At 41.7% G+C, this 68,228-nt stretch overlaps 6 protein-coding genes and 1 pseudogene across 12 annotated transcripts in view; 2 read left to right on the top strand and 5 right to left on the bottom strand.

The window, feature by feature from the left end:
• Positions 1 to 9,769: 9,769 nt before the first annotated feature.
• LOC105048212 (uncharacterized) lies at positions 9,770 to 15,373 on the top strand. 5 transcript variants are annotated; one of them, XM_073260415.1, is made up of 3 exons: positions 9,770 to 12,214; positions 13,759 to 13,803; positions 14,726 to 15,373. In XM_073260415.1, exon 1 carries the CDS (start codon positions 9,826 to 9,828, stop codon positions 11,902 to 11,904), a length of 2,079 nt encoding a protein of 692 aa, XP_073116516.1. In that variant the 5' UTR covers positions 9,770 to 9,825; the 3' UTR covers positions 11,905 to 12,214; positions 13,759 to 13,803; positions 14,726 to 15,373. The 5 variants fall into 5 exon arrangements, with proteins under 5 accessions (XP_073116516.1, XP_010925751.2, XP_073116515.1 ...); XM_010927449.4 differs by having other exon boundaries at positions 13,759 to 13,908; XM_073260414.1 differs by having other exon boundaries at positions 13,759 to 13,950.
• Positions 15,374 to 17,266: 1,893 nt separating this feature from the next.
• On the bottom strand, positions 17,267 to 18,782 carry LOC105048214 (subtilisin-like protease SBT2.5). 2 transcript variants are annotated; one of them, XM_019851776.3, is made up of 3 exons: positions 18,626 to 18,752; positions 18,293 to 18,440; positions 17,267 to 18,195 (listed from the first exon to the last, which is right to left on the bottom strand). In XM_019851776.3, the coding sequence occupies exons 1-3, from the start codon at positions 18,676 to 18,678 to the stop codon at positions 18,133 to 18,135; spliced, it is 264 nt and encodes an 87-aa protein (XP_019707335.1). In that variant the 5' UTR covers positions 18,679 to 18,752; the 3' UTR covers positions 17,267 to 18,132. The 2 variants fall into 2 exon arrangements, with proteins under 2 accessions (XP_019707335.1, XP_010925753.1); XM_010927451.4 differs by having other exon boundaries at positions 17,287 to 18,195; positions 18,602 to 18,782.
• Positions 18,783 to 23,520: 4,738 nt separating this feature from the next.
• Positions 23,521 to 28,232, top strand: LOC105048215 (uncharacterized). The gene is made up of 6 exons (XM_010927452.4): positions 23,521 to 23,775; positions 25,519 to 25,580; positions 26,077 to 26,212; positions 26,328 to 26,400; positions 27,633 to 27,698; positions 27,811 to 28,232. Exons 1-6 carry the CDS (start codon positions 23,630 to 23,632, stop codon positions 28,015 to 28,017), a joined length of 690 nt encoding a protein of 229 aa, XP_010925754.2. The 5' UTR covers positions 23,521 to 23,629; the 3' UTR covers positions 28,018 to 28,232.
• Positions 28,233 to 28,366: 134 nt separating this feature from the next.
• LOC105048216 (uncharacterized) lies at positions 28,367 to 30,838 on the bottom strand (annotated as a pseudogene).
• An 8,516-nt stretch (positions 30,839 to 39,354) lies between these two features.
• LOC105048218 (bidirectional sugar transporter SWEET3b) lies at positions 39,355 to 42,353 on the bottom strand. The gene is made up of 6 exons (XM_010927458.4): positions 42,160 to 42,353; positions 42,041 to 42,077; positions 41,732 to 41,954; positions 40,776 to 40,937; positions 39,760 to 39,879; positions 39,355 to 39,677 (listed from the first exon to the last, which is right to left on the bottom strand). Exons 1-6 carry the CDS (start codon positions 42,194 to 42,196, stop codon positions 39,507 to 39,509), a joined length of 750 nt encoding a protein of 249 aa, XP_010925760.1. The 5' UTR covers positions 42,197 to 42,353; the 3' UTR covers positions 39,355 to 39,506.
• Positions 42,354 to 59,113: 16,760 nt separating this feature from the next.
• LOC140859378 (uncharacterized) lies at positions 59,114 to 63,384 on the bottom strand. Its single transcript, XM_073261024.1, has 3 exons — positions 63,325 to 63,384; positions 60,875 to 62,037; positions 59,114 to 59,381 (listed from the first exon to the last, which is right to left on the bottom strand). Exons 1-3 carry the CDS (start codon positions 63,382 to 63,384, stop codon positions 59,114 to 59,116), a joined length of 1,491 nt encoding a protein of 496 aa, XP_073117125.1.
• Positions 63,385 to 66,526: 3,142 nt separating this feature from the next.
• LOC140859070 (transcription factor TRY-like) overlaps positions 66,527 to 68,228 on the bottom strand; it is a 7,215-nt gene continuing 5,513 nt past the window's right edge. For both annotated transcript variants that reach the window (XM_073260412.1, XM_073260411.1), the window contains exon 4: positions 66,527 to 66,917. In XM_073260412.1, the coding sequence (XP_073116513.1) occupies positions 66,803 to 66,917 (115 nt within the window). In that variant the 3' untranslated portion in view covers positions 66,527 to 66,802. The remainder of the gene's footprint in view (positions 66,918 to 68,228) is intronic.

The following is a 68,228-nucleotide window of genomic DNA, read 5'->3' as shown; positions in this document are numbered from 1 at the left end:
TGTTTTAGGATAGTATGATAAGATGCCTTGCATGCTTATGGGAAGAGTTTTCTATGAGTATGCGGCGGTTGCCATGACCCTCGATTCAAAATCTCGGGTCGGGGGCGTGACAATTATAGTGGTATCAGAGCATAAGTTGATGAATTATGAAACATAGAATCAGATATAGAATGGGTGTAAGTGGATAGACACTAGGGACATTATAGTGTAGATCTTTGATGATTGTAGTGGGAGAAATATTTAAAATTTTGATTAAATATTGAGATTATGTATAAAAGATCGCAAGAGATTATGACATATGGAGTTTGAAATATGATGGATAATCTATAGATCATGATATGATTAGTTAGATCTTGATCAAAAGTAATCATAAAAGGATTGACATAAAATTTTATTGTGCATTATGGTTATTCAAGTGAATCGTAAGTTCAAATTCGATGTGAGAATAATACTATGATATTACTTCTAGTTGAGAAGTTGACTATTATTGATAAGATAAAGATTTGATAATAAAATGTTGTTCCAGGATGGACTAAGAAAAATCTTTTATGATGCTTGATTGGAATATTTATCGAAATTGAATTTGGTATGTGGATTATATATAAAGTGGCATATTATGATGAATACATATTTGAGGATATTGCAAAGAAACCTATGTCTTATTGATGAAATTGATTTTGAGATTATAGGATATTCATCATACTGGAAGCTTTAATCATCATCCTTAGATCTAAATAATGGATCTTATTATGTCTCTTGGAGACTACATGATGTGTATGAAATTTTAATTTAAAACTTCGTATCTAAGTTGATCAAGAGATTTTCTGATATTATTGTTGAGGTTGTTAATGAAAAATTGATATCTTCAGATTAAGATAAAGATCTAATTTATATTTATTTCAGATTAAGGGATCCATGTAAATTTACAACTTAGAAATTTGGGATTTAGGAATTGATATGGAGTTCCTTTGCTTTTGTTAATGAGGTCCCTAATTGAATCTACTATTAAATAGAGATTTGATTTTTTTGAAGCTTGTATGATTGTTATGAAAGGATATTTAATAGATATTGAAGATTCTGATGATAGAAATTTTAGAAAAAAAAATAATGATTTAAAATCCATATATATTCTGATTATGTCCAAATTTGATGGAGCATCGAAGGATTTTCTCATTGATTTGACTTATAAAGATTTTTGGTTTGAAAATTATCGAATTGAATTGATATGAGAATTGAGATTTGATTCATATTGATTATAGTAAATCTATATGATGGTTTAAATATGATATTGGACTCAAGGGTTAATCAAGATTATTATACATCAGTAAAGGTATGAATGAGAATCGAAAGTTAATCTTTGATTTCAATTGAATTTGAAATTTTCGGATAAAGAAATAATTTGATCCAACTTTTTTCGGTGAACCTAAGAAATTTTGATTGTTAGATCAGAGTGCGCAGCGGAAGCATGGTAATCAAGATTATTTTGAGTAAGTCAGGAATGATGACTTTTTGAGTTAAAGAATTATGATAGATGATATGGTTTGATACGAGAAATTTATTGATATTAGAAAGAATAATATTAAAAAAAAAATAAGACAATAATAATTTGATAATGAATCGATTAATTAAGAGTTGTTAATGTTTAAATAAAGAAAATTTATATACTTACTTAGAATAGAGACATTGATTTTGATTATAAGAAAAATATAGTTTTGATTTAGATCAATTTTTGAGTTACTGATTTTTATTATGGAATGGCTTAATGATAAAATTTACTTCAAGAATTAGAATATTTAAGAGTTTGAGGGTTTGAGTAAGAAAATTTCGATGACTAGAAATAGTGATATTGATTCAATCAACAATGGTGATATTGATCTTTATAAAATGACTTAATGATGAAGTTGCATCAAGAAATAAAATATCAAAAGTTCGAGAATGAGATTGAAATCTTCAACTTTTGAAAGTACGAATAAGAGAAAATATTTTAAAATTTTGATTGATTGAGATGTCATCATATGATTCATAGAAGTATATTTTCCTATCTTATGATGGGTTAAAATTAAGGGTGGTTAATATTTTGAAATAAATAAATAAATGAATGAATGATGATGAATGAAGCTCTTATGCAAGAATAGAGACATTGACCTTTTTCTATTCACAAGAGATAGATTTGATTTTAATTTGAGTCATGAGATATTGAATATTAATTTTTACAGAAAATAAGATCATAATTTCGAAATCTCGAAACATTGAAAATCTTTGAGACGTGGATCTTGATAAATAAGAAAATGAATGTTTCGTTTCAGATAGATATTTGATGTACCAACTTTTTCTTATGAAATAATTTAAGAATGAATTTATATCAAGAATTAGAATATTTGTGGATGAGATTCAAGTAAGAAACTATGAAGACTCAAGCAAGAAAAATTTTGAGGACGAAATTTCTTTTAGAGGGGAAGAATGTGATAACCCAGCCAGCCCAAACGAAAAAAAAAAAAAAACAGAAAACAGAGGAGAAGAACTCCCGAAGGGAGTCTTCTTCCTCCGTTCACCGGCTCCTAATCGGAGTCGGAAACAAGTTCCCTCCGGCCCTATTTAAGGAGGAGATCCCTTCTCTCTCCTTTCCACCGAAAATCCTAAGCTCAAACGGCGGCAATTGCCGGAAAAAATCCCACGGAGACCCGTCCTTGTGCCATCCAATTTCTCGTCGGAAAAGCCTTGCCGGCGTCGGAGGTAAGCTTCCTCCCCTTCCTCTCTCCTCCCCCTTCCTTCCCGTGCCGATGTGCACGCTCGCCGGCGACCGGAGTCGCCGGATTTTGTTGCGGAAGAATCTTTTTTTTGCCGTTTTTCTATTGCCGGTGGTCACCGTCGACCATCGGTTTGGCTGCCCCTTGCCGTCGGAACGTCTCCTCTCCTGCCGATGGTCGTCCCACGCCGGCTGCGTCGCCGGCCGGCCACCCAATGAGGGGACCTCAAGGTCCCCTGTTTCAGCCCAAAACAAGTCCACGGGAAGAAGAAAAGAAAAAGAAGAAGAAGAAGGAAAAGAAAAAGAAAAGAAAAAGAAGAAAAGAAAAGAAAAAGGAAAAGGAAAAAAAAAAGAAAAAGAAAGAAGAAAAATAAAATAATAATAATAATATAATAATAATAAATAGGATTTTCTCTCCTCTCTCTTCCATGAAGAAAAAGAAAAAAAAAGAAGAAAAACAAAAGAAAAAAAGAAAAGAAAAGAAAAGAAAAAATATTAAATTAATTAATAAATAATGATATAAATAATAAAATATGAGAAAGAGAGTTTCTCTCTCTTTCCTCTCTCTCTTCAGCCTGAACTAGTATTTTCTCTCTCTAGAATTGGACTTTCTCTCTCTACTTTCTCTCTCTAGAATTCTCTCTCTAGATTATTTCTCTCTCCTAATATTTTTAGAATTTTGAGAAGAATGATGATGAATTTAAATGATCCTCATGATGAATTTTTGATCCGTGATCGTCGGACGGTACGCCGACATCCACTTTGATCAGGTCAGATATTTTTAGATTTTATTTCTCATAATTTTATTGAATTGTCCACATGATAATTTCAGCATGATTTGATCCGATCGATCAGAATTTGTTGAATCATATTGTCTGAAGAATCCAAGATGGATTTTCTCTCTCTAGAATTTTCTCTCTCTAGAATTTTCTCTCTCTAAAATATTCTCTCTCTTGATTGATTCTCTCTCTAAAAAAGTTAGTGAATGAAGAAATTTCTTTTAATAAGTCTGATCTGATTCTAATGAAGAACCCTGATCCATGGTTGTCAGACAGCGTACTGGCACCCACCTTGATCAGACCATGAATCTTTAGATTTGATCATCCATGATCCTGATCTAGTCATGACTTGATTTGATCATGTTGATTTCACCAATCAAGATATTGGATCAATCGTAATGTTGGATTGTGTCACCTGATCAATTCGAATTGTACCTCATGAATTCTCTCCTCTGATTGTCTCTCTCTACTTGATTTTATGAAATCGATGAAGAAATCTCGGTCCTATCACTTCGAATCCGATTTGATCTGATAGTCAAACTTTGGATCGTTTAGGTCCTAATTAGATTTTGATTAGATGAAATTAGATGATCGGACCCAATCTAAACCGTTGAAATATGGTATTCGTATTCTTTCTAATTATTGAAATTGATTCTGTATAGGATTGTGGATATTTGATCATGGGATATCGCGATATGATCTACGAATAGAATTTTTGAAAGAAAATTTATAGAATTATGTGGATTTATTGGAATGCGTTCAAGGTAAGTAATGTTTCACTTTTTTTAGATTTATCGGCAAATTATAATGTATTCTTCTGACATGATTTGTGAAACGATGTATGAATTGGATGAATGGTATTTTGTTATGAAAATATCTTATTTGAAGTGTTATGATGAAGCATGATTGAACATATTGATTTCATGATGCATTATATTGATTGATTTCGATACTACATGATTATATGTTTTATTATCGAAATTAGAATATGAAACATGATTTATGAAGAATTATGATATAAGAAACAATAAAAATTGACAACCTGACTATGTAAAGGACCCTGCCAATGGGGGCATATACGTTGGCAATTGATTGTCCTGAGGATTTATGTCGCCAGCGAGACCAGCGACATGTCGCCAGAGAGACCAGTGACAAACCGCCAGAGAGACCAGCGGTTCCAAAGGACATGGCTGCCAGATGATTCGCAGCCTACCGCAAGCAGATACGCGGTATTATGACCCTGCCACAGGAAAAATGTGGTCATAGCTCATGGTTGACGAAAAGAAATTGAAGAACAAAAGAAATTAAAATCTTGAAAGAAACTTGAAATTTCGAAAAAGAAATGAATTTGGCATGAATTATATTGCATAAATGAAATTGATTTCGAATTGATGAACTCTATATGCTTATTTTCTATAAATAATTATTTACTTATATGCCTGATGAAATCTGTTGAGAAGTGATCGTTGCTTACTGGGCTGTCTAGCTCATTACCTCTTATTTTACTGTTTTTACAGATGTTGAGGAATTAAGATGATACAAGATATGAATAGAAGAGTGATCAGAAGCAGAATCTTCGTACTTTTATTTTAGGTTGAAAGGCTTATTGAATTTGATGCAAAGCCTTTGAATTGTTGTTGAATTTATTGAGATATTAAAGAAAAAAAAAATTTAGGTCATTATATTTTAGATTTTAATTGTTGACTAATTATTCCGCTGTTGTTTTAGGATAGTATGATAAGATGCCTTGCATGCTTATGAGAAGAGTTTTCTATGAGTATGCGGCGGTTGCCATGACCCTCGATTCAAAATCTCGGATCGGAGGCGTGACAATATATATATATATATATATATATATATATATATATATATATATATATATATATATATATATATATCCTTCATTTTACCAAGTTTTGGTATTGCTGTCCCCCCTTGCTAGATTTTTCTTTGCCATTAACAACACATCACTCTAATACCCTTGCATCAACATCATTGTAATACCCTTGCATCAATATCCTTGTATTTTTTAATTTTTACTTTATATTGCAAATAAGCTATATTTTGCACAATTTTTTTCCAAAAATGTTACTAAAATATTTCATAATTATTTCATGCTAGAGACAAAAATTTATTGACACTGGCCATCCTAATTTTCATAATTCTGATGCATCTACCATCTATTTCCACTTTTTTATTCATGTGACACATCTACTTTTGACCACGATTATTGTTGTTCTTTCTTCTTTTCCAGTTTGAATCACATGATTTTCCTCTCATCTTCCCCTTGGTATTTGTTTTCAGAGTCCATGTTCAATGTCGCCTTAATTCATTTTGGTTTCTCCCATTCTTTCGCTAAACAAAGCTAATACCAAACCACAGCTGAATTACAACCTTCTTTTACTATCCCAAAAAAAATTATTAATACATCTTAGAATACTATATACCACAAATATCCATGTATCATCAAAGACTTCTTGGCCGTTACTATAATGTTATGGATTATTTTTTTGAGAAATGTTATAAAATTTTCTACACTACTAAATATGATGAACAAGCTTATATATCAAATTGAATTTCAATTTTTTCAAGTTAAGAGTGGCTAATCCCCATCCATTGTTCTATATCCATCTACCTCACCTGAACCATCCATCTACCTCACCTAGACCGGCTCGGGCCTCAAATTTATCAAGCCAAACTAGTGGAATAATAGCTCTATTGATCAAGAATCAGAATGGGGGCCAAGGTTAATGAGGACCGATCTAAGTCTACTCGGCGAAATAACAATGATGGAGCACGCACTTCCTATATAAATCAGTTGAGCCATGAGATAATATCTCTCAATTACCTCAAAAATTCTTTGACTATCCATTCCAAAGAAGATAACATACTATCAAGGGTCTAGTCTAGCTTTGGGTCCGGTCAGTGATCAACATTGCTTCAATATTGTCAAATGAAAACTTTCTACACTATAAGCTACATATGAATTATCTTTTGATTAATTATATCAACACAACCTTTGTGCCAACGGAAAAAGAGGATACACAAAACAAGAACTTAATGAGACGCAATAAAACAGGCATGATAATAAGAAGTAAATACAACACTTATACCACAAGCATCACTCACACTCATACCACAACACTTGTACGACAAGCATCACTCACACTCATATCACAAGCATCACCATCACCATCTTTATTACATTATATTCTAGTTTGTGCGGACCACACAAAACAAGCCAAACCGGGACATTCAAAAGCGGTTTAGGAACGCCCAAAACCGCTTCAGCAAACCGCCTCCTTTCGCTCTCTTCTTCTTGATCTCCTTCTCCTCGTCGTCATCGTCGGAATCAGAGTCCGAATCCGAGTCCGAATCCCTCTCTTTCTTCTTCTTGTGGTCTCTCTTCTTCTTCTTCTTCCTTTTGTGCTCCTCTTCCTCCTCCTCCTTCGGCTTCACCTCCACCGGAATCCACTCCTTCGCCTCCTCCGCGTGGACCTCCGTGAGATCCTGCGCTAGCGCCTCCGCTAACTTCCCGGATACGTCGTCGGATTCCGGCGTCGTCCTCGTCGGGATCCATTGCATCTCGCCGCGAAGACGCCTGGGGAACCCGATCCTGCCGCTGCGGTGCGGGGTCTCGCGCGGGGGAAATTGGCGGTCGATCGGGCGGAGGAAGTGATGGTCGATGGGGCGGCGGAGGGAGAGATCGACGACATGGTGGAACCCTCGACGGTGGGGATGGATTCATCGGATGATGATGGTTTCTCAGCGGGACGATGGCTTTCCGATCGGTGTCCTCCGGTGGGTCCTGCACGGTGACCGCGGTGGAGGAGAAGTCGTCGAGGGCGAAGCGGGCTTGGGAGAGGAGGAAGAGGGAGGAGATAACGGAGAAGATGACGGTGATCCTGGCCAGCCCCATGGCCTCGGACGGACAGAAAGGACTGTTGACTTTGTTGGGGGTGGGGTGGGGGGAGGCACTTATGGGCAGGGCATGGCGGTTCAATCCCGGTAGCGACAAGGAGCTTTGGATCCGCAGCGCGTACATTTGGCACGCATCTTGATGGATTTTTTTTTTTTTTTTTAAGAAAAAAATAAGGAGGAACAAGTCGCTTTCCCCTCGCATGAAAGATATTATATATTAAGGAGTGGTGCAGAGAATAAGATAAGGTGTTAAAAATATAAAAGATTTGTCAAGCAAGCATCTTGATGTGGATTGAAGGGCCGGTGATACATCATAGGCTCCTATGTCATATCCGAATCCTTTTTGATGTATATTTTGTATCATGTATTGTCTAATCCTAGATAGCCTTCATACCGTCCATCTTATTATTCATCTGAAAGATCAAGATTATCATTTATTTTGAAAATTCACCTACTTTAGATGTCAAGAACAATACATGTTTAAGATAAACTGCAGCTATCTATCTCCAGAATAGATGATATCATGGTAATATAGTCATGTCTAACACTCTAGATTGCAAAATACGCATCATAAAAAAATTTAGTCTGAGATGTATTCCTAACAAAAAGCAGGATTACGTATTAGAATATTTCGATATCACACTTAGATCAAAATGATTTACTCTCCATAAATATCCTACGCACTGCATAAGATCCATGTGAACATTTCCATAACACGGTACATCAAAAGATGCAATTGATAAACTGCATCTGAGTTCAAGCCCCAACTCAAGAGAATCAAAACTTTATTCAAATTGCTATTTAATCAAGCCCGCACCACATAGTGCTGATGTTGACGTGCAATATCAGGTCCTTCTGATGAAGGTTCTACTTAAAAAGTCCACAGGCGCATCTAGATTATTCTAATCTTATTTTTATTTCCCTGACGACCAAAGTTGTAGACAGATTTTTAGTATTAAAAAGGAAGTTATGACAGATTAATGGTCAATTATGGATCATGAATACTCTTTGCATCCCTTGGAAATACGTTTATAAATTGCTTTAATTCCTGAACATAAAAGACTATTGTTTATACACATAATTGAAGGGTTCAACCAACTCGCACCTAGACGGCATTTTCTTAAGGAAAAAGATGGAACACTTCTGCTCATATGGATCTCATTTGCTGGTCTAATAGGGAATTCTGCCTCAACAAATACGAAAAAAATCTCCATTGCTTAATTAATTATCCATTTCAAGTCAATTCAAATAAAAAAATTGAGTCCTAAGACCAGACCTTAGTTATGATATACCTTTGGGATCTTTGTATCTAGTTTTTTTTTAAAAAAAAATAGACATGTGGAGTCATCAACATGTGCCCGTTCTTTGAGCCGAGGATGGTGGCTTCATGCGGTTAACTCAAAAATCTATAATTGTATGTAACAACCAAATACTGCTCATTCTCTTTATATAAACTATGCTCATAAATCACCCATTTTGATTATTGTCCACTGGTTTTATGTGACTGGAGAATTGGTACTGTATAAGAGATAGATAGGTGCTGCCAGTCAGAACCTCTAACCTAACTTCGACAAAGAAAAAGTCAATGGAATAGTTAGTTCATTTATCAAGGAATCATGAGAAATATCCCCGGATGTATGTATGTATGTATGTATGTATGCATGCATGCATGTATGTATGTGAATGAATGTATGTATGTGCATGCATGTATGATGGATATGTGCATGCATGGATGGATGCATGCATATCTATATATTATATTATGAGATATAAGATAAGATTATTTGTCCCTTGATTGGCTAACATTGTCTCCGAGCCCTCACGTCAACCTCCGCACAAAAACTGGTGCCTGTATGAGCAAGCCCAATTTCCAGGACCGCTCGTCTCCCTTCCTCACAGAAAACGGTAAATCCAGCCCAAATGGCTGTCTTTCCACAGACACGGGCAAATCATGGGCTTGGTAGGCCCAGTTACTTGCCCAACACTTAGGCCCAGTTATTTGCCCACTCACTTGCCGACAAAGACGAATCAGAGTAATCCTCTGTGACGGTGCATAGTCGTACTTTCCAATACGAATTAAAATGATAAAAATATTTTTTTATTTTAAAAAATATGATATTCTGTAATTTATTATAATATTTAATGATCTGTTACGATATTTTATAGATGTATTATAATTTTATGAAAATAAAAATTTTTAAATAAAAAAAATATTTTTATCATTAAAAATTTTAAATCAGAAGATAGATCTGCAAATATTTAATAAATATTGAGAAGTGAGGGTTACATGGTCTAATGAGATGGCGTGGTGCACTCCACGCCAGTTTTATTGCACCGCACGCGGTGTATAGAGTATTTCTCAGGCGGACGATAACCGCCATGCTTGCCATTTCAGCCCCTAAAACCCTCACGCCCAACCCGGCGCTAAAACCCTTTTCTTCTCCGCGTGGGGGTTTCGCATGCTACCCGACGCTAAAACCCTCATCTTCTCCCCTTGGGGTTCCCCCCATGCTGATAGCATGCGGGAGAAGAACTCTTCCAGGTCTTGCAACTAGCCTTCCTTCTTCGAGGATCCGAAACCTGTCCCTACCATTCCCCGCCGCTCCCCTCAGCCCCTTGCCGTCCGCCACCGAAGACGGGATTAAATCTTTCTTGAAATCCGGAATGATCGCCGACGCCGTCTCCCTCCTAGCCGGAGCCCCCGAAACGAGCTCGAAACCGCCATCAGTTCTCTGCTTCAACCTCGTACTATCTTCTCTGACTCGAGCTCGTAGATTCGAGTCCACAGTCTCCCTCTACCACTCCATGCGCCGCTCCGGCGTGCCCCCGGACCTCGTCACCCTTAACATCCTTATCAACTGCTACTGTCAGTGGGGCCATTTGGATCTTGCGCGCCAGGTGTTCGACGAAATAAGGTTCTGGTCTTACTTACCGAATGCCATCTCTTGTAATACTCTGATCAAGGGCTATTGCAGAAAAGGTAGGATCTTTGATGCGTTTGATGTTCTCCGTGGGATGAGGGAGAACGGGCCGAGCCCTGACAGCAGAACCTACTCGATTTTGATTGATTTTGTTTGCAGTAATTCGAATTCGGAATTGGGCATGCGTTTGATTTCTGAAATGCTGAGAATTGGATTGGTTCCAAGTGAGATTGCTTACAATTGTGTCTTGGCTGGGCTTTGTAGTGGAGGGAAGATGAAGTTGGCGATGATGCTTTATGCTAGAATTGTCAAAATGGGAGTTAAGGGAAATGTGATAACATATACTGGTTTCATAAATGGATTGTGTCAGGAGAGGAGGCTAGTCGAAGCAAAGTTGCTTTTTGATGAAATGCTGGAGAAGGGCTTCTCCCCAAATGTCATAACTTACACTGCTCTGATTCATGGACTATGTGCAGTTGGTCAGCTGGAAGAGGCCATGGGAATGATCCAAGAGATGGTCGGTCGTGGTTGCAGTCCGAATGTAGTTACGTATACAGGAGTCATTGGTGGACTTTGTAAAGAGGGGATGGTAGAAGAGGCGTTGAGGCTTTTAGATGTGATGATCCAACAAGGGGTAGACCCTAATGAATTTACATACTGTACTCTACTAAATGGGTTATGTAAAAGAGGGCAAATTGAGGAAGCAAGCAGGTTCTTTCACCAAATAGAAGAGAGAGGATTCAGGGATAATGTTGTTGCTTATAATATTTTGATCTGTGCATTTTGCAAAATGGGTAACATGGAGGAAGCCAGGAATCTTCTCCAGGAGATTAAAAGGAAAGGGATCCAGCCTGATGTGATCACATATAACACCTTGATAGATGGGTACTGTAAGATTGGGAAAATTGAGGCTGCACATGATTTGTTAAGTGACATGGAAAGGCAGGGTTTAACGCCAAATGTGGTGAGTTATAATACTTTAATGGCTGGTTTTTGCAAGGTGGGTGATCTCGAGCGTGCTGCAAATTTGGTGGAAGTGATGGCTGGTAAAGGAGTGGGGCTTGATGTTGTAAGTTATAGTACACTTTCAGATGGAATGTGTAAGGTTGGCAGATACCAAGATATGGAGAATTTGCTGCATGATATGGCAGAGAAGGAGATAGAACCTGATGTTATGATGTATTCACGTATACTTAATGCGTACTGTAAAAATATGCGCTTACAGGAAGCCAAAAGTATTATTAGAAGGATGACAGAAAAGGGGCATCAGACAAATATAGTAATCTATAATTCTATTCTGCAGGGCTTTTGCATCAAAGGTGATATCAAGGAAGCAATTAAGGTGCTTAATGAAATAATTTTGAATGGCATTGCTCCATCTACTGTAATGGTTTCTCTGTTTTTAGAGTATGTTTGTAGGTTCGGCCAGCTGGACAAGTTATTAGACTTGTTGCCGGTCATGCCTGACAAGGATGGTGATGGATGCTGTGATGAGTCTGCGAGTGTTTTACAGTTCAAATTCTTGCGGCAACTATGAGTTTGGAACAGGACCGCCAGATGCTATGAGCACTCCCACTTATGTAATCTCCTTTGTCAGAAGTAATAGAGTAAGGTCAGAGTTAATATGTTGAGAATCTGATTTCTGCGGCATCCTCTAGCCGCTTCACGGTTTGCAAGATGAAAGGCCATATTATCTCAAGAAGCAATTATGTTCTCGAAGCATTATTTGCATGCCTCTTACCATCCTCCAACTAACTTGGGTAAAGTGAACCATTTCCCTAGCTGAGAAATGAGGAGATGCTACATCTGCTGATCGTCCAATTAAAAAGATACAGCCGTTTTACTTGGTAAGAGCGCCCGCCTTACCATGAGTTCAAAGTGCATTGCATGTTGGTAGTTAGTTTTAATTCAACCAAAAAAGTGTGCCAGAAGTTTTTGTACAGTTCGTAACTGTCTTTTTGGGTGTTTTGACAGGTCTTTCTTAGGATTGTGAAAGAGAAATCTCAAAGATGTTAACATTCATTTTTTATGACTTCTATTGACGTGCATTTGTTGGCTGTACGATTTTCAAGATGGCAACAATTTCATATGCACATGGCATAAATTCTATACTGGTTATCTGGCTGTTACAATTTTTTCCTTATATGTGAAAGGACTCCTATTTTGACTGAAAACAATGTGGCTTTTCCCTTCCTATTGAGACTTAATAGCACAATGAAGAGAATTAAGGGTTAAAGAAAAGAACTCAAAAGACTTGGATTTCCATGCGACCCTCTGTATATAAAGATGCCTAAATTGGGTTTCTTGGACACTGTTTCTATCCTAAACAGGATCCCAAGCAATCCTAATTTAGCCCAAAAGATCAACTGGATTTAGAATAACAATGCATAAGCTACTCTTAACACTATGAAGAAAAACATTAAGGAAAACTTGGCAAACCAAAGAACTTATTCAATTTAAAGGAAAAAGAAAGGGAAAAAGCATCTTTTGTTAAAACAACGAGCTTTCTTACACATTTTTCTTCTTTGTCTGCTATGACTATGGTTGAAGATGGCCCAAATCCTGCAAACAACAAGTTTTGGGTTGGAAGTTAACACCATGATTCAAACTGATATAAGAAGAATATACCACTTGGTACTCTCCAGATTCTGGAGATTTTCTTCAATTGCTTCATGGGTGGCCTTCAAAATTGATTTCACCGACCCAATCAAACAAGCCGATATTAAGCTTTGTTCAGTGAATCCGTGTTCACTGTTTGACATAAATTGTATCAGCTCTTCCTGAACCTGTGAAATTTTGTATGAATGTTATAGACTAGATCTGTTTGTTATTTATTCTCTTCCTATTAACACAAAAACACATGAATATATGTATGCATGTACTTATGCATGCATATATGTATGTATGCGTGTATATGTAGGTAGGTAGGTATATAGGTATGTATGTATACACAGATGTGTGTGTGTGTGTGTGTGTGTGTAGGTACTTGTGTATGTATGTATGTCTATTCATATATGTGTTTGTGTATGTGTATACATGTATATATGTATGTATATGTGTATCTGTGTTATGTGTTTATATATGTATATATATGTGTGTGTATGTCCGCCTCTCTGTATATATGTAGGTAAGTTGGTAGGTAGGTATGTGTACGTATGTGTACATACGTGTGTATGTATTTCTGTGTATACATATGTGTACGTGTGTGTGTGTGTATGTGTATGTCTGTTTGTGTGCATGTATGTGTTTGCATGTAAGTATATGTGTTGATGTATGTATGTCTTATGTATTTGTATGTATGTGTGTATTATGCTAGTTTTTTGTAAGGTTTTAGAGTTTAAACTATCCACTTAAGAATTTTCATGAAGGCTGAAAGGTTGAACTATAACAGGCTCATCCATAGGAGCTGAGAAGGGGTACGGCAAAAACTGAAGAGGCAAGTTTTCTTTTACCGTATGATCCTGGTGTGACCGAGGGTAATGGCTAAAAATTTCAGCGTTTCGTTTGAAATCTCCAAGATCATGGTATCTTTTATCCAAAGGTAGCAGTTGGATTTCCATACTGTTCTTGGCAAGGGGCATACGTGAGTGGGAGGTTGTGGAAGTTGATATTTCCATGCAAGTCATATGAGAAACCTTTACAAAATTTTTCTTCTTCTATCATGGATAGGTTCGCAAGTAGAGGTTTCTTGTTATGTCTTTTCAAATTGCTTCATTCTTGATAGCTGGTATAAAAAAACTTCATAGTGGCTTATGTTCCTGTGTTTATCTCCCGTTCTTCAATGATTTCTGGAAACTTAGTAAAGGAAATCAAATGTTAGATTTTGGCATGCCATGACTTACAATATCTTCACCGCAAATCTGGTACACATACTCCCTTGATGCTTGCTAGGCTGAGCAATCACTTGTGTAGAGTAGGTTTTTTTTTTTTTGTTAAGACTCTTCTTATTCGAGTTGGTAGTAGAAGCATCCAATGAGGCCAAGCAATTTTTCAAACTGAACATAGACACTAATTGTTTCAACTGGAGTCTGATATTTCTTGAGAAATATGGTCAGAATGCCACCCTCAGGTTCAAACTTGGATTGGAGTATGGTTGTTCCAGTGATTCTCATAAATTTTTATTCATTATTATTTCTATAGAAATGCTACATATTGCATTCATTTTTTATGATCTTGCATTTGTTGTTCTAATATGTCATCATATTGGTATTCAATCTGTTCAAGTTAATGAGCTAGATGATTGAAGTGGATTTTCTGTGACAGTTCCTCATTAGATTACGAAATTGAAACTGTCATGCTTTAGAATTTCTGTTTCCTCATCTTTCATGTCAGATGATCATTTTGGTCATGCTTGACAGGTATGGGAATTGTGACAACACCTAACAAGAGATGTCTCTCAAGGGTGTAATTTTTGAGGAATTTTTGGCATTCTATGCAAGAATATTGAATCTATAACCATGAACATTCTTATTTTTGTTGGGTACGGTTCAAGACTTGCCTACTTTGGGTCAAGATTCATAGCGGGTTTGGTTGCTCTTCTGGTATGCTGCTTCATGTTGAAATGAATTGTTCCATACTATCAGAGATTGCAACAGGCCTAGCGAATACCGCTACCATCCTCTACCACCTCCACCACTGCCATGACCTGCTCCTTGTCCCCTTGGGTAAGAGGGGGTCAGCTATGAAGTGCAACCCTATAAGAATTCTCCAGAAAGGAATGAGCAACGTATTATAGCTGGCTGTCAGCCCAAATCATCCACCAGAATCATGTAAACATTTTTATCTATCTTTTGTTGCAAATTAGTATTTCATTATACGTATTGGATACCGAAAGCTAGTATGCATAGGCTTAAAAATCTATCACTAAAAGGCCGTGAGCCATTTTTTGTAATGCCCAAGACAAAAAAAACATTATTGTGCTTGTACGATGATTGTTTGTTCAGTCACATCTCAAGGAATATTTTTGAGCTCAATTGGATATATACTAAAGCCTAAACTTATTGCAATATTTTCCATGTCTATTGTCTTGATGAAACTTAGTACTATGTTATCTGATTTTTCTTTTTAAGGTTATAAATGAGGTTCATTTGCTGACCTCAGTGCATTTCTTTAGTTTGCTGTTGCTGCTAGTGTCATCATAAATACCTTCACCACTTCACTTCAGGAGCTGTCGCGGATGTTCCATTGCGGGTGGGGGGAGGGACAATGTAAAGTGTAGACTTATGCATTGCATTCTAAAGTTCATACTCACTGATGTCATAAAAGGCTGTTCTCCATTCTGCAATTATAGCTCCACTTATTCTGATCATGTATCAAACCTATTTTCATAGATGTGGCAATTACTTGATAGTTAAAATTGGCAGGATCATACTATTTCTCCAATCAAACATATGTCAATTGTGGCCATTTCTGTATTTTTGAATTCTTTTCTTTAATCCTTTTTTTTAATGAGGTAGTCCAAGGGGCTTCTCTGAAGAATTTTCCCATTAGATCTAGCTTCCATGGTTCCTTTGAACTTTAGATCCTCCTTGGACCTTGAGAAAAATATTGTATTGCTTTTGAGCACCTCCTAGAGCAAAGAAGTCTCGTCATGAGACTCCGACTTGAGTTTCCCATCAATCTTTTCTGTGCCTTGAATACCTGCTAGCTACCTAAGCTGTAGAGCTATGACCTAAGTTTCCCATCAGTCTTTTATATATTTTGAGCGTTCTCCAGCTACGGTTTTCTTGGTCGTTTTCCCTGGCCATCAGCTGGCTGTTGAGAGAGTAAAAAATTCTGGCTGTTGAGAGAGTATTTTGAGTCTAGGTTATGTATATGCTCATTCTCATTTGTGAACTAATTCAATGAGAACAGGTACTTGTACCAAGAAAAGGGCACCAGAGATCCTGACGATTAGAGGCTTTGCCTATCAAAATTACATGATCCACAGCGTTGTCACGAGTTTCCACCTGAAAGCAAGAAACTCTGAAGTCTGAACCTAGGTCTGTTCTGAATGCAGTGGGAACTCCTCTGGACCACTCTTGCATGTTAACATGCTACTGTTACTCGAGGTGAGAACATGGCATTGGAATTAATTGCGCAAAAGAAATGCATATCCCCCTCCCCAAGAATGCACAGGAGTTGTCTGCATTCATACCCAATTCTTGCATAAGAGTTTTCAACTTTCTGTAAACAGACTGCCAATGTTTTTATCCAGCTACATGGAAGAGAGCCCAGATTTTAACCAACTAGGCTCCCTGCTTCCGGTGATTGTGGTTGGCCTTCATGGCATTGCGCAAAGTGGAAATTCTTTTCTTTCTAGCCTGGCCTTCCTGATGGACATTGTTGCACTTCGGTACCCAAATCAAATCTGAACTTAGCTAGCATCCCTTGTGTAACTCTCTTTGAATTTGTGCCATAAAGATGACTATGATTCCTTTATACAAATATGGTTCTTATTTCTCCTGCATCTATACTTTTCCGCAAGTTTTCATTCTCTGTGGTTAATGAGGTTAAACTGAAGCAAGGTTTTCGTTCTTTTCGGCTTCTGGTGTTTATGAGTTACATCAGTTTTGTTTAGTTATCTTGCACTAGTTTATAGTACTTATGTCAAGGTTGAAAGCTAGCAGTGAAACTTTAATTTGAGCAACGCAGATGGGATCATGCTTGTTGACAATAGGTAGCATGAGCAATAGCATTCTTGTTAATCATCCAATTTAAACTTCAAAATAGAAACTTCGCCATGCTCATTCTGGTGCTGGGATCATATGAGGAGAAAGGAGACTTGAATGCAAGGAAAAATACCGTATCTCGAAGTTCTTAATGGAGAATGTATGTTACAACACTAAATCATCTTATGTGCTTTGTGACCGATAGGATGCTAAGACTAGCTTTATCCACACGTTCTTATAATGACCTGGATGCATTGCATATATATACGTGCAAACTGGTCCACATTTGTAAGCCGAACGCCAAAAGAACACTGTTTAATTTTTGAGGCATGCGGGATCATGCCTCCTGTAAAGGGGAAAGCTCGATGACGTGGATAAATTGAAGTGGGAACAAAGGAGTGCTTCTCATTCTCATCACCATCCATTCTGGTTGATACATGGTTGACATCCTTGTCTCCAGATTGGTACATCAATCTTGGGGTCGGGGATTGAACTGGCTTCCATGTTAGAGATAGTATTCACTACACCAAAAGTCATTGTGGGCTCACATCAAACAGGCATCATTTTGTTTGGTTTTTCCCATCGCATTTGTCTCGCAGACCTAACCGATGAATGGCTATGATCAGCTCAACAGCAATTTGCTCTTCTGAGCTTCAAAATTAACGGGCTAGCCTGATTTTTTACTTCACAAATTTAACATAATACAAGCACACCCACATTCTCGTTTTAGTTCTACGGCTAGATAGTTTATTTATGTAATTAGACTGCAGATTCAGGCACCAATAGAATCTCGAGCTTAAAAAAGAAGCAATAACAACAAATCAACTTAAGCATTCAGAGTCGCCAAACACCAATCGCCTTAAAATGAAGTCAATGAAGACTTTAATAAAGACTCTCCCTAGATCCTACTCTAGGAGGTTTGACAGTTCCCAAACCTTGACTTTGCCCATGGCTGCCAGACCCAAAAGTCGCACTACCAGACATAGATATTATAAGTTTCTCACTGCAACACCCAGCCAACTTCCAGGACGATTATTATTATAATACATGACCATATTATGTTACCTCCTTCTAAACATGTTAACATTGAGTACCCACATCTTACATCTCATGGATCAAGCAAGTTCTTGGTTCTTCTCAACCACCCTCACTTCCTTAGCTGATCTCAGGATAGCTGCCTGATGCATTAATCATAACATTGTCATCAACAACAAACATTTCACCACTAATGACATTAAAACTCGGAATGATGTGCTTTAAACCTAAGAGGGATACCTGCTTTTCAGTTATTTCCACGGCGAAGCCATCAACAATAGCCAAAGAAGATCTCTTCTTGTAAGTGTTTGGTTCTAGCAGCCTTTCTAGCAGCTGGTCGTGCTTGTTACTCAGATAAGCATCGAGCTCCGCCGAACCTTTTGTCAACCTATTGAGGTTTCATCACAAGAAACCCCCACAAAAAAAAAAGGAAGGAAAAAAAAAAAAAAAAAAACACCACAAAATATGAGAGGTTTTATTCATCAGGAATCAAGAAATCCAATCCACATACTGAAAAGAATATTCAAGTGCTGGTTGGATATGACAAACTGGTTCGCTCGCAGGCGCTCATACTCAGGATCAAAGTTCAAGAACACAAAATACACTTCGGCTTCTGGATTCTCCATTTTCGCCAGCAACTCGATCCCCTCCTCCTCTCACTCCTTGATGATCTCCCAATATCCACACACTATAACTGGGTTTTTCCTCTCATTGCCAAGTTACTATTTATACTACGAGGAGAGTGGTGGTGATGGCATGAAAGTCCATAGGTTGCTTGTTTGGTGGTCTTACTTCCTTTCATTATTATTTGTCCAGATTCTCTTGCTAATCAACTCATTGACCCGGTACTAGCTAGTATTAGTTTACATTTCCACCAGTACTTAGCATATCTTATATATATTTACAGGCAGTCAAGGGCATCTTGTGATGATACCATGCTTATGTCTCATTTTCACATAGATGGTTGTTTTAGTGGGTGGTGACTGGTTAGTGCTACAGGTTGTACAGCTTTAAATTAATATGGCCATTCCAGAGAATGCTTTTGTTTTGTGGGGTGCACGGTTAGAAGCTTTGGAGAGAAATTGCATGGAAATGGTCAAGGCTTTCAACAATTACGAAGCTGAGACTGGGATCCAAGTGGGATGACCTTAGAGGTGGAGGGACCGGATCCGGTTAGTTGGAAGGACGCGGCTTGGCATGACGAGGGACACGGCGAGTTGGTCATGGTTTGGGCCCGCTACGGTATTGAGATGCCCACATGTAGCCACCTGGAAGAGAGCCGATAGGTGGGGGACTGCTTCCCTCTTCGGGGTTGCATGCTCACTAATTACTTGGACTGGGTCAGGGTCCGTAGTACAAGGACCACATCCCAACTCCCTCCTCTCTGGCTTGAAAGGTTGTGGGTTTGGGTGGGGCCCCCCTTCTAAGACGTATTCCACAGGCCCTTGGTGGCCGGTAGCTGGCAACTTTGCTTGATTACTTAATCTGTATATGTTACCAGTCTTCGATTTCAATTAGCGTCTTATTTCTTGGGCAGTAATGCCATAAGGGCTTGTTTCTTGCATATGAAAAGAACCCATGCATTAGGACTTAGTGTAATTTATAAGATACATGGAAGGCCGTAAAATATGGAGTTGCCAACTAGCAATGTGTGGGTTCATTAGACTTTTCATGTTATTTTGTTTTACAAAGCAGATGCCGGTGTTTTAAGCGGCCTTGTTCTTGTTGTATTTTTAAGCTTTTATGACAGAAAAAATATATGAAGTGTATCTATCATCATCATTGCCATCATCATTATCATTATAATAATTATTTCTATAATTTTATCATCATCACTATCATCATTACCATAATCATCATCATCATTGATATTGTTAATTAATTAATTATATAATTTGTGCTTGTACTTGATGCGGAATAGCAAGTGATTAGGTCGTCCTACTTTAAGCTAGTTGAAAGGACACGATATTATCCCATTGAAAATCAGATAATTAGTAGATAATCATTTTCTAAAGAAGTTATATGAAAATTATCTGGATCAAACACTCAACAAGTGCCAACGGAAGGTTAGTTACCAAAACTTCCTCCAAATAAAGAAGCAATAACTGCTAGGGTATAGCCTAACATGTCCTCCTCAAAAATTTGTCTTAATTGATCATGAGTTGTTTATCTAATAATAGATTGTAAAATTTTTTGAATAAATAATGGATTGTGAAATTTAATTGCAATTCAATACACTGAAGAGATGTGAAAATAAAAAGACTATCAAACAGATTCCTTCAAATCGCTAGCTTGTTAGGATAGGATATGCTAATCCCTGCATTAAGCTATAGAAGGTACCATAGAAGATAACCATGAGAAATTTTCCCTGCTTTGAAGCACCATAGGTCTGCATTAAACCATAGAAGCTACCATAGGTCTGCAAAGAGCCCTAGCAGAGGGAACCACGGAAGGCATTCATGTTGTGGCCATTTGCTTTCTCACGTAACATCAAGAACCTACTTAATTTGGAGTCTTCAAACTGCATTGAAGCTTAAGCCATCTAGTTGATAGGTCAAGTCAGAGTTCTCTTCAGGTTATGCATCATAATTCTTACTTGAGTTCTAAAGATTTTATGTCTTTGAACAAGGACAATGAAAGATGAAATATAAATTGTCTCCAACGATCGAGTCAAAAGCTAACGACTGCATTATATATGGACCTAAGTCTAGCTGTCCATCAGGTACTATTCAGAGATCAATTCCATTGATTAATTTATGAAGTCTACCAACCCATCCGAGAGGAAATAAAAAATAAAATGCTTGTTATCATAGAACCGCTCTTTTTTCAATGCTCCACAACCTCAGTTTGGTGTGTTTACATAAATTATCCGCCTGACCGCAAGTCCTTCCTTTGGTGACATGTTTTTACCAACCCTTTTTCACTGAGATGGATGGAGTAACCTCAAGGTCCGTAGTCGATCTTTTGAACGAGAAATATTGAAGGTGGCTTCTTAAAATAAGAGTCTTGACGTAGTCCATCCATCGAAGGTGGCTTCTTAAAATAAGAGTCCTGACTCCTTTTTCTGGCCGACCCAGTTCATGTGAGTGTAATGCAGATTTCATTGATAGAAAGATGACGTGTTAAAGAAACTAAGCATTGGCCTCATCCGTCTTTATTCTTAAGAAAGAAAAGTTGCCATTTCTTCCATGCCTGCACCACTGGTAACATTAACATTATGCAACACCAATACGTTTTTTCTCGTTGGTCTCATGCCATGGGCCTGGTGAGAATATCACGGAATGTTTTGTTTACTTTGTCACCTTTGGCCTCGATACATCCGGGATTAGAGATGATCTTATAACATATGATAAACTACTATTCTTTCTCAGTGGCTCACGTCACCAGAATCCAGGCACAAATTTAGCCATGATTGGCTAAGTCATCCAACAACTTAAAAGATGTCTTTCCACCTAAGAAGCCGATAAGCTTTTAGAAGAGAAGTTGATATAAAAATCAGCTCCAAATCTCGTCAGGCTTGATATAAAGTCACCTCCAAAACTTGTCAAGTATGAAAACAAATATGAGAGACTAGCACATGGGTCCATTCAGACCAGGTCGGCAAAATACACGTGCATCCGGTCTCAAGTCAACCAAATCAAACCATGTGCATCATGAGATGCGGGAAAGATCCCATGAATAGGAGATGGAGCAATCATAGCCTCGTTACATTGAACAATGAGTGCTACACGACCTAACGCAGCCAAACCCACCGTCGTCCTTAAGATTGCGAAATATATTAGCTGGAGTACCGCTGCGTCGCATCAAAATCTTTTAAGTGCACTGCTTCACAAGAACTCCATGTCATGCACCATCTTGGAGGGGCGGTGTAAAGTTTGGCATATGGCTACAAAATGTCCAAAGTTGGCATTCGGCAACTCTGATGGATGTATCCATTAGGACATGGGGTCCGAGTTGTGAAAGAATGATGGTTCTTCTTTCATAATATCGATTGTTAGATCATATCTTGTATACATCTCAAAGCACTTCGAATTTTCTCATGCATCCATTTGCATAGATTCTGAAACAATTATTGCGCGACCTGATAATGGATTTGCAAGAAGGAGCGTGAACTCTTCTTTCACATGAAAGATATATTCTTTTGAGACGACTAGCCTGTGCCATCTACAAACAAGGCTATCAATCTAACCAGTTGGCTTCCTATCAAATCATTGTACTTTGTTGCAAGATTTTAAAAAATTGTCTAAAACAGATCAAATCGCATTGTTTGTAAGTAACTGAGGCAAGATTGATCCATTTCTGCTCGACCCAAAGGTGGACCGAGGCAAACTGCACCCTAACTAAGCAAACCACTCATAAGATATATCGGAGCTGCTCACAGTGGACCTATGGGTCAGAAGAATGTAAGAATTTAACTGAAGGAATGATTTTATTATGATCATGATGATGAGATAAGATAAAGCATATTTGATCAGGTGAATGAAATGCTTTGTCCACTCTCCTCCAAGAACTTCAGCGATAGATGCCATTGCACTACTTCTTACTACGAGGAAGGCTATAATTGTCCAAGCCATGCAAGAGCTTCTAATCCCCTCCACAGTGGAATGCGCATGTTGGCCTCGGGTGAATTTTTATTTAAATACAAACGAAAAGAAAAATTGTGCCATTTCAACTTATGTATGTTTTACAGACACTTAGCTCATAATTCATAAAACTAAATCTACTGTCTAAATAATAGAAGATTCTAAGAACCATTCTTGATATTTTTAGCTAATTGATTGTATGAAGTATTCTAGAAAAAACAATTCAAACAAGAAAAAAGTTTTATTGTCGAATTATACATAAACCTATGATTTATAAACAAAAATTCATCATTAATTTCGGGAAGACTATTTCTATCTATTGTTGATGATGATTCCTTTTTCTTCATCATCGTCATTATCATCTATTTTTCCTAAACTCCCATGCTCATTTTCTTTTTGTTTTTCTTGTAATTTAAGCAAAATGGTGGCAAAGCTACCATGCGTTTCATTCAACTAGTGAAACATAAGGACTAAAGAAGTGACCCAAAAGGCCAAGAAAACTCCCGTTCTCATTTAACATGAATGATGCATACATATTTAGTAGCGTTGCATTTTTTATGTTTCTTATATCTTTTCTAATTTTTAGCTATTCAACATTTTCTCGAGTTTTCTAGATTTTTTTTGGAGCATTATTAAACATTTTCTTCGAGTAGAATTGTTCCAAGACGCAGAACATGTAACTCAGCCTTCTCAGTGGAGAAGAGGCCTAGGCCTATATATGATGAGCCGAAACACCATCCAACTGGACGAATCTTTTGCTGGATGTGGTCCATTTATTTGGCCCATGACTTTAAAACCCCAAACGTATTCAGTTATATTCTGCCGCGCAATTATTACGAGGCCAAAGGCTGTCAAATTGCATCCGGTTTCTGTCAAGTCTGGCGTGAATATTAACGCAACAGGGTGGCATTATCAGTTCGCGCGCTTCCCAATCCACGATCGATTAGGGATTTCCTTGCTCGTCGGTTCTTTTCTTCCACAGCCTTCCCCACCCATGGCTTCCAGCCCTGCCTCTAAGCGTCGCCGGAAGGACCAGAGCGAGGAGAAGGCGGCCGAGGAGGCTCCAAGGACGGGCTCGTCGCCTGTTGTGGTCTTCGCCCATGGCGCCGGGGCTCCTTCCACTTCCGAATGGATGGTCAGGTGAGTACCAATTTCGTACGCCCAACCATTCTAAAACAACCCCCCAAAGTTCGCATCTTTGTTTGATTTCTTCGTATTCTTTTAGCTTGGGCAGCTTCAGTTTCGCAAGGAACCTAAAAGAACGTTTCTTTATGAAATTATTAGGGTTTTTGTAAGGGACTTCTCTCTGTGAAAGAGGGTTGTCTTGTATGAATTCCGTATTTCGGACTAATTTGTTTAGGAGTTTGGAGTCGGCTGAAGGCTGGGAAGCTGTGGCATGTGAGAGTGAAAAATTTTCACCTCATTTAGCTGGACTAGGTATCAGGATTTAACCACATTACGCAAATAAATCTGTTCTAGAGGTCGCTAATTGTCGTATTCAGATTAAGCTCGAGGAGTCCGTCCTCCATGACCACCATTAAAAGTATAGATTCTTCTCAGTGTTTCAAAAATGCATCTTTCGGACATGCTTCTCGATCGCACTTCCTTCAAGCTGGAGTGTAAATTTTGTGATGTGCAGATCGTAGGTCATGTATACCGACTATATCTTTGGGTGGATTTGTGAAAATTGATCTTCAAACTGGTCTTCTGGGGGAGCGAGGGTTATTTTGAGTGCTTCCACTTGTCTTGGCGGGAGACAAAGTTGAGATTGCTGCTTTAGTGGTTCTATGAAATGCAAGTTCTCCACTTTAGGGTAAGTTAGTCGAGCCATATAACTAAAAGTGAGCACTTCCAGCTGATCTGCACCTTGTAGGTTCACTTTTAAAGAATTAACCATGGCCTAAGTGACATTTAACCTCCATTGGTAAGATAACTGGATGGGTGTGCAATTTCTTTATCTATTTTTTCAAATCAAGCTTATACCTCAGATGAGATAAACTCTTTGGATGAGGTGTCTCCATGCTTAGCAAGTAGTTCATGGGGAATCCTTTAAGATTTGACATAGGTTCTATGAGATCACCATTGACCATTGTATCATTAAATAGTAATAATTAATATGGCAGTTTCTGTACCAGTCCATCTTACAAAGATCTTTGACTGCTATGCATTTCCAATGCTATAGGTAACTATTTTTCAGCCATAATTGGCTTTCTTCATTTTGCAGACCACTGTGTTCTCTTCTTTGTGTAGAAAGCCATAATATTGAATCATGTGTAACTTCTTTGTAATGCTTTCCATTTACAAGTACATTCTTCAAGTCTACTTGAAGTAGAGTCCATCCTTTATTGGTTGAGACATTGAGTGTAACTACAAGGATTGGAAATGATCTGTCCCAACTTTGAAATATTAAAATCTATGATTACAGGTATCGTGATAGGTACCTTATTGTAAATACTTGGAAGATTTGCCATAATAAGATCTTCAGAAGATTGCATGTTTGAACTTGATTTGTGCACCTGGGATATTGTTACATCTGTAAGCTTTGGTTTTGTCAACATTTCTACATTTTGATCTTCAGAAATAGTGAAATTATCATATCTGAATTTAAGCATAAGTTGGTTTACTTTTCTGCCCAATTGTCATTGATTTAAGTTAATGAATAATGGCTTTCTTTTGTTACAAGGCCTCCTCTCTTGGAGCACTCTTAAATGCAAGCATGATGATTAACGATTATCTATTTGATAAGAAATTCTTTGGTATAGACCTGAATGGGGAATTCTAGAACCACCCTATCTGAACTTATATACTAATTTTATTTGCACACTTGGCTTGGAAGCTACACAGTGCCATTCTAAAATGGAAAAATGTTCTTTACCTTTGCAGATGGAAGGAAATGTTAGATGAAGCATTGGATGCTGTAGAAGTAGTCACATTTGATTATCCATGTGAGTTGAATTATAGCAGAATCATTTGTTGTTCATTGTAAGACCGCATACTTTTTTTTTTTTTTTAAATAATGAGTTTACACTGGTGATTGGTTAGTTTACTTGACTTTCAACTCTCAAAATCATGTTTCTTCTGGATCAATGTTTTTTTCCCTCTTTTTTGGTTTGTGAGGTTTGAAAGGTACTTTAAGCACGCTACTTCATGGGTGAGGAGTGAAATTCATTTCTTAAGTGATTCAAAATCAGTAATAATAACTTCTTTTACAGAAGTTGCCACAGCAAGATAATCAGTTGGTTAACAAATGAGTGCTATGGATTTTCAGAAAACATGTTCTTTAAAATATTTGATGATGCTTTCAATGAAAAAAAAGAGATAGGGACTTGATAGGAAGGCATTATCTCACATATGATTGGCAAATGCCAACATAAGATAGATAGGTAAGGCATTTTAGCTGTTGATGGAACATGGCAAGTTAACCTAACAAATGCTAGACAGATATCTCTGGTGGAAAACGTAAAGCTCCCCCTCGAGCAGAAAAGTTAGTTGATCATCACTTGGGTGTTGTAAAAGATGCTGTCACAAAATATCCTGGGCATCCTCTTATTCTGGTGGGCAAATCAATGGGTTCAAGGTAATATTTGGTCTTAGTAAGCTTGTTTACTGCTCTAAATTTTTTACAGAAACATTCCCTTCTTTTCCATTTGAAAATGTTGTGAAGGTTCATGCTTATTTATGTTTTTGTGCAGAGTCAGCTGTATGGTTGCTGGTGCAGAATGTGTCAACGTTTCAGCAGTTATATGCTTGGGTTACCCCCTTAAGGTTTGCATGTTTTTTTCTCCAATTAATTTCACAGTGCTACTTATATCATGTAGGTTTTTAATTCAAACTCACTATTTTCATCAAATAATAGTCCCCTTATACTTTTGAATTTAACCCCCAGAAAATAACTATTTATGGTCCAGGAAATGGATGGATGAGAAATCCTTATCTCAGAAGTTACAAGATCTTTTAAATTTTTGAACATTTAAATCTATGAGTCTTACATCTTTAGCATAGTTTCTCATAATAATTTAAGATGCTGTTATTTATGGTCTGACATTATGGAACAAATAAAAAGCATTTCAGAAGTTGAAGATGTGGCTGATGTTGCTCTATCATTCCTTTTTTTCCCCCTCAAAAAATAAGTTAAGGATTTGATTCCCAAATACGCAGCATACTTGTCTGACCATTCAATTCTAAGATTTTTGGTCAAGCATGAAGATTGTTATTGCATTCATTCGATAGTGCATGGTAGGGTATGATGGGGCTTTGCTTTTCACTTAGAATCTGGATGAGTAATCACCAAAACTGTCAGATAACATGAGCTATATATATCTTTGAGATGTTAATGAACCCCTGCTCACACCTTGAAAAGCCACTTTCTACTGGTTACTCCTTTGTAAACATACATTATGCGAACCAAAGTAGTACATCTGATACAGATGCCTTTATCATGTGCGCACGCATGCAGATGCATTCATATCCACACTCACACCTCTTCTTGTGGACCAACATTGGTAATAATGACGAGAAAAAATGCTTTCATCTAGGATATGTCATACTCCATATGTTTTAGGCAATGTATAGACATGCATGTGAATCACATCTATGCATTTCTTATCACTAGAATCTTCTATGTAGTGACTTTAGAGATTCTGCCTGCTATAACTACATCAAGCTGATTTTTAAGGATCAATGCTTTATTTTCTGCATTTGACTTGATCTCCCAGTTACTCTTCTCCTTAAACTTGGCTTGTATTGGTTGGTTGGCAGGTTGCAATGAATGCTGCCAATTACTTCACCCTACATTTATTTTGTTTTTTCTTAAAATGATTTCTTTGATAAGTAATTCTGATTAAAAGTAATGTGCATTGATAATATTGTTCTTATTTACTCATTCAATTTACTAGATGAGCCTTGCGCGTTTGTCTTCCCACAAAAAATCTAATATACATCTACACCAGAAGCACTTCTGAAATGCTTATAGCTTTCATTGTTGCATTACAATTTAGGGCATGAATGGGGCAATACGTGATGAGACTTTGTTGCAGTTGAGGACTCCAACGTTTTTTGTACAGGTAATAATACATATACTGATGAACCCCTCCAATTAGAATCTATAGTCCTCACCTCCTTATGGAGAACTTATTCTACTTTGTTATTAAATTTTTAAGTGGATTACTCTTGCAGGGTAGTAAAGATGGCTTGTGTCCCCTGGATAAGCTTGCAACCACCTGTAAGAAGATGAAATGCATCAATGAGTTACATGTGATTGATGGTGGTGATCACTCTTTCAAGATTGGGAAAAAGTACCAAGAGTCCGCTGGATTGAGCCAGGGAGAAGCTGAAAGAAGAGCTGTCAAGGCAATTTCAGAGTTTGTCACAAAATGCATCTAATAAAGGTGATTAATGTTGCATCTATAAAATTATAGGTTAGTAAATCAAATACACGGTGTCTTGTCTGTTTCCTTATATAGGCATCGTAAAACTTCTTGTAAGTTTTGATATCAGGAACAACCAAAGTATGGCCTATATTTGTTGAAAATGTTGTTAAACTGCTACTTCAGTTTTGTGAAGCTGCGTATCAAAAGGCTGGACATCATATATATGAAGCTCTGGATCATGGTGAAGATAATGCTTGAACATAAAGCATGACACATTATCATTGACAAAGCTAACTTAATCATCAGTCTTCGCCATAAAATACAATCTAGTGTCAAATTGGGAACTTGTCTGACCGTTTTATGATCTGCACCGTAATTTGCGCTCAGTCATTTGCTGCATTTGTTTCGAAGAAATACACATGTTCTATAGGTTTCTACATGTTCGTCTGAGGGCCTCACAGGTGTTTGCTTTGTGAGTATTGAGGCTCTTTTTCCCCTTTGAGTAGCACTGTAGGTTGTCCTTTCTCCAAGACCCTTCTAGTGGGTTGCTGAATCAGGGGATTTATCTCGCGTTGACTGGCACGGACATCGCTTTTCTAAGTTTTCTTTATTAGTTTCTTCTATGCTACATTTTAGCAATTAAGCATATAATTAGTCTCAGAAGTGGACCCATAGCAAAGTTGCATAGGTATTATAGCTGCCATTTAGATACGATATTCTAGGAGCTATAGCCTAATGAATTGGCTCTGTCAATCATTGGTCATCAAAATAGATACTCTAGATTTCATAGAAAATCTACAACTATGTCAGCATCTCACAGCAGCATATCTCAATTTATCAAAGCCAGATACTTTAATTGAATCTATTAAAATTCTCAATAATGCTAAAAACAGAAGGGAAAACAAGGTAGGTAAGAATATCTTCCAGTCGGTCGGGCAATCATAAAAATATGAAGAACCGATGCCACCTCACGAAAAGCAAAACTGATCGAGACTTGCACTCTAAGATCGGCAGCCAACCAGAACATCCTTGTATGTTGTGGGAGTGGGAACTGGCACAGGAGCTAACACACACCTCACTTCCTCACTCGAAGTCCTCCTCCTACCGTCTTCAGACATTTGTCTGACTTCCTCGTTCTGCTTTCTTCTCCCGCTGTCTACAGACACTGCTCTCACTTCCTCACCTGTCTTCCTTCTACTATTTTCCAAGATAAGGGGAACCTGACCCTCCCTCTCCCTCCCGAATCTCTCCTGTGCCCCACCGCGAAGCTTTTCGAGCCCCATCCTATCCATTTGCTGCATCTTGAAAACCTTCACCAAATTCAGCAGCCCCCCAGTCGCAAACAGCAAGCTTCCAGATAGACACAACCAAACCCAACTCCTCCCCTGCATGGAAGTATATAAACAAAAGGTGCCATTAAGCTGACAGTAATCTTATAGCCAACAAATTTTTGATTTGATAGGTACTTTGGCCATCTTGGCGTGCTCTTTGTTAGGAACTCATCTGGCTTCCCAAAAAGCTAATGTATTCAATGTGACAGCGATCAGAATAAAACGGATCCAATATATGGACTCCATAGAAAACTCACCAGAATCTTTAAGCTGGTATGGATCGAGGGTAGATATCATTCCTATTGACAACACCACCCACCAAGAACAGCAAACTTCCCATGAAGAAGGGAACCTGGACGCTCTTTTGCAGGATCTGGATACGGCCATCAGATCTCTCGTAGATCTGGCACAGATTGTGGATCGAACCGAGGGCCCAGAACACGGGCCCTGCGATCAGCGTGTTCAAAGCATGCTTTTCTAGCCTGTAACCATATCCTCTCTCTGCCTGCAATATCCATCACAGTATAACAAGTTACCATTGTTTCGTTTGAATTACAGTGTTCTTCAGTCAACTAAAATTGATGACCTAAGTGCCTCCAATGGTTCCGGAGATTGAACACAAACCTGTATGAGAAAGAAGAGAACACCTATGAAGGTGAGGATGGATCCCAAAATGTTCACCAGAGGGACGGCGAACTCCACTAGAGCTAACTGCACATCGAACTCCATTAGCGCGAACCAGTAGTCGATTCCGGCCATGTGGGCGACGAGATCGTGGCAGTTCACCAAGGTGAACAAAGCTAGTCCAATGAGGACAACTACAAGCCCTGACTTGGCACGGAGTGGCGTCGGGGCGAGCTGTGCCACGAAGCCGCCGATGAGGAGGATGGCGGCGAAGAGGTAGAGGCCGGCGTTGATGTACTCCCACCGGTTTCTGGCCCGGCGGGGGCCGTATGTCCGGCTCTCTCGAGCCGTGGCGAGCTTCACCATGCTTGGAATCAGCTGGCTGAAACCTTGGGGTTTGGCCGAAGATACTTTTTCTTTAGCGCAACTTTGGGTGGGAGAGATGGAGAAGGTGGGTAGAGGAGAGAGAGGAAGGCGTGGCCCATAGAGCGGGCATTTGGGCAGAGAAGTGGCCGGAGGTCGCTACGTGGCTTCATGCATGGGCTCCTACAGTCTGGTAAATGAGCAGCTTAATTTGCTATTCGGTCTGTAACAGAATCATCATCTTCAGTGGCCAATGGAAGGATATAATTTCTCATACATCAATCATAGACTTCATCGACCAGTTCCTGTTCCTGCTCGAATGATTGATTTACTGGACTGACCAAAGAAAAAGAGTTAACGGCAGGTGTCTGGACTATGGGCACATTACTTCTGTTTGTTCCAATCACAACCATCACAATATAAAATTAAAAACGTCGATAGGATTCTACCTGCATGTAATATGTTCAATTTTCATCCTCTCAGCTTGTTCTTTTTTTGGTTGTATCCTCTCTCTCTCTCTCTCTCTCTCTGTATTTGGCTGATATCCGGGTGAAGGGAGGATTGAACCCAGATATGACTGCAATCAACTGTTTTTTTTTTTTTTGACCAGGACTGCAATCAACTTTAAACTCAACAGTTGGCATCCTCATTGCATCCCTTTATCTAATGTCATATCCATCCTCTTCTCGACCTTTGGGCAAATAAACTTGTCAAAACATCTATCTTATGCAATTCCACCTAGCTGGTTAATTACCCATCGATGAATTATTGGAAATGACCCAAATTGTCAAAAACAGGACAACCGATCTTCCTTAACAAAACGAAGAATTCAAATTTAAGCTCAAGGTTTGTTCATTTCAGAGATGATCTTCAGATCCTGTCCTACATGAAGCCAAAAGGTTTTTGTCATCAAGTTTTGAAACTGTCTACGATACCCTTCTGCAAAGGCAAGATCTTCATTGGACGTCATGCTATTAGTAGTGAACAACATAGAATTTACTTCAAGGATTAAATATATCGATTAAAATAGGTCTTCAAATGTTCATTCCTAATTCTACATAGCTTCCGATTAGTATGATCATTTTAATAGCCTTTCTTTGGTGCACCAACGTCTTTATGGCTTGTCACTTTGTTATCAAACATCTACCTTTATCCGTTAACCAAGCAGATATGAATGCGTGCAACACCAAACTCTGAGCTAGATTAAACATTACAGATTCTTGCATACTAATTTACCATGTGAAGAGGGCATACCACAGAGATGTTTATACATAGTCAAATGCATGCAGTGAAGATACTTAATTTGCACACGGGGAAGATCCTTAGCATGCGTATCCTTGGTAGGAGAAGTGGCATATCATAGAGTTTCAGTGGCAGGGGAATCTTATTCTTCATATTATAATGCTATGACCACTTTCGTCTTCGCTACCTGTTGGTGCAAAATATAATAAATGAAGCAAAAACATAATAGAAAATAAGAAATTTTCTTCGAGATGACGATATTATTTAAGTTGAGTCATGGAAATCTTGCTTTTTTAAAGGAGATTCAAATCCTCCACGTTGACAAAACCCACGATTCCATATAGCAAACCTCTTTGATGTGTCCACTTTAATTAGGACTGGATCATCATATAGCTCAGGACTAACTCTGCATAAGTGGTTGAGCCCAAAGCTCCATAAAGAGAACATTTTTATTTAGCTAAAGAACTCTTAAATCTTGTTTGTAAGTGGAATGAGGATGACCTGTATGATATGTTATGTATGTTAAAATTAAGCTAACGGTGAGCAATCTTTTTTATAGACTTATGGAGCCCTCCCAAATTAATATGATCCATTATTAGCCAAAATAATGAACTAGTAGAGAGAGAGAATGATATTTTTTTTTAATACTATAAAACATAAGAATAATTAGGCCTTTAACATATGAGAAGTGAGAAGCAGAAGAGTGTGAATTAAATATTTCATTACAAAGAGAATAGAAGTGATTGACTCCATTAGTACATGAGTAATGATGTCCGAACAAGAAACTTCCCTCCATTTACATTCCTCCCACTGTTTCAAAGTTTATTAAAAATTATTTTTATTTTAATAATAAAATGCACCAACACTTCTTTCCCTTCTGCAATCCAACAGAGAAACCAAAAACACCAAGTCATTGAAAGCAATCACCAATATTACATGAGAACATATATTTTAGAATTTGCTAGACACTAGTACCTTCTTGCTCCAAATATCATCCTCACTCTCGTCGCTGCCGCTGTCATCCTTGTTCTTGGTCTTGCTCTTGCTCTTCTTCTTCTCCTTTTTCTTCTTCTTCCTCTCAATTTTATGCACAGATTTCGTGGGCTTCACTGGTTCCATGTTAATGGTATCTATTGTCTTCCCTGTAGTAGCGGACTGTACATGTGAGGACGACACGTGAGCTAGATTTCCTTTAATCTTCACTACCGGTACTCGCGTAGTATCTGTCTCATGGTGTTTTGGAGTGGTTGTGTGCTCATCACATTGGCAGTTTGCCACCGGGAGGGATTCTTGGTTAGGCTTCTCTGGTTGGTTGGAAGCCATGCATTCGTGACAGAGGCAACAATGGATAAAGGGCTTGTTTTGCTCCTTGGATCGCCTCAACCTATGTCGGTAGCTTTATGACAATGGGAGGTATTGCAATTATTCCGACTTCGCGTCTTAGTGGATGGCCAAGCATCACAATATTCTGCTTCTCCATTCACGAGTGCTCCTTTTTATCAGTCTTTACATCATATTATTCCCTCCTTCAGCTTCTTGACTAAATTTCATCAGTCTTCTCTATTATCCGAACCTCAAGTTAAAAAAAATCTACAGAGAAACCTTTCTAGCTTGGTTATGAGACATGACTAGCTGTAGATATATATGGGATGCTGGTCGCAAAAATATGAAGGCTTTCTTGCAAATGGCTTGCGTCTCAGCCAATCACACTGCGTCGTGTGAGGATCGCATCAAAAGTACTGTCATGATTTGCCACCTTGTACGGCGCGCAGTAACCAGAGCATGTGATTCACGGGCATTGGATGCCCCTGGACACAATCCATGGTGCATCTAACATTTACAGTTGCACTTTGATCCATGCCAAATAACTAACTAATCAAAGTATAACCGAATGAGTCCAACTACGGAGACTAGCGATGGTATCTCTTCGCGTCAGGTAGACATGTCTTGGAGAGCAAGCGCCAGCACAAGCATGGAAGCCTTAAATGGAAGTAATAACATTTGCATAGATTTTTTTTTTTTTTTTTTTTTAAAAAGATGCATGTCCTGCTTTTGTGATTGGATTGGTTTACAACACTTTTGGATCTGATATGTTTATATACGTTTTTATTTCAGAATTGGTCCATCGTTAAGCTTGTGGATCTGATCCAATTAATAATTTGTCCCATCCAATCTAGTCCTCTTGTCCTCTCCATCTCTCGAATGGGAGCTCGCGGATGTCTCCGATCCCGAATGAAACCAATCCATTTCCATCGACATCCTGAAGCCCCCTTTCCAATTCCTCTCCAATCCTCGACGCTAACGAGGAATCATGCCATGGAGGTCCTCAGCGCTGCAGGCCTGACACCAGTCTCGATCCACGTAACCAGCGTGTCTTCGGAAATGAGAGCGGAACCCAGAAAGTCCTTCCCGTTTAGACTCACAAAGCGTTCCACCTCCGATGCCCACCCACCGGCCTTGCCGGAGCTTTTCTCCAGGGGTTTTCGCCGCTCTCTCCTCGGCATTGAGCGCCGGTGGCCTGGCCAAGGCCCTAACCTACGAGGAAGCTTTGGGCCCGAAGACCCGCTGGTTCTGTCACAGATCTTGCAGAGGGACCCTGGAGAGCAAAAACCACATTGTTCATTCTTGACAGGTAAGATAACAAACTTGCTTGCTGTTCGGTTTCAAGTGATTCAGTTCTCATTTTCACAATTCAAGAATGCTGTCGTTGACTTTTTATATAGGATTCTATTATTTTAAATTGTTAATGTTAAGGAGTTAAAATTCTTGTTTCTGTGCGACTGGAACGGTCTTCAAAGAAAATGTGATTGGTCTCTTTTGTAGTTTTGTGATCATCCAGACACGAGTTTTTAGAGTAATTCCCCTATGATGGTTACAATTGCCCACTAGATTGTAACATAATCATCGGACGCCCGACTAAAGAAAGAGGTGCATTTCTTTATGCATAAGAATCCTCACATGATACTCTGCACTAGTTTGAAACTTCCTCAATGCTCCTCCCTTGTACACCTAGCATTTGAGGAAATAATATATGCCTTCTATTGGATAATAGATGATCGGCAAGGCTCTTCTACCAGCACCTACAACTGCGAATGTTAGTCCACCAGCACCAGTAGAGGGAAATCCAGATATTATTTCTACGTCTCCTGTTCCAGTTCAGAAAGGCTGGTGCTTTTCCAGAAACAAAGGTGAGCATCAACTGAAATTCCCTCGACTGTCAACTCAAGTTCCCACAGCAGAAGTTAGGGGAAAATCACTTCCCGTAATGCCGAGGCCTCTTTCACCTTACCCATATGTAAATCTCAATCCTTACATGTTCATTAATTTCCCTGCACACTCAGTCATACTTATAATCCAAAATATTCAACCGAAAAGATGTTTAATCCATCTTCATGTAAGATGTACCGGACAAGATTATATTTGATGATATGAGAATGAAAATTAGATAAACCTAATTCACTCATGGAGGGTGAACAACATCTAAATAACCACTCAGAGAATGTGAAGTCGGAATTATGAAGAAAAAGGAATGAAGCAAAGGATTGGGACTGAAATTGCCAGGCATCTTACGGTCCTACTTCTTTATAATTCCTTTGAAATTCATGCAACATAGGGAGAGAGAGAAATTTGAATCATCTAGTGGTGATTGGAGTCGGTATGTGTGCATGATTGCATAGTCCAGAACATGGAGAAATGTTGCCAGCTTTCTGATTATTTACTCAGAAATAGTTCACTGGTTAATTGGTTGGCATTATGACTCACATTTTCTACTTCTCTTTTGTCTGTGCGGTATCCAGATTTTAAACCTCCATCTTCACCACCGTAGTGGGTGGACTGCATGGTGTGGAATTCATCATCCTCTTGTGTCTTGCATTTGCATTGCTGAGCTCAATGACATTCAGCAAGCATACCGGAGCAAAGAAGAGGTTTGCAGAAATTCTGATGCTCTCAAGTCCGATGGCTTCTCAAACTTTCAACAATTACAAAGTCTCCTGGCATTGGAATAAATCCTAACATTCTTACATGTATCCATTTTTTATCTATTAGTCTGCACTAATACTGTCCATTTCTTCCCATTTTTGGTTGATGTAAGGTCGAGACTAGTGACAAGAAAGCTCAAGAATGTGCTTGTAATTGCTTTGCTGGTTTACTTTGTAATTAACGATTTAATTCATTAGATATTTCTTTGGAAAATTGATCAAATCTCAGTTAAAACTATTACAATGTATTGCAAGTCTTGGGTTCCATATTTATCACTGAATTGGATGCCCTCTTCAACTTCGAGAAAATTATGGGGTTAATGTTTCAGCTGAAGCCCGCAATGTGGATGAAACATTTGGAGAAGAGTAATGCAAGAATTCAAAAACAAAGGTAGAAAAGTAAAACCCTTCCACTGCCATTGAGAGGTGGCTTCATTGATCTGCAATTCATGAGCATCTCCTAAGCAGGTTAAAACTACTCAATACGAGAACTTGAGAAGAAAAAGAAAATCCTGTCTGAATGACTAAGTAGTCCTTAGATAACCAGGAAACTAGAGAACATGGAGAAAAATTCCTTGATCGTTCGAGTTTCTTTGTCTGCACTTGCTGTAACATTGTTATCAGACCATGCCCTGTGCATTCAATTCTCACCTCTCCAAGTATATTTTTATATATTAAAAAAAAGAATCCACTCAACTATCGATTTTGTAGGAAAAGATTGGATTCTATTTTTTGTAACATTTTAAAAGAACTCTTGACAATTTGCTTTTGGATCTAAATATGAAAGAATACACACATATGTAAGGAATGCTTGGCCCACATTAACTAGACAGCCAAGACACGCATTTTCAAATATATGAAACATATTTGTTTATTGCCATCTTATACATTAGATCTGGAATTAAAATTATTCAGAATCTTTCTTGTAAAATTGATAATTAGATGAAAATTTTTAATGATAATTAAATATTTGCGCGTTACGACACCTAAATTTCTAAGAATCCGCCAAGCTAGCGTGCAACACGCGGCTCAGCCTTTGTAGTTCGGACGAACCAGACCGGTGAGCTTGTAACTGCGTTACTGTGGATACCGATAGCGCTGTCCTACGAGGAAACAGCATTCGGGTTGAGGCCAAACCCAAGCGGCACTATCAGTATTACGCCGCCTTTAGGAGAAGTAAAATAACAATTTATAAGAAAAGGGGAAGAGGAAACCCTGCGTCCCACCTCCATCCCCTTCTTCCTCTCCTCTTTTCTCGAAGCAGCGAGGACCGCCGTTACCCGGCGAGAAGAGCAACGCCGTGGACCTCGCCGGAAAACGACGATGAGGAGAAGGGTGGAGAGGTGGGGATCAAAGGAGGCACCGCCCCGTTGGCGGACTCCCGCCGTGGCCGGAAATGCATGAAGACGAAGGCGGAGGAGTAGAGCTCCCACGAGATGCCGAAAGACTTTTGCCGCATTCGCGAGAGGCACAAGAAGAAGGGCGGAGGGATAGGGATTGAAAACCCTCTATGTCGCCAAGGACTCCATTACTCCCTTCGGACGGCGTCACCCGACGTGTATTCATGCTTGTAAACCACATGGTTGTGGAGGAAGCAGTCCGCTTTCTGGAGTTCGGGCTAATTCCGGATTATTCTGGAGGAACAAACGTGGGCAAAGAGTGAGATCGAATTGCTACTTGTGGTTTAACAACTTTCCCCATCTTCTTCATTTTCTTTATCTCTCTATTCTCATAGACTGACTCTTTATTCTGATTGGTTTGGATTATGACTTCTTTTTTGGTTTAACATGATCGTACTTCCAATTATTTACATTTATTTGCAAGATTCATAATTGACTGGTTGCTTGAATCTAAAGCGCATTGGTTTTACTCTTACGTTGTGTTTATTGTACTTGTATTACCGACAAGTTTGTGATTTGTGATTTTACATCAGAAAATAATTTCACCTTAATTGTTTGAGATGATACTAGGAATCTATAAATTGAGGAATGGTCCCGCATTGGATAGGTTAGGATTATAGTTAACCTAGTATACTCATGGGCTTATCCACCCACTAGCTTAAGTTTTGGCTCGGATACTTTATCATGGTATAACTCCTCGTCTTTGAGTTATGTTCCTCCCCCTCTATACGTAGAAGGGCCATTGAGGAATGCTCCCACAATGGATAGGTTTGGGACTATAATTGGTTTTATGCACTCACGTATCCATCCACCACCTAAACATGTGTATTAGGTAAGGAAAAGTGATTGAAGCTCTAGTAAGGAGAGATGCTAGAATTTGTGTTTTAGAGTCTAGGAGAAGACTTGAGCTTATATATGTAGGTTTTGAAATAAGACTTGGAAAAGTATGAAATAACGTATTGTTGCTGTTTATACGAGCGATTGGGAAATATAAATCCACTTGGCTGGCCCCAAATAGTTGTAGCAAGGCTTAAGGATGAATTGATAATGGTTATATTAGATGTATTGATTGTAGTAGAATATCATGCACGTTGTGATGTCAACTCTTAACTACAGCTACCTTCTCTACCTTTTGTTAGTATGGTTTTTGTCTCATAAGGATTGAGCTTGATGAATATCTGTTCCATCTGATAACTTGTGATGCAGAACTGTAAACTCACTGGTAGGCATCTCCACCTACAATTTCTGATACCTCAGATAACATGTTCTCTACTTAATTGGATGTTTTAAGGTAATTTGCATATTTAGTTATTAGCATCTTTTAATTCCTGATTTATTATCAGACAAATGCCAGAAAAAAGCTAAAAAAAGAATTTTGTGTGTGTGTGTGTGTGTGTGAGAGAGAGAGAGAGAGAGAGAGAGTAGCTATCCACTCCATTGATGGCACATAAACAATAATCAAGCGTATTCTTTGGTTTCTTGGAATGCACATTGAGCTTGGACTTCTTGTCTGGACCTATCAAAATTTGGTGTTAGAAACTGTTTTTCAGCCTTTTGGCTCATAATACATGTCATTGAGATGAAGGCAATTTCCAATGTAATATTTTGCCTTCCTTTCTAGTTTGGCTAGTCTTCTTCCATGTTTAGAGAAACGCATGATTGTTCCTTTATTTGCACATGCTTTAAGTGCAGATTGAATATGCTTCCTTATGAAGCATTGATTCTTTAGGATTGATGTCTAGTTTTTCTCTTGCTGAAGGTTGCTTTGTTATGGCATTTAGGACCAACTGTTTGAGGGCTGATGCTAAAGTGAGAGCACTTAAACTTTTGACTAATCTTATTTAAAGTCCAAAATCAACCTCCATAGGTATGGGGCGAGCCTTGTTAGCTAAGATCAGGGTCTGCGTCGTTTTTCTTGTCGATCCAACCAGACAACCATAGCCTCCTCCTATGGTGTGAGGGCTTGATTTTGTACCCTACTTTTCTATCCTGTGCCACTTAAATCTCACAAATGGTACCAATCCATCTTTTCAAGAGAGAGTAAATATATCTGGTTTTCTTATTTTTTTTAGTTATTGATTGATGGCCTATTCTTGCACACTGGAATGTACTCAATTTGCTTTTCTTTTATTTTTGACCATGGTGCTTTTGGATTATCAAAATAATTGTAGTTTAGGTCGTACAATAGTAGTGGTTGCAGTAAGTTTGGAAACTGAGTTTAGCCCTTTTTTTTTTGAGAAAACTGTCAACTGGCTACTATGTGTGTATTAAATTGATGATGGGGGCTATAGGATTTCTACATCTTCATGATCAACAAATATAAGCTTTGCCTAGTGCATGGAGATTGCTTCTTTTATCTTTATGAAGAGTTAGAGGTTCCCAACTTTGAATGATTACGGAATAGTGAAAGAACAGAAAATCACTTGTCCATCTTATTAAGATTTCTTACGAAGTGCCCTAGCCATCTCCATGTAGCTCATGTAATTTGTTCGAATGTGCTACACATTACGGAAGCACATGCATGTACTTTCATGCATACATAAAAGGACATAAATTATTTTTTCAGTTTTCAAGCTTCTTTTCATGAACCTCCTGCAGTTGTGTTGCAAATTTTGCTCCATCCTTTTCCAAATCCACTTTGTTGGTTTCTGTGTGAGCTTCCTTGCCTTTTCTGTACATGCAGTATAGTACCAGTTGAAGGAGGGCAATGGGGCTGCCCAAGAGATTAGGTGTCTGTACCAAAAAAATTTCAAGTTTAGTTGATATGGAAAACTTGATTTCTTATATCAAGGTATCATGGTTTTAGCTTGCCAACCGCAAGGAAAAGATCCCTTCCTAGCAATCCATATGCCATCCATAGACAACTGGCGATGAAGGAGAAGAATGATAGGTAGAAGGGCATGAACTCCACGCTCTTGGTCTTTATGACTTGCTTCTGCAATTTAAAGTTGCAAGTTGTGCTTAGATGACACTTGTGTTTCGAGTTATGTAATTCTACCTGGATCTACATGAATTAGAGCAAAGATAATAATATAAGATAGAAGGTATTAAAGGGATGCATTGGCCTAAAATGCACATTCTTTTACATTTTCCACATAAATGTAAGAAAATCATTATAGTGTGCAGCATGCAACCTCCTGAGATATCATGTTGATGCGTAAATCCTGACTCCCTAATTAACTGTTCAAATATTACTCAGTAATTAATTTATGCACTTCACCACAAAAAATCATAAAAAGCTAAAATTATTCAAATTTGACTTGGTCCATCCTTATTAAGAGATTTTATAGCTAATTCAAAGTGATATCTGTTGAGAATGGTAAGCAGCATCGGTCCACATGGAAGATTTTAGTGATTTCTTGCTTGTCATGCATGCTTACATCTTGGCTGAGACAAACCTACGGCTACCATCAAAGTGAAAGATCCATGGAAAGGAACTAGTGATGTAAAAATTACCGAGATAGAAACAACTCTAATTACATTTTCAAAATACTAGACCCTAAAAGATGCTGCCTTTGTTTTCAGTAGACTTCACCATTCCAGCTGGTCATCTGAACAGTAGTGAGCAATCAAGAAGATGAGCGAATTTAGATCTGTAAAATTTAGCAAAAGCAACCTACATAACTAAGTATATTTTGACATAAGAGGGTCATATATGGACAGTTTATGTGAATTCTTTTGTAAATCTTGTTCATATGGGTTGGGTTGATCAAAACAAGGAAAACATTCATTAAGCATTGGGGGAAAAAGCCTATGCACTTGAAGTCTTGAAATATGTGTAAGCGAGTTAGGGTGAAAAGTGAATAAAAGTATATGTGAAAGAGAACCCACCACAGCTACAAGTGGAGAACTGTACATGGATATGGAGGCCACCAATCCAATGCTTCCAACAAACACTTTCCGATGGTGGTGATCATGAAACACAAAGCTTGAGACGAATGCAGTCACAGTGAATAATACTAGCACTGGCAGTGCCACCAACGAAACAAATTTCTGCACCATTTGATAACAAGCACTCAATGTGTTCATGCTGTCATTTTAAAAGAAACATAGGCCTACATTGTTTTAAGTGTACGTTATATCTCATGCTAACACTAATGAATAGATACAGCAGCACTGGAGGATATAATACTGTGGATGAGAAAGGAAAAAGAAGTGATGTTTAACAGAAATGTAATTAGTTATGCAGATGGTGAGTCAAGAGGAACTTGTGAACACCTATTCTCATCCGGCAAGAGAAATTTCTATCAAGGATGCTTTGCTATATTCACTCTTTATTTTATTACAGAAACAATTATACTCGAATAGCTAAAAAATAATGTGGACAATTTCTTGATTCCTTTGAAACGCATTTCATGCATCGTGGACAACATCTACGAACATGTATTAACAATTAGATATAGTTTGGTATTACTGTCTTGATACTGTTTGGAAGACAGTGCAAATATATGCCTCTCTTTTGCTCACATTTAATGCAATCTTTTCACAACTATATGCTAAATACCTGGTACATCATGGATCTGTTGTTTGTTAACCCACTAGTATATAATTTAAACTACAAGAAACAAGCATTGAAGTATATTCACATAAACTGTAAACACTAGAATATCTAATACATCAGCTAACTAATGTCAAATGTTTGGCTATATTGGGGTCTGCTTTGCTCTTTCATTTCTTTCTGGTATCAAGGATACATGAAAACATGTATAACAAACATCAAACAGGCATAAACAAATTACATACGAATAAGAACATGATAGAACAATGTCAAAGGAAGCAGAACTTACCTTTTGTTCTGGCACTGAAAACCATATATATATGAATATGAATGAGGTTTCCAGTGGTATCCCTAAGCCATTGATGGTGATAACAGGAAAGTTCTCCCATCCTTGGCTTACTATAGGCAGACCATACCAGGTATATAAGAGGCAATTCATTAAAGCAAGGATGTATGGGACGCATGAAAACTCTTCTGTGCTCCTCTTCCTTATCATCCTTTTAAAAGTTGGTCTGAAAAGAGAACATGAATGGTTTTCAGAAACAGTATCAAATTGTTATTTTTTGTGTTTTTAGGATTGTGAGATAAAACTGAGTACATGGGTGCTGCATATAGGAGCAGAGAAGCTGCATTCGCTGCAAAAGCATCCAGAGGTAAGCCATTAGAACATGCCATTGTTAAGTCTTTTAATCAACACCAAAATGAAAGAGAAAATACCCATTATTCCAACTGTTACACGTAAGGTGTCTCCCATTTTTTATGACTCGGAGGAGAATAGTTTGGAGGATACTTGTGTTGGAGATGAAAAGATTCTAGCAGCCTGCCCAGAGGGATGATTCAGCTGATGTTGTCTGCGATTGGTTTAGACAATGCAAGGAGTATTTATAATGGTTACAGCTAGAGTGTCCAACTTATTTTTCAGCATAGTGGACCGGTAAAATGGGAGTACTTGACTGTATTTTCTTGAGACAGGCACCAAATGGTTTTCTCATACCACTGGCGTCTCAATTGAGTTGGAATTCCACTTAGCAGCCTCACATGTAAACCGGAAGTACCTGACTGTATTTTCTTGACCTGGGCAGCAAATAGTTTGCTCATACCATCAGCGTCTAATCGGAGTTCCACCGAGTAGCCTATTCATTTCAAGTGGTTCCAACTTGTGTCGGCTTTTAGAGCAGACAAAAATATGGTGGAGTAGGCACGAAACATTATATGCTCCTTTTGTGTTTGGATTTTCTAGTGATTAAAAACCTGTTTACGTAAGACTTCCACTAACCAACTCCACTTGGAGAGTGTCCCCTACGAGAACCATGCAACCTTTTTATCCCTTGTAGAGACACTCTGTTCTTGGAAGACTGGATAAGGGATTTATTTGGTTGAAACCTATAATCTATTACAGTACTGTTTTTGTGGATCTAAGGAGAGTGATCGTGGATTTCAAAGGCAAGGCTGGGAATTTATTTGTTAGATTGATGATGGAGAAAACCGTTGGAAAAGAGAGATGATAGCAGAATTGTGTCTACCCTTTATTGTCCTCGTTACCATTAATGCCGATGTAACAACCAGCTCTGGTTACTTTATTTTATCAGGATTTTTATGCCTGATGTCCATCGTTTCTCAGCTGTAATTGTTTTACTTCATCTCACAAATGTCTAAACTATCGCATTAACTTCGTGCCCAGATCCTATGCGACAATTGTGGGTGGTAGCTTAGTAAGTTCTAGATTCATTGTTTCAATGAAATGAGGAGACGTTTGGTGTATTACCTAGATAATGTTGTTATGGTTATAATATGATTATAGAGAAAATATGATTACTTGATAAAATAATAGGGAATCCTACAATGCAGTGTTTGATATGTGCAGTTATGATATTGTAAAATAATAAAAAATTTTACGTTGCAGTGTTTGGTATATAATTTAGATTATATAGAATATAAGTTAATTTTCTCAAAGTATCTTCATCCTTATTTATTGATTATTGTCTATTTTTTAGAGAGACAACTTAATTTCGGAACCAACCATTTTTGATGACATCATCAGTTGGAATCATCCATTATATTTTCTTTTTTATTTTCACCAACTGAGATTATCCATAATTTATTTAATAAAATTTTTAATTTATTTTAATGAAAATATTTTGGTCTTGAAGTTATTTTGTTGTAAGATTGCAAGATTATATGTAATCATGTAGCCATCTCCTCCTAAATAATCAGATTATCTTTTTTTGAGGTAATGATGCATTACATGTAATGCAGCATTATCTGCGAAAGTGATGAAATAAATAGTATAATCTAATTTTCTGTTATAAAATTACATGTAATTCTATCAAAATTATATGCTATCAAATATCCCCCCGGAGGTCTTTTGAGTGAAGCTGTTGTGGAAATTCTTAAGCCATGAATTAATAGGCCTCTCAGGATGATGACTTTTTACTTGGAAGATATTGGGAGAAATGCTGGCTTATTTTTAATGTGTTTCGGTGTAAATCTTGATAAAAAGTGTAAGAAAAATACTTATCAGGATGTTGTCAATGTGCCCAAAACACGTTGCTGTCAAGTGGGAAATAAACACAAAGCAATTAATGTTCCATCTAAATATCCAAGAAACTGAAGTTTCTGTGCTCTTTATGGCATTCGATTATATCTAAATCTTACAGAGAGGTATCCTTAAAATTATAAGTAGTTTTATGGATGTCCAAGCTTATGCATGCTCTTCGCACGCAATTCCTATCTGTTTACTGTTCTTTTAGCCTACCCGGTTGTGGGCTTGCAAAGTTTTGATAACCGAAGATGCTGTTAAGTGCATGCTACATATATCGATACCGAGATCCGGTGGGGCCTTCGTCGCAAAGGGTTGGTTTGTTTTTTGGTTCATGCACGAGTTCGATTTAGACAAGCTTTGTGCTTATTTAACTAGGGATGCTTGCGTCGGACATCAAAACATTTCGATGGAAGCTTTTTTCTGACACGATCTTATCTTTTCCAACGTGGAGTTGCCAGACAACCTTCTAAAGCTCCGGAAAAAGGGGCAGTATGCACTTCGTTTGGAACCACAACGTGCCATAAAGTCAGGGTAAGTGATGGACAGCAAAGTGAGGGAATGGAAACCACTAAAGCTTGGTGGGCGCTTGGTGGTCATCGTGAGAATGGCAGCACGAATATAATAAATAAATGATAAATAGTTGATACACGTTCTTCTCACGTCATCCCACTCCACGTATCACTCATGTACAAACGCATGGACCCCATACTGATTACTGCATTATCTCGACATACGCTGAGGTTTATAGTTTGAGTGTTTCACGAATGGGTTTATTAAGTACTGTCATATATAGTAGAAGCGACTCTCTCTCTCTTTCTAACGATAAATAGTTGATACACGCTTTTCTCGAGAAATTATTGTCCGGACCACGCCCGGATAGAGCATCCAAATCCCACGGTGAATAACACGCCACCATAACCCTTGTATTTCACAAATTCCCGATTGCGCGTCATCCACCGTGCATGAGCTCCGATATTTGCGCCGGTCTACCTAGGCTCAGTCCAGGCAATAATTTCTCGTTCTTCTCACGTTGTCCCACTCCACGTATTACTCATTTACAAACACATGACCCCATACTGATTCCTGCAATGTCTCGATATATTGGGTGTTTCAGGAATGGGTTTATTAACTACTGCCATGTACTCCGATATTTGCGCCGGTCTACCTAGGCTTAGTCCAGGCAATAATTTCTCGTTCTTCTCACGTTGTCCCACTCCACGTATTACTCATTTACAAACGCATGGACCCCATACTGATCACTGCATTGTCTCGATATATTGGGTGTTTCACGAATGAATTTATTAAGTACTGCCATGTACTCCGATAGTTGCGCCGGCCTACCTCGGCTTAGTCCAGGCAATAATTTCTCGTTCTTCTCACGTTGTCCCACTCCATGCATTACTCATTTACAAACACATGGACCCCATACTGATTACTGCATTGTCTCGATATGTTGGGTGTTTCACGAATGGGTTTATTAAGTACTGGCATGTATGGTAGGAGCATCTCTCTCTCTCTCTCTCTCTCACGATAAATAGTTGATACACATTCTTCTCACATCATCCCACTCCACGTATTACTCATTTACAAACACATAGACCACATATTGATTACTGCACTGTCTCGATATATTGGGTGTTTCACGAACGGGTTCATTTAGTACCGCCATATATGGTAGAACCGATTTTCTCTCTCTCTGTTATTGGTTGGATTAGATTGACCACCCAGTTTGTGAATCTGAAGCAACGCATGCAAAAATGGACAAAATGAAAAAGCGTGCAATACATGCTCTTCCATATCTATTGCTTCGCTGTTGAACCATCCGCCAGCTCAGCGGTGGATCTAGTCCAACTTGAGAATCATGCCCTCTATAAGGTAGCTACTGCAGCTTTAGCCAATTTGCTATGGATGACAGCTGAGATGAAAGTCCATCGGTGCAAGTGGTCAGGGTGCGTGAAGGTACAATTCCACAACAATGATCCAGTCTTATCCTAAGCTCAAAAGGTGCAACGAATGCTGCCATCTTTTGGGTGAAGAACAACCCTGAAAATTCTTCCACTGAAAGAGCTTTACATGCTTGTTCCTCCCCCTTGCCCGACGATGTTGTTTTCTCCCCCAAAACAGTGAATTTTGAGAATATTTTTCCAAATTTTGTTAAGATAGCACAGGCTACATCGATTCAATTATTGTATATTATCATCAATAGTCATTTGCTGCTCCTATTAGTTATCTTGTTGGATTGTTGGCTACAATGATTGGTGTTATAGGATCATGCCCCCTCAGCTGATATCCTAGAGACTCATCCTCGTATAGATGGAGACACTGACGTTGATCATAACGGCATGCACCAATGAATCCATTGTGGGGCATCACGGCTAGATAATCTCAACGACATCCTTCCGACCCTCCGATCAAGGTATTGTCGCCTCTCGAACTGACATCTTATTGACAATAAGAACAGAACCCTCCAACCAACGTCAATTTAGAATCTCACCGGCTTCTAGGTTGGAATTTTACTGACCACCGAATCGAAAACTCACCAGCTGCAAAAAGTAAGGTCCAACGGCTTGCCTTGATGCGATCTGTTTAGGACGGCACTTCGTGAAGTGAATTTCAGTGCAGGGGTAAAACGATAATTTTAAAATTTTTTCAAAATTACAATTTTACAGCGAAAATTATTAATTAATTAATAATTAATGTATTAACCCTACACAAGGATCTAAATATGATATATATAGCATGCATTTAAATTTGAAATTTCAAATTCTACAGTAAATATTTTACTGTTATGTGTTCAGAACACATTACCTTCGTGCAGAAGTCGATCGTCACAGTCTGATCACCGTCCGGACGGTCTGATCATCGTAATGCAGTCACACAGTATATCTGACCTCCGTGGATCGTCCACACGAAGCTCCCGGTCTGATCGACTTTCACGAATGCTAGTTCGTTGCAGAACTCTTTTGACGGCTGATGCTGATCGAACTCCTTCGATCGATGTTTGTCGAGTCCTCGGATGCTCCGGATCGTTAGCAGAGATACTTGAGAGGTTGATGAAGTTCTCCCTGAAGTCTGGTGGGCTCACAACACTCGTAGCTCATCTTCTCACTTTTCGAACTCTAGACAGTAACCCTAGGGTACACACAGAAAACCCTGCGTCCAAAATCTTTCTTTTCTTTTCTCTCGAAATTTTTGAACTATCAATCTCACGCACAAGGCCTTCTCACGCAACCTCTCTCTCTAAGAAAATCGTGCGCACGCCCCACCTTCTCTTCCCTTTTTAAAACAATGCAAGACCGTGTCTTTACCGCATCTTCACCACGTGAGAGGATAAAGCTAGGTGGTTGCTCACTTGAATTCAAATCGAATTTGAATTCAAATACCAACCAACCTATTCTTATCCACTCAAGGCGAGAGAAGAGAGGAGTGTGGGCTCTTTGTACATGGAGAGTCTACACGAGAAACATTTTCTCGTGTAGAGCAAGGGACGCACAAATAGATAAGGTGGCGCATGGGTTAGTTGCCCATTCAAATTCAAACATCATTTGAATTTGAATGGCCAACCAACCAATCTTTATCCACCCAAATGGCGCATAAGGGAGGGGCGTGGGAAGGCTTCTGCGTGGGAGAATATTCACAAGAACTTGTTTCTCGTGAATTCAAATAGGCGCAGGTGAGGTGGTGGCGCAGGGAGATAAGTCAAGGTGGTTTCAAATATTAAATCAACTTAATTGAATCAACCTTATTAAAATAGATTAGACACAATTAGTCTAAGTTAAACCCAACACAATTAGGCTTAATTAGGCTCAATAAAATTCTAATCAAATCAGAAATTAACTAAGCCCAACCTCTGATCAGATCAGGGACCAAACCACCTCGGCGATTAGGTCAACTCTTAACCTAATCAGGTCAAACCCAACTGAATCCAATTCAATTGGACTTGATCCAAAAATAATTATTCAATCAAATTGAGTTAATTAGCGATCAAATCACTAATTAAATCTCTCATAAATACTGAGTCCAAATCTAATGGGCAATCGGGCATCAAAGTCTATCGATATGAAACCTTGATCGAAGAGTCCCAAACCAGTGGGACTCTTGACCTCGGTACCCAAAATGTGTGGAACTCATGATCAGAGAATCCTGATTCTCGATCACAGAGTCCCAGACACGTAGGACTCAGAGTCCCCAAGTATTAGGACTCTTGGTTGAAGAGTCCCAGTCTAGTGGGACTCTTCACCAACCATCAGATCAGATAGGAACCTCTAATGTGTGTGATCCCGCAGGTTCGAACCTACGCCAGTAGCACAGGAATCAATTTCTGTACTAATCGAAGTGACCATCTAGCAATGGTACCCGACGTCCGAATAGGTCGAATAGTCGCAATCGTAACATTCAGAACCTACGCGAATATGGTTACTGTATAATTCATCCCTTTTGACCCCTGTGTATAGGACGACTCAGGGTTAAACTGTCAATCCTGATCAGATCATCCGAATCGTGCTCAACTCAAATAGTCCTGTGACTCCTCACTAGGACTATCCTGACCAAGATTTTGCTAAATTGAAACACGACTGTACACAGCACCTGAACTGGAGTGGTCAATCCCATCTTGACACACGCACCGACAAGTCAAGTACTTGACTACACCCAGCAGCCTTCCGTCACTAAATTAGAAATTCAGGTAGTCCGGTGTCTAAGTGCAGTGAGTTGCTTGCAAGTCACTGTGGCAGTCTCAGATCGGAGAGACAGTTATACCCATATCCCATCGGAGCAAATCTTGACAGTAGAAAAAGCTCCGGAGTCGGTCACGTTCAGTGCAGATGTACCTTTACATCTCACCTGTATGCCATACCAGTATCTCCACACTCCTTGATTAAGAGGACAACCAACCCATATGGCACACAATGACCTATGCTTGATAAACGTTGTTGTCATTGGTAACAATGTATCATTTGGTCGTGAACAGGTTTAAGGACTAAACGACAAATCCTCCTTTGTCGAGTCTAAATAGTCCTAAGGACTTCACCACAACACAGGAGTTCATTAGAAGATGAAACAATTTGTGATGAAAAAAATGTCAAAATAATTTTTATTAATTTATAATTCATATACTAATACAAGAAAGAGCACAACCGTCAACATGCTGACGATTGACTTTGGGACACTATTCCCAACACTTCGGCCATGGGTCGGCTCTAGTCCACCAATTTATCACATCACATGGGCAATCAGTCGGAATCTTCACACTGACGCCTAAAATGTGATCATATCGCCCATGACTAACAACCTAATTAGCAGGTGGGTATCCTACCTTGATAACCTACCAGTCAAGGTATAACAAACTCAGGCATCTCTCTATATATAAAGATAATAAGAAAACCTCCAAAAGATAACGGACAAAATACTTTTCCAAGCTAGCAATCTCTCCCTCACTGTACTCAACATTCGGCTGACTTAGATATCGGAGGGTCTTCCATCGAAGTATCCCTCTTTTGGTGTGAGTGGACTTCTTTAGCAGATCTCTTGCAGTATTTCAATATCTCGTCAAGCATACCTCCACCACTATATAGGCTTGCCCCAAAATCTTGATGGAACAGTTGGTATTCAGGCCTCAATTTCAGAAACATGCGTAAGTAGGTGTTTTTTTTTTTTTTTTGGCACCAAGAATCCTTGAGCTTGGTTTCTCATTTTTTTTAAAAAAAAGAAAAGAAAAAAAAAAAGAGTCACTCGAACATGTCTTTATAATTCAGTTATTAACAAATAACAACTATGCCTCGTGATATGGAGAGGCTAACGGTCTTTCAGTTTTGTTGATCGAAAGAGTTTCAGAATGATTTGGTAGGAGACTTTTCTTTTTGAATTGTTGCGACTTTTGTCGGTTGGACAAACACCAAAGCTGCTCTAAGATTTTGATGTAATGATTTCTGACTTTTGTTATTAACAAAAAGAAAAAAAAAAGAAAAAGAGAAAAAAAAAAAACATATCTTGTAATATCAACCCTTCCAATAATTTTAGTGTGCGTGAAGCCAACTACCGAAGAAGAGTTACTTTTTTGCTATGTACCGGGGCAAAAAAAAAAAAAAAAAAAGGACGGGGAAGAGGAGTTACTTTTGCTAAAACAAGTGAGAAGACCCTTTCCCAACAATGGAATTTTTTGTGGATAACCTGGGTGCTAAGTGTGGTTACATTATTGGTTGGTCTATTTGCATGTGGTCAAAAAATTATAGATTTTTAAAATATGTTGATTTTAAACGTTATACAGGTTGCCAACAGGGGTCATGGTTTTTGATACTTGATATCAACAGTCTTGCTGATATCAATTCCATCATTTTGGCAAAATTGCTGGTAATTGATACATATATTACTTTTCATTGAGGTTTCACACACCACACACACACATATCTAATACTAAACTAATAGTGCAACCAATGAATAACATCTTAGGTAGCCAATCACACTGAAATCATGTTTTAGATTTCTTCCACGAATCTTTTCATTCAGTTGTTAAATATTTTATTTGCCGATTCGCACAGAAGTACATATACTGGAATGGTTTGATTTTTTTGATTTATCCAAAATCCTTCGAAAATAAAATATTTTATTGTTTTTGCCTATTGAAAGAGTTTTTTTATTTCAAGAAAAAAAAAAATTTCCTTGGAGAATATCTCGCATGTCCTGAATTTTTTTTGCCTCTATAATCTTTTAGAGCAACAAATCTCAGACTGAGATAATCAAATTGACAGGAGAAATCAGTTCATTTAGAAGGGTGTCGTTGAGGACCATTGGAGTGACCAACCCGGAAAAGGGTAATAATACATCACATATAAAATTCCCTTTTTCCAGCCGTGCTTAGCTACAGTTCACTTGCAGGGGATGCCACCCTGGTTGTCACAGGGAGTCGGGACCACCGACGGAAAATGGAAGAACCATGAATTCAAAGTTCTGACGTAAATAGATCCTCTACAGCCCAATTCCAGCATCTTTATGTGTGAAATTTTGATTGGTCATTGAGGAATATTTTTATTTGAAAAAACGGTCCATTGAGAAATTTGATGAGGTCAATCCATCATTGGAAACTAATCACTCGTCTCAACTGAGTTGGCCCTTTTTCAAGAATATGGGTTAAATGTCACCATTTGGGTTGGAATTAGAACATCTTTGGAGTGCATGAACTTAGGAGAGGGGTTTCAACCAGCTGAGTTAAGCACCTTAAATAAAATTGAGCATTACTCTTGCAGTATGGATGGTATATTTTAGATCCTTAATGCATGAATGCTTTTTCTCCTTTTTTGCCCTTTTTCTTGATTATTAAAGCTCTTAGAATCTATGCGAATTCGGTCCCTTGCCACGGTATCCTTATAATAGAAATAGTGGAGAAAAAAAGACCACTTGATCTCATTTAGTTTATGAATGCTTCATTCACAATTATATAGCACTTTGTATAAAATGATGCATATTTACCTTGAAGATAATATCAACATTATCTGATTATATGTTTACCTTGGAGATGATATTAATATTATCTGAATGTGAGACCATCCTTGAGAGAAATTGTCAATAACTATGCTGCCTCTCTATCTTTTGTTGGGAGAGGGAAGAAGATTTTTGGAGTATGATAGGTCCGGCTCTGAAATGGAAATGAGCTACTTTCATTCCACTATTTGATTAGAGAGAGCTCTTTTTCCATCCTGATTCCAAGGAAAATATGAATATAATCCTCGAAATTCAATTTCTACTCTTTTTAGTATTTCAAAATATATTTTAATTCTGATTCTAATCATGAATTAAGAGGGTTTTGGTGGGGGAAGTAGAGGTCTGAATCAGAATTAGAATGGGTGACTCTCATTCCAATAGTTTGATTGGGAGGAGTCCCATTCCGATTTCGATTTGGAATGGAATGGAAATTGCTCAATCTATATAGAATTCAATCCCTATTTCCTTCATGGATTCAATTTTTCATTCCAATTTCGATTCCGATTTCGATTTCGATTCCGGTCACGAACCAAATATTTTGGAAGATTTGATCATTTCGATTTCGATTCCAATCATTTGAATCCTATTTCAATTTTAATTCCAATTGTGAACTAAACATCTCCTAAATGTATTGAAGATATGCCATTCTGAATTTTATTCTAATCTATTTTGATTTCGACGGTAAATCCAATGCATTCTTGGTCTCTATCTTACCAAACAAGTAGGGAGCAATTTGTTGGTTCCGTGGGTTCTGCACGGAGGATTATGAGCTCCAATTTTTATTTCAGAACCTGTCATCTGAATGGAATGTGGCGAAAGTCGGTAGATAATTGGTCAAATAAAACAGCACCGCGCAAGCCCAACCCTTCTTTTCCGCTTTGTTAAGACGCTCAAAGGGATAAGAAAGCGAGGAGATGCATACGAGCGCACCTAAAGTTACGGTGTGAGGAAACAGTAACAGCCCAGGTACTTGGGCCTGTAAATTTAGACGGCCCAACAAAAAAAAAAAAAAATTTACAGAGAAAGAGGAACACTCCTAATCAGGGTATTCTTCTTTTCCGTTTCCGATGAAATCGGACTCAAAGAGTTCGGCTAGGATAGAAAATCTTCACTATAAAGACCCCCCCTTCCTCCCTTAGGATTTTACAACAAAAATTTTGAAGAAATTTGAGGAATTTTCTCAAGAAAATACCGTGGGTGGTTGATCGGAAGAGAGGGGGGTCGTCGGAGCTGTCTTGGGACGTCGGAACAAGATATTCTTCTTCTCCTTTTGATCCTCCAGTCATCGGTGTACTTGGAACCCGGCGAGATGCCGGTTCGGGCTCAAACAGGGACACCCCTGTTTGCATTGATTTTCTCCTTCCATCGCCGGCAGCAAGGAGGGATGAGGCTGCCACTAGGATGGTAGCCTCGCCGGCGTTGGAGTTGCCGGGGAGGGTGGCCGGAGATGGCCTATCTGGCCGGATTAAGGGGGGGCGCTCGGAAAGAGCTCGGTCCCCTGTTTTCTAGCATGAGAAAGAGGAAAAGAAATTTCTTCTCTTTTATCTAAATAAAAAATATATATATATAATATAATTATATATATATAAAATAAATAAAAATAATAAAAAAAATTTAAAAAAATGGGGGGGAACATAGGTAAGAGTTCAGATAAACCTCAATATATATTTTTAAAAAATTTATTTGGTTAAATTGATTTGTTTGATAGGAGAACAGTCCAACGACTAGGAGGACAACGAGTAGGGTTTTGATTTTCAGACTATAAAGCTGTGAAATTGATTTCTCATTGATCGAGGTAAGAATCATTATACATGATCATCATCACATGTATATACTATTTTACTGTTAGTTTTGCATCATTGGATTTGAGATCAATAAATTTATCATATGTGAAATGCTGATATTTACTTGTGTGATTGCGGGCATGAATATGTTTTTATCAACGCATATGATAGCGTGATTATATAGTTATGACATGTTTGTTTTTGAGTACACTGCAAAATTTGAATTGATTAATGTTATACGTCCATAAAAAAAAAAAAGAGAGGAATATGGTTTGGACTGATCTTGTCATGTAGAATAGCCAGCCAGGAGCTTATGCCTGGGACAGCCTCCACAGGCTTATATGTGAAAGAACTTGATCCGAGAAAGATCATGAATGATTTGATTCGAGAAAGATCATGGCCACTTTGATCCGAGAAAGATCATAAATAGTTCGATCCGAGGAAGATCACAGAAATCGATCCGAATAAAAGATCGTCGCATGATCCTGATTAGTCCAAAGTCAAAAAGGGATAAAAGATTGTCAATTGAAGATGTGAAAAGATGAAACATATAACATGTAATTCAATAATGAGTGAAGATTTTGCTTGTTGATATGTGATGACCCATATTATTAAATACATATTTATGATAATATTTCAGTTATTATATACATATGAGTCTTCATAAATTGTATTGATTTCAGAAATATTACTTTTATCTATTGGCTTGATGTACATATACAGTGATTCTTACTGAGCTGGAGAAGCTCATATTTCCTTCTTTTTTTTTTTTCAGACTCACAGGATGCTTAGTTTGGATGGTTTGGGCGAGAGCAAATAAAAATAGAAGCCTTTAGTAGTTTAGTTAGTTAAATTTTCTGATACCAATGGACATTTGAATAAATTGTATTGAACAAAATTTACATTTGATTTAAAGTTTTGACTCGATGGATTGATTTGATTTTTACTTGATTATTTAAAATTTTGAAGTGTTAAATTAATCGGCCTTGCATGATTCTTAGGGCGTTGTCCTAGGGTTTGTGTAGCCGTGTCACGTGTCCAACTCAAATGCTAGATTTGAGTCGTGACAGAAACGTCTACTTCTACCCCGCGCTCCAAAAAAAAAAAAATAAAATAAAATAAAAAAAGACCAAAGAAAAGAAAAGTTCCTCCACGGCGGGATCTCGATCTATGGGACTAAGTAATGTTAGGCTCTAATCCTGAGGGCTTCGCCAACTAGGCGAGCTGGCACCTCCAAGTGCATCATTATTCAATACTCAACGCTTGATGGCCTGGTCGGAGATGCAGCAGAATTGACAAGCAGACAAATTAACATCAGTGTCCATGAGTAGCTTGCCGAGGATTACAGCCTAGACTTTCTTAATTTGTACCTATCTGAACAAGTGCATAGATTATAGATCTGGAAATGCCATGTCCGAGGAATGTTATAATTTTGAGGGATTGTGAAATGGATTTTGTAGATTCAAACTAATTTGCTGGAAGAATTTCATAAATTTCCAAGAACGGATGATTCAAGTGGCTACGTGAAAGTATTTTGAATGTTTGATACAAGACGTCCTTGGGTTTGATATTGCAAACAGAAGTCTCAGCTAATATACAAAAATTAGTTTGAATCAAACGGAGAGAAGCACTTTTTCTCATGATTCTATACACTATTGTTGTGGCCAATCCCCTCGTCGCCTGATCGCCGGGAACGAGTGCCTGCAAAAGAAAGTCCACACTGACCAGAGGCGGCTCCGGCGGGGACCCTTCGACGGTCAAGTCAGAAAGGAGACTGGGCAACAGTGAAATGAAGACAGAGAGCTCAATCGAGAGAGAGAAAGAGAGGGAGCAAGCCTAAAAGTTTTTTGGGCCAACCCCCAGCACTGTTGCCTTCTCCGATATATATAGTGGAGCGTGGTATGGCGCCGTCATTAATGGCGCGGACAATTGAGGAATTGTCAACTCACTGCAGAATATTAGAGTCGCCGTAAAGATGTCAACTCGCCGTGGGGCCGTCAAATCACTAGGGTTGACCATGCCATAGGCGGAATAATGCCGCTAGGCGGTAGCGCCGCATGCCGTTGTCAGGACTGACAACCCCTGGCGGTAGTACGACGCCTGGAGGAGCCGTCCGACCTTGGGTCGGTGGCCAGCCGAGGGGCGCCGGGTAGAGCTTCGGACTCCTCCTGCGATCAGTCGGGCACGTCGGGGGAGTCGGGCACCGGACCTCCTGGTGCAGTCGGTTGGCAGGGCAGAAAGGGTCTGCCCGACCGACTTACCTTCGGTCGGTCGATCGGTCGGTCGGCCGATCAGTCGGTCGATCGGTCGGTCGGCCGGTCAGTCGGTCGGTCGGTCAGTCGGTCGGTCGATCAGTCGGTCGGCCGGTCAGTCGGTCGGTCGATCGGTCGGTCGGTCGGTCAGTCGGTCGGTCGATCGGTTGGTCGGTCGGTATGCCCCAACAGTTGCCCCCCCACTCCTGAGCCTGACGTCGCATTACCCCGCGTCACCACGCAGGCGAAAGGAGTGGATTCCTTGCCGCGTCCTGGATCGAGTTTGCCGATCTCACCGACAGATGGTCCGATCAGGTCGACGTCAGACGTCCCGTTGTTTGATGATGGGACGTCAAACAATCTGGTGCCAGGCGATCGGGTGCCGGACGATTCGGTGTCAGACGATCGGGTGCCGGACGATTCGGTGTCAGGCGATCGGGTGTCCGGCGCCTTTTGGAGAACGCAAACCGCCGCCCAGCGCCGATTCTGGGAGCGCAGGGCGCTGCCAGGCATCCCATCGGGAACGCAAATCGGCGCGGGCGATTTAATTCTGAACCGCGGCCATTTCGCCATGTGTCGAAGGTTGTTGGGCCGGCGTCCTTCGCATTAAATGAAGGCGGTGCGGCCTTCCCGGGATGGGCGCGCTGAACCACCGGGCCGAAAAGGGGGGCCCGGATGCTGCCACGCGTCGTCCATCCGAGGGACCTCGGTCGGCGCGGCGTCATCTCGGCCATCGAACGGCCCTATATATATAGGGCCACTTGTGCTTGAAGCTCCATTCTTGACGATTTGCTGCAGAGACTCTGCCTAAGTGGTTCTTCCGTCGTCGCCAGCGGCTGCCTCTTCTCCCACTCTTGCAAGGGTCCACCTGGGGTTCGTGATCCTTCTCGTTTTGCCGTAGTTTTCCTTTAAACCTTCCTCCTTCTTTCTCCTTTGGTCTTGTCTTCTTCTTGGTTCTGGTGTTATGGCCGGAACCTCATCTCAGGGGGCTCGATCGGAAAACCCGACTCGATGACCCCCGGTCGACTCCGGAAGTAGAGGTTTCCTCGCTTTCGGGGCCGAACGTTGATCGGCTTCGGGATCAGTATCGTATCCCGGAGCAGTTCCAACTTTCCGCCCCCGGGGTCGGCGGTCGGGTTAACAACCCTCCGCCGGGCCAGGTGGCACTGTACATCGAGGACCTCCGGGCTGGTCTTCGACTTTCGATTCTGGAGTTCGTCCGAAACCTGCTGGATTATTACAAACTTTGTCCGGCACAACTGGCGCCGAACTCTGTCCGGCTAATAATCAGCTTCGCCTTGTTGTGTCAGCTTCTACCGACCAACCCTCGTATCTCTCTCTTCCAGGCATTTTTTGTCCTCCGACCCCACCCTAAGGCCCGAGGGTGGCGGCTCTTCAACCCCCGGAAGGGTCTTTCCTTCATCACTGGCCTTCCATCGTCCATCTACGGGTGAAAAAATCAGTTTTTCTTTGTTTCATCTTCTTCTCCCTGGGGCTTCCCTTCTCACTGGGGCGTGCCCCGAACCGAGGCGAACGAGAACAGCCGGGTGGAGGCGGATGATCGGGAGGACTTCCACCGACTCAAAGACATGTCGGTCCCGAAGCAGAGGGAGCTTGTTACCGAACAAGCCCTCTATGACGCTGGCCTGAGCTTGGTCCCCCGTCTAGGTATCGCCAGATCCATCGGTTGTCTTTTCATTTAGCTTTCATTCTTGTGCCTATATTAATATTTCTGTCGGTATCACAGGGACACCGTCGAGGATGAGGCCGATCGATGCTGAAATCTGACAGTATGCGGCGAGGAAGAGGCCGGCGTCGGGGGTCGGACCCTCACGACCGCCGAAGAAACCCTCCACAGCGGCGCCGACCGTCGCAGCGTCGGCGATCGATCAGTCGGAGCCGGTGATCGCACTCTCGGCTCCGACAGTGCAACCAGAGGAAAGGCCGACGGAGACAGCGGCTGAAGGAACGTCGGCGGCTTCACCGACGGGAGTGGCGTCGGATGCAGTTCGGGAACCCGAACGCTATCCGACGGTGTCTGCAGCTGCAACGGGGGGTGCTGCGTCAAACTCGAGCATCCCATCCTTACCGGATCCACTGGCTGGGGTGGCCGATCGGGGGAAAGCCCCGATGGACCCTGCTGACGACACAAGGTCGGGGAGTCGCACTGCGGCGCCTGGCGCTCAGTTCTCCGAAGGAGCGTCGGCACTGGCCGACCACAACCTGGCCAGGAGGCTGTGCCAGGGGATCCTCCTCCCAGCCGACGTGGAGGTGCTGAAGTCTCGGCAAGTGACCGAGATGCTATCTTCGTTCTACCCGACCATGGTCGGGGTAAGTTTCACTTCGCCTCCTCTTTCCTTAGTATTTTCATTATTTTGCTTTCCTGATGTAACGCTCACGTCGGCAGCTGATCTACACCATGTCCGAACTTGAGGTCGGGTACCAGAGGTTCGGGAATGTCCGGGTGGCTTGGAAGGACAGGACGGCGGCCGCCGAAGCCGACAGGGCGATGCTGGTCGAACACCTGAAGCAGTCGACCGATCGGGAGGAGAAGTTGGTGGACGAGGTCTCTCATCTCGGGTCCGAGCTAAAGTCGGCCCGAAAAGAAGCCAAGCGCAAGGGTCGGACTGTGCACCGTCTGTGGCGCGAGCGGGACGGCGTTGCCGTCGAGCTCGAGGGCGAACGCGAGCAGCTCCGGATCAGCCTGGAGAGTCTCGCCAAGGCCGAGGAGGACTTGTCGATTTCCCAGGCCGATGCCGACATAGCGAAGGCAGAGGCGGAGTCGGCGAAGGGCTCCCTCGATCAGGCGGAAGCGGAGGCGAGGTCGGCGAAGGAGTCGGTGAGTCGGGCGGTGGACGACTTCCGTGGCTCCGACCGGTACCGAGAGGAGCTATTGGAGTCCGGCTTCACGTCGTACCGGGTGGGGTACGAGGATGGTCGGGACGCAGTCCAAGCCCTGTACCCGGAGCTGGACCTCAGCGGCATCGTCCCGCCGGGGGTCGAGGATCAAGCCACGGAAGAGATGGCCGACCCGTCGTCGGGAGGCGTCACCGTGGCGGGAGAGGCCGTCCAGGAACAGATTGCCGAGGGAGAGACAGCCGTGACCTCCGCCCAGGCCGCGACCCGTGATCCGGCGCCGACCGCCAGTCCATCGTCGATCGACGATCCTGTTTCGGTCGTCGACCCAGTGCCGATCGTGGTGGACATACCGGTCATCCCCGAGCTTCTGTCGGTCGAGGAGATTGACTCGGAAGGATGATCGTGGCCTCGTCCTCTTTTATCATTTTTGTTTTTCTTAGAACACTTGTAACCGGGCTTCGGCTCGATTTTGTAATCGAATGAACTTAAGAACTTTTTAGTTTCTCTTTCGACTTCCTTTTCCTGCCTGCTGGGATGTGCTTGTAATCGCGGGGTCCTAAGGTCCGAGGGAGCAGCCTTGGCGTGGTTCAGTGTGTGATAGTTGAGATAGTCGGTGGTTCAGTGTGTGATAAGCAGGACGAACCCCGACCATCGATCGCCCGTTTCAGGACCTAGACCGAACATCCGTCGTTAGGCCGCGAACCAAACGCCAGAATCGAACGTACGTCATCCTGGCGTGGGTCGGGGGTCGACCGACTTTAAGGCACGAGCGCGCTGAGTCGGCTGCACTGGCGGAGTCGAAGGTCGCTTGTGGGGAAGAAAGTCGATCGGCTTTTGGGCGCATCCTGATGACCCGAATATCGTCCGATGTGATCGGTCAGACTGCGTCTGCTATATTGTCGCACGCAGTCGACGCGTCTGGTCGGGAAGGTGATGGTAGGTCGAGTTTCCCTCACCCAGACTTCGGTCGAGCGGTTGTACGGTGCTGTGTGACAATCAGCGGCAAGCCGAATATCTCCCGGCCATCTGTATCTCAGTCGGTGAGTCATGAATGCGACAGTGGTCGCTTCACGTGATAGACGGTGGTAAGCCGAATATCCTTCGACCGGCCGTAGCTCAATCGGTAAGTCGCGACATCGGCCGCGTAGGCGTTACGCCTTTCTTTGGTTATAGCTCAGCCGGCAGGTTAGCCGATCGTTTAGCCCGAAAGTTCGACCGTAGAAGGAGCGCTAACTCCCGTTGTTGTGGGCGATTCGGCCCTCGTGAGCGTCCGATGTGTCGTCGGCGATCGGGCCGTCGGTTCCACGTGGACATTAAGTCCGAGCCGGGATGTCGGGACTCGGCCTTTTTGGCGAGCGTCGATCGCCAGTCGAAGAGTGAAAATTCCGAACCTTGGAACCGGTTTTGCATTCCAAATGAATAGGTACAAGGCTCATTGGTGATACAACTTCAAATTGTCGGCATTCCAGGTCCGGGGAATGGATTTCCCTTCCAAAGTTTCCAGTCAGTAAGCCCTTGGCCCGTAGGTGTCCGCCACCATGTAGGGCCCTTCCCAGTTCGGAGCCAGCTTCCCTCGGTCTAGGGGCTTCGAGACTTCCGCCTTTCTCAGGACTAAGTCTCCAGGCCTGAAAAGCTTTGGCTTGACCTTGGCATTGTAATACCGGGCTATCCTCTGTCGGTATGAAGACATGCGAAGTTGAGCCTGGTTTCGTAGCTCGGGGAGGAGGTCTAGGTCGGCTCTCCGGCAATCAGAGTTGTCCGGCTCTTGATACCGCTCGATCCTGGTGGATGGCAGCTCAATCTTGAGTGGTATCATCGCCTCCGTCCCATAGGCCAAGCTGAAAGGCGACTCTCCGGTCGGAACGCGGGGGGTCGTTCGGTAAGCCCACAGAATGGAGCCCAGCTCATCGACCCAGAGGCCTTTGGCTTCATTTAGTCGGGTTTTGAGCCCGTGTAGTATGGTCCGGTTGGTCACCTCGACTTCGCCATTGGACTGCGGGTGCCCGACTGAAGTCAGTCGGTGCGTGATGTGAAACCTCGCGCAGAAGTCTCTGAAATCTTGGTTGTCGAATTGTCGTCCATTGTCGGTGATAATGGTATGCGGCAATCCGAACCTGAAGATGATGGATTTTTAGACGAAGTCCTCCATCTTCCGTTCGATAATCTGCGCCAGGGGCTCGGCCTCCACCCACTTGGTGAAGTAGTCGATGGCGACGACTATGAACTTTCTTTGGCCTGATGCTGGAGGGAAAGGATCGAGAATGTCGACCCCCCACTGAGCGAAGGGCCATGGAGCGACAATAGGGGTGATCTGACTGGCCGGTCGGTGTTGTACGTTGGCGTACCTCTGATATGGTTCACACCTCCGGACCAACTCAGTCGCGTCCTTCCTCATGGTGGGCCAATAGTAACCCTGCCGCAGGACCTTGTAGGCTAAGGATTTGCCCTCCAAGTGACTCCCGCAAATTCCTTCGTGCACTTCTCGGAGAGCATAATCTGCGTCGGTCGGTCCCAAATACCTGAGTAAGGGAAGGGAGAACGACCTTTTGTACAGTCGGCCGTTGATCATTACGTACTGGAAAGCCGCCCACTGGAGTCGTTTGGCTTCCGTAGGGTCTTCGGAGACAGATCCATCGATCAGGTACTGAGTGATCGGGTCCATCCAGCTCTGCTCTGCTGCTAATTGTAGTACTTCCTCGACCTCGTCGATGCTCGGCCGCTCAAGATTTTGCACGAAGGTCCAGCCCAAGGCGCCATAGTCGGACATCGCGAGCCTGGAGAGTGCGTCGGCCCGAGCATTTTTCGTCCTGGGGATGTAGGAGATCCCGAAGTACCCGAAGGGCGCTACGAGATCTTTCACCTTTCGATGGTATTTGGCCATGGTCGGATCTCGTGTTTCGAACTCGCCTTTGGTCTGTCCGACGATCAGTTGGGAGTCGAAGAAGACTTTGAGACGGTCTATCCCGAGCTCCAGTGCTAATTTCAACCCCGCGATGAGCACCTCGTACTCGGCCTGATTGTTGGAGGCCTTGAAGTCGAATCGAAGGGCGTGTTCAGTGACCACCCCCTTCGAGTTGGTGAGCAGAAAATCGGCCCCGCTCCCTTGAGCATTGGAAGCCCCATCGATGTGCAATACCCAGGTCGGATCGGGGTCACAGTCGGAGGTCCCGACCTCCACGGGGTCCCCCTCCCCCGATGGTAGGTCGATCGTCGGGCATTCGACGATGAAGTCGGTCAGAACCTGAGCTTTGAGGGCGGGTCGTGGCCGGTACTGGATGTCGAATTCGCCCAATCTCACAGCCCATTTCGCCAACCGTCCTGATGTGTCAGGGCGGTGCAAGATGGCCCTCAGGGGTTGGTCGGTGAGGACCACAATGGCGTGTGCTTGGAAGTACGGATGGAGTCGCTGTGCCGAAATGACTAGAGCGAAAATCATTTTCTCTGCCTTTGAGTATCGAGTCTCAGCTTCGTGGAGCACCTTGCTGACATAATATATTGGTTGATGAACCCGGTTCTCATTCTTCCAGACGAGCACAGAACTAACCGCCTCCGGAGAAGTGGCCAAGTAGAGGTACAGGACCTCCCCGACCTTCGGTCTCACAAGGAGTGGCGGAGAGGTGAGGTACTTCTTTAGTTCCTCGAAAGCCTGCCGGCACTCGTCCGGCCAAGAGAACTGCCTGGCCTGCCGCAAGGTTTTGAAGAACGGGAGGCATCTTTCAGCCGACCGAGAGATGAACCGACTGAGGGCGACGATTTTTTCGTTCAGCTGCTGGACTTCCTTCTTGGTGTCCGGGTGCCACATGTCGATGATGGCCTTGATTTTCTCGGGGTTGGCCTCGATTCCTCGTTGCGAGACGAGGAATCCGAGAAACTTCCCCGAGGTTACTCCAAAGGCGCACTTGGTCGGGTTCAGCTTCATCCGGTGTCGTCGTAGAGTGCGGAAAGTTTCTTCAAGATCCCGGACATGATCCAGAATCCATGCACTTTTTACCAACATGTCGTCGACATATACTTCCATGTTGCGCCCGATCTGATCTTTGAAGACCTTGTTGATGAGTCGTTGGTAGGTGGCGCCAGTATTTTTCAGCCCGAAGGGCATTACTCGGTAGCAGTAGAGGCCCTTGGGGGTCACGAAGGCAGTGTGCTCCTCATCTTCGGGCGCCATCCGGATCTGATTGTACCCGATGAAGGCGTCCATGAAGCTGAACAGTCAAAATTCGGACGTCGCATCTACCAGCTGGTCGATCTTTGGAAGTGGAAAGCTGTCCTTCGGACAGGCCCGATTCAAGTCGGTGTAGTCGATACAAATCCTCCACTTCCCGTTGGCCTTCTTGACCATGACAACATTGGCGAGCCACTCGAGATATGTAGCTTCTCTGATGAAGCCCACCTCGAGTAGCTTATCTACCTCTTCGTCGATGGCCTTCTGTCTTTCAGGAGCAAAAGACTTTTTCTTCTGCCTCACCGGCCTCACCGTCGGGTCGACGTTGAGTCGGTGCACTATTGTCTCCGGAGGGATGCCCGACATATCTGCTGCCGACCAAGCAAATATGTCGGCGTTGGCCTTCAGCAGCTCCGCCAGCCGTCGTCGTTCTGGGTCGGGTAGCTGAGACCCGACCCATACCTGTCGGTCGGGGTTTTCCGCTATCGAGATGGGAACGAGCTGTTCGGCCGGTGAACCCCGTTCTTCCTCCTCCCGTTGGTCCAGTTTGTCGATCGTCAGGGAGCCCTTCAGCTCATCGCTTTGGGCGGAGATCTGGAAGCATCGGCGAGCGAGCTGTTGATCTCCGTGCATCTCCCCGACTCCGTATTTGGTTGGGAACCGAACCAGAAGGTGGTACGTCGAAACGATCGCTTTCAGGGCGTTCAGTCCGGGCCTTCCAAATATGGCGTTGTAGGCCGAAGGCACCTGGACGACCGTGAAAGTCAAATGGACCGTGCTTTGCCGTGGTTCGGTGCCGACCGTTACAGGCAGGGTGACTTTCCTTTCTGTTGTGACAGCGTCGCCGGCGAAGCCTACCAAGGGCATAGGGGCCCTCTTGAGTCGGTCGGTTGATAGTCGCATCCGAAAGAAAGTCGAGTAAAATAAAACGTTCGTTGAACTTTCATTATCCACAAAAAAAAAATTTACATCATAATTGGCTATTGTTGCCAAGACAACAACAGCATCATTGTGGGGAGTTTGGATGCCCCGAACATCTTCTTCTGTAAAAGTAATCGCATTGTCCGGGCATGGCTTTTTCATCGGCTCCCCTTCAGCAGACGTCCGCGGGTCCAGTCGTTTGAAAATCATATTGATGACCCCGACCGTGGGCTGATTAGTCGCCGCTTCTTCAGTCGGCTGGGGTCGTCGGTCGGCAACGGGCTGAGTCGACGGATTCCTTCGAAATTTATCGAGATATCCTCGACGAATGAGAGCTTCAATCTCATCCTTAAGCTGGATGCATTGCTTGGTATTGTGGCCGTGGCCCCGGTGGAATCGGCAGTACTTCCATCGGTCGAGGCCTTTTGCCTTTAGAGGTGGAGGCCGCCGCAGGTATTGTTCCCCCTCGATCTCCATCAAAATCTACGCACGGGGAGCAGAGAGAGGAGTGTAGGAGTCATACCTGGGCCGTGTCGGCCTTGGAGTCTGCCGTCGGGGTGACTTCTGGTTCCGTCGCGGAGGCGAGACCCGACCGCCGGTCGGGGGCCTGCTAGGTTCGGCGGTGTCCCGACCCTTCCTCCACTTTTTCTTCGGGCTCTTGAACTCGGTCGAGCGCCAGTCGGAGGCTCCTTCGTCCGCGTGCATGTACTTGTTCGTGCGCTCCAGTAGTTCGACGTATGTTCTGGGGAGGGTTTTGTCTAGGGAGTAAGTGAATCGGGATGCCCTCAGTCCCCGTTTCATGGCCGAGATGGCCATGTCCTCATTGAGGTCCCGAATCTCGAGCGTGGCCACGTTGAATCGTGTCACAAAGTGTCGGAGCGTCTCGTTTTCTCCCTGTTTGAGGGAGTAAAGGCTGTCCGACGTTCGCGACGGCTTCCGACTGGTGCTGAAGTGAGCCACGAAAGAGTGCTCGAGCTATCCGAAGGAGTGGATACTTTCCGATCGAAGATCGGAGTACCAGGCCCTGGCAGCTTTGCGGAGCGTGGCGGGGAAGCCGATGCAAAAGAGAGCATCGGTTGCCCCCTGAATCGTCATGAGAGCTTTGTAGCTCTCCAGGTGGTCGATTGGGTCGGTGGAGCCGTCGTAAGGCTCCACGTACGGCATCTTGAACCGACCGGGGATCGGTTCGTCGAGAATGAGTTGGGAGAGAGGTTGGGCGGTCTGGAAGTCGACATCGTTTGAAGACTTCTGCCCGTCCACCTGCAACTGTGCAAGCCGACGGTCGATTTTCTCGAACCTGCGCTCGTAGTCCTCCGTCCGTCGGTGCTGGGAGACCCCAGGAGTGGAGTCTCCTGAAGATTTTGAGAGGGAGGCGGACGGCGTCCGCGGTCGCTTCTCCTTCCTTGCTCGTTCCAGCTGGGAGGGAGAAAGCTGTTGGGACCTGTGGGCATCGCGCCGCTGCTGCCCCTCCTCCTCTCTGCGGGAGCGCTGCGGCAAGTGCTCCTGCGAAGGCGACGGGGATCGATGCGGGCGTCGGTGGCTGCTCTTGGAGGGCATCGGACGTGCTGTCGGTTGCCCGACCGGTGATGGCGGTAGTCGTATCGGCTGTTGTTGGAGGCTTTTGACCGCATCCGTCAGCACGGTCATCTGCCGCACGATCGTCGTGATTTGCACCTCCGTGGTCACCGCGGGGTGTGGAGAACTGGGTTCCGCCGCGGAGGGCGGAGGAGAGGCCTCTTCCCGACGGGAAGAGTGCCTCGCCGACCCGATAACCCTTGATCGCTGAGCCCTTGTCTTTGTCATCTCAAATTCTGTGGGGATAGTGTACCGTAACGTCCTGTGCGTGTCTTGCTCCGTCCCCCTACCTGGCGCGCCAATCTGTTGTGGCCAATCCCCTCGTCGCCTGGTCATCGGGAACGAGAGCCTGTAAAAGAAAGTCCACACTGACCGGAGGCGGCTCCGACGGGGACCCTCCGACGGTCAAGTCAGAGAGGAGACTGGGCAACAGTAAAATGAAAACAGAGAGCTCAATCGAGAGAGAGAAAAAGAGGGAGCAAGCCTGAAAGTTTTTTGGGCCGACCCCCAGCACTGTTGCCTTCCCCGATATATATAGTGGAGCGTGGTATGGCGCCGTCATTAATGGCGCGGACAATTGAGGAATTGTCAACTCACTGCAGAATGTCAGAGTCGCCGTAAAGATGTCAACTCGCCGTGGGGCCGTCAAATCATTAGGGTTGACCATGCCGTAGGCGGGATAATGCCACTAGGCGGTAGCGCTGCATGCCGTTGTCAGGACTGACAGTCCCTGGCGGTAGTACGGCGCCTAGAGGAGCCGTCCGACTTTGGGTCGGTGGCCAGCCGAGGGAAGTCGGGTAGAGCTTCGGACTCCTCCTGCGGTCAGTAGGACACGTCGGGGGAGTCGGGCACCGGACCCCCTGGTGCAGTCGGTCGGCAGGGCAGAAAGGGTCTGTCCGACCGACTTACCTTCGGTCGGTCGATCGGTCGGCCGGTCGGTCAGTCGGTCGGTCGATCGGTCGGTCGGCCGGTCGGTCGGTCGATCGGTCGATCGGTCGGTCGGTCGGTCGGTATACCCCAACAACTATGAAGTCTGGATCTAAATGTATTGTGATGCATCGAACCCGCTATGAAAACCAAAAGAAAGAGGGCTAACTCAGCTATTGAGATGGAAAAGTTTGGCATTTGAATCCTCCTTGGCTCCTTGCCACTGGAGGACCGTCGTTAATCTTGAGAGAAGCCTATCATTTCGTTCTTCTAGTGAGTGGGATTTTCCCATCTCGAAAAAAGAAAGAATAAATTAAAGAAAATCTTGAGAGGAGCCTAACTAAATTTCTAGTCTTGTAAGCAACTCAGAATATCTTTTTGCTGGTGAATGAAAGGGATTCAGCTTTTAGGCTACCGTCTAACGAGTAGCCGCTAGCTCGAGATTGTAACATGTATACGAGGGAACAAAAGCATGGGTGCTTCAACCCATGATTCGAAGTCAGGAAACGACAGGTGCTAGAGATGCTTGTGGGCTTTTTTTTTTTTTTTTTTTTTTATGTACTACAACACTAGACATTATTCCAGATGTCAAAAAATACTTCCACTCAACAAAAGTGATTGGTGAGCTAAACAATAGTGGGCTCTCGATTTGGAATCCCAGAACAAAATAATCACACTGCTGCCCACCATCACACTAGAGACAAGAGTCTTTCGTACGGACTGGATCGATAAAATGTGAAATAGTACACACTTTCTGTCCCTCAAGTGAAAGCAAGAATACCCAAGATAGAAGATTACAGACTCCATCACAACTAAAACAAAAGGAAGAAGGGTACATCCTAGTCTCCTAACCGCACTTCTACTAGCTCTCTTTGCTGTTTCGCTTCTCAGCAAATGCTTCCCCATGCCTCATCATCCAGAACCTCTCTATCTCTTCTGGCTTACGGCCCGGGATCCGGCCAGCTATCAAAGTCCACCTACAAGATGATAAAATTACAAACATATAAAAATTTGCAAAATCAAAGGAGATCGTTAAGCATCCAGGTTATATCTTTTGCAAGAATCCACTTTTGAATCATCTAGCATATATATCTCAAAATGCTCTAGACTCCATTCAGCCATCTGCATAGATCCCATAGTGATCGGTGGATGATACAACGGTAGATTCGCACGAAAAAAGATGAATCTTTTGTTACGACGAAACATACAACCCCGAACGAACTGTTATAGGTAAAGGCGTTCATAGTGAAATATTACCTACATGCATAATGTATCGCATCTGTTATTCTGATAAGCGGACTCTGTTTGAATAGGATGCAACCTAGTGGTTCATGACAAGTGTGGCTTTGCCACACAAGGATGAGCCTTGGCACGTCTCAAAAGTTTAAACAAGAATAATGGATGGAATTTACATTGGGATAATGTCTTATGTCTGGTGGGGTATATTGTCCAGCTAAGGTCAGGTGAGAAATATTGAAACCAGCAGACCCTTACCCGAAGGTATTGACGAAAAGTCAGCAGGCTCGGAGATTTTTTTATTATTATTATTTATTTTTTTTAAAAAAAATTAATTTATTTATAACCGTCCACGTGTGAAACAGCGATTTCACGGCCACCTAAGCCTACTTCTAGTCTACTTGACGAGATGATATGGACAAAATTGAAATTACCACTTGAAGGAGAGATTTTATAAAAATGCCAAGTGGAGCAGCGGTTTCTTTAAATAGCCACTTCAAGTGACAATTTTATTATTTTTTTTTTTTCTTTCGGGTGAATCGGAGGGCGGTGGAGAACGCATCATGAGAGGAAGGGGGTGGCGTACGCGCGGGCGGTGCGGATGGCTAGGAGGCAGGGCGAGGGGCTGCGGGGGAGCAAGGGGGTGGGTAAGGATGGCGATGCAAGTGGATGGAGGCGGCTGGAGAAGGGGCAGGATGTGTGCAGGCGGCCGATGGACAGTGCAGGTGGTCAGGAGGTAGCACGGGGGCCATGGGAGACCGAGGTGGTGGGTAAGGGCGGCAGTGCGGGCGGATGGAAACGGTTACAGAGGGCATGGGGTGCGAGTTCGCTAGAGGACCAAGGGCCGGTGTAGGAGGTGGCATGGACGGCTAAGGGGTCGAGGATGATCGGGGGGCCGGGAGCGGAGCGGCCTACGATTGGGGTGGGGGTTGTGGCGTGCAGGGGAAGGAAAAGGAAGGAAAAAAATAAATAAATTATAATAATAAATATTAAAAAATGATAAAAATAATAATAAAATATTATTTTAAAAATATATATTATTAAATATTATT

Source organism: Elaeis guineensis, chromosome 7, assembly GCF_000442705.2.
Source record: "Elaeis guineensis isolate ETL-2024a chromosome 7, EG11, whole genome shotgun sequence".
Lineage (NCBI taxonomy): Eukaryota > Viridiplantae > Streptophyta > Magnoliopsida > Arecales > Arecaceae > Elaeis > Elaeis guineensis.
This window is presented reverse-complemented; position numbering and strand designations above follow the sequence as displayed.

Coding starts and splice junctions, on each gene's coding strand:
- LOC105048212 (XM_010927448.4), top strand. CDS start 9,826: ATGCTTGCCATTTCAGCCCCTAAAACCCTCACGCCCAACCCGGCGCTA.
- LOC105048214 (XM_010927451.4), bottom strand. CDS start 18,678: ATGGAGAATCCAGAAGCCGAAGTGTATTTTGTGTTCTTGAACTTTGAT. Junction 18,441..18,601: donor GAGCGCCTGCGAGCGAACCA/GTTTGTCATATC, acceptor AAACCTCAATAG/GTTGACAAAAGGTTCGGCGG. Junction 18,196..18,292: donor TGGAAATAACTGAAAAGCAG/GTATCCCTCTTA, acceptor TTAATGCATCAG/GCAGCTATCCTGAGATCAGC.
- LOC105048215 (XM_010927452.4), top strand. CDS start 23,630: ATGGCTTCCAGCCCTGCCTCTAAGCGTCGCCGGAAGGACCAGAGCGAG. Junction 25,581..26,076: donor AGTCACATTTGATTATCCAT/GTGAGTTGAATT, acceptor AATGCTAGACAG/ATATCTCTGGTGGAAAACGT. Junction 26,401..27,632: donor GCTTGGGTTACCCCCTTAAG/GTTTGCATGTTT, acceptor ATTACAATTTAG/GGCATGAATGGGGCAATACG.
- LOC105048218 (XM_010927458.4), bottom strand. CDS start 42,196: ATGGGAGACACCTTACGTGTAACAGTTGGAATAATGG. Junction 39,880..40,775: donor GTTCTCCACTTGTAGCTGTG/GTGGGTTCTCTT, acceptor TTTAAATTGCAG/AAGCAAGTCATAAAGACCAA. Junction 39,678..39,759: donor GAAGGGATCTTTTCCTTGCG/GTTGGCAAGCTA, acceptor TTTTTGGTACAG/ACACCTAATCTCTTGGGCAG.
- LOC140859378 (XM_073261024.1), bottom strand. CDS start 63,384: ATGCCCTTGGTAGGCTTCGCCGGCGACGCTGTCACAACAGAAAGGAAA. Junction 62,038..63,324: donor AAAGGAAAGTCACCCTGCCT/GTAACGGTCGGC, acceptor ACCTTGCGGCAG/GCCAGGCAGTTCTCTTGGCC. Junction 59,382..60,874: donor TTCTCCCTTCCCTTACTCAG/GTATTTGGGACC, acceptor ACTGAGATACAG/ATGGCCGGGAGATATTCGGC.